Below are 72,089 nucleotides of genomic sequence, written 5' to 3'. Positions count from 1 at the left end.
ATGGAATGTTGAGGGTATTGACCCACCCCCAAACACCAACAATTGAGAGATATGATTGCCAATTTTAAAGCTGTCCTTTAAAATGGAGGGGAATTGGGGGGGGGGGTTTGAGGAGAGGAAAAGGACACTTTTCTCCTCCCCAGCACCCAGAATCCTCTTCCCCAGCCCCCCAATATAACAATAAAGCACTGAAATTTAGTGCTGACAACCCACCCTGCCCCTCTGCCCTTCAGCACTATATATTAAAGCAGGAAAAGGAAGTTGCAGGCTCTCTATGCATGTTGTAATGAACATGGGGGGCAGCACCTGCTGCTGCAGTACTGCCCCCCCATGTGCATTCATTCTTCACAAATGAGTATCTGATTTCTAATGTCTTAAATGACCCCTGATGGTTTTTCCTTAGCATAGAATGCATTTTGTTCCACGTGTGCTGAAATTGAAAATCTTTTCCATCTAGTTTGAAACTCTTTTTCTCTCCATAAGGTCAAAAAATGTCACCAGCCTCCCAAAGCCAAATGTTAAATGGGCTTTGTCAGTAAAATTTATGAGGAGTGGAGATAAGAGGGGGGTCAGGAAAGGAAAAAGATGGACATATGCATATGATCCGGCCCGAGGAGTGAACAGCCAAGTCATTCTTGGCCAAGTTCCGGGTACTTTTGCTATTTCTTGTTTTCACACTCAGAACTGTAAAAGCATGCAGAGAAGGAATAGATTCTGAGAAACACAATAATTAAAGGTGGGAAAAACAGTGATAACAAAATAAAAACACATAATACTGCTTTCCACACTTCTCATCTTTGTTAAAAAAAAACAACAACAACAACTCAAAGTTGCAAAAAATAAAACCATTTCATTTGGTTTTTATTTATTATTTAATGGAGCGAAGCATGGATAATGACTGTGGCCACATCTGCTGACACTATATACCACCTACCCAGTACACTTTTAAAGCAATAATTTACAATTATAATGCAAATTTTGAATAAATACACATAACACTTTCTGCACATCTCAAAATCCATGAAAAAATGAAACAATTATCTCCCACCTATAACAATAATCCAAGCTCTTTTATAAAAATCAAATGTAGAAAATTATCCAAGTACACTGGTTTTCATTTCAGAGAATTGTTTATAGGTGGAGATAACAGGAAAACTCACTAATCTGGGGCTCACATATGTGTCTGGGGTGTCATGATGGTCACCTCAAGAAGAAATGAGCATTTTATAAGCTCCAAATTCTTCTCTGGCTTGGATGAAGCATGGCACCAATGGAAATATTCCTTCTGGGACTTAAAAAGCTTGCAGGGGGTGTTTGTTTGGACTGCAGGGTGAGGAAAAAAGGGTGAAATGCCTGCTCTCCACAGTCCTAAATGGGGTCCCTTAAGGAGCTGTCTTGGGCGTGGTGCTTTTTAACTTGCTCATAAATGGCTTGGAGTTAGAAGTAGACAGGGTGTAGTCAGAGCAGAAGACTAATTTCCATGTGAGAAAAAGCTAGTTGCCTTTAGGCTGACTGTAGAAAAGTACATAAGCAATTGGGTTCTTGGCATATGGGTGAGGGACATTACCACTCCATACCTGTCCATTATCCCCCTTCCCACTGATGCAGCAGTGCCAAAATGGTGACTGCTGCATCATGTGGTGGGGGGGGCACAGTCCAGGAGGTCGCTTTTGGGTATGGAAGCAGATCAGGCCTTGGAGGGTGACAGGATTGACTGCAGACTTTTCCACCAATGCAATAAGTGGCATGCTGTCAGAGCACCTTACAAAATAAAAACTGTCATAGACACTGATTGCCATAAAGCAGTCAGCACCAGCACAGGAAGTGCACCACCATTGGCTAGCGCACATAGGGTTGGGCTCTAAAAGTTTAAGATTCAAACGGCCAGCTGTTCTTATTTCCCATCACATTTGAATAGCAAAAATATCACCTGCTAAAATGTGTGATTTTCCCCCCCTTCTCAATGAAGAAACAAATGCTCTAGGAAGCAAGAGGAATGAGCTCTAAATGCTCTGAAAGAGAGAAATGTTTCATTGCCATATGGGGAGAGGGAAGGATGGAGATGGAGGGAAAACAGAGGAACATTTGATTTCCAGCTGAAGTTTCTGAGGGGATGATAAATCTGACATATGGAATTTTCCTCCAACATTAAGCGGGAATGGTTTTAATTACTTTTAATAGATTGATGGACACATCACTGCTCAAATTTGTTTAATAGACGGTGATTTTTTTTTTCTCCTCTTCTGTGTAGGACTTCCAGTGTGCAAACATTGGTGCCTTTCTTTCATTTGCAGGGCAAGTCAGATAGGACTTTAGTACGACCATTTTAATGATAAGAAAACTCAGGCTGAGAAACAGAGATTCACAGAAGGTCAGTCAGCAAATGCATGACTTAGTTTGAAGTCCTTGTCCTTAATCTACTCTGGATCCAGAAGGTTCCACAGCTGGAGTTTCTCTCCTGGGGAACAGCAGTTACAGGTCTTCCTAATCTGGATTGGGATTGAAATGGAGGCAATTGGTTAAATCCCCCCCTCCACTGGCCCATAATGCAGTTCTGCTTCTGCTCCCACCCCTAAGGCTGCTATTTAAGAGGCTTCCCCCTAAGAATCCATCTTGGGAATTCCACATGAACTCTGGTCTAAATGAGCTCCCTTTATCATATTATAAATGGAAACCGCTAAAATTGTTTTATGGCCGACATCACAGAATTTGGTTAGGACAGAAGTCTTCACTAAGTGTGGTATGCAAACCTATCATCCCCCCGAGAGGATTCCTTGAGGGAATCAGCAATGGCAGAGAATGTGCAGTCACAATGGAGGAGTGAATGCATTCAAAGGTGTCCTCTCTGCTTGCATAAAGCCACTGGATGCACCACCATTCTGTCTGTTGCATGCATTATATATAAAACAAAAAGCTAGTTTTGTCCCCTACCCTTGCCATTGCCTGAACAGTAGGCAGGAGGTGTGGTCTGGAGGTTGAGCCAGTGCCATGCCTACCAGGCTAAAGAGGATCAGCCTGGGGTCTCCCCTTGGAAGAGAGACCAGAAAGTTGCTGATGGACCTTGCACTGTGAGAGGTGCTGTGAGACAGTGTGCAATGTGTGGAATGTAGCGGAGTCAGCTAGAGTTCCCCAGACCTGTTCTGAAGGTGTGCACCACCCAGTGTGGCACTTACCCACATAAGCCCAGAGTTCCAGAAGTACAGGGTAATGATGTAATCACATCTCCCCCAACCTTCCAGGCTATCAAATTGCTTTCATTACGATAAGCCCACCTTTGGACTGCCCCTGTTCAGTTATCTTCAGCCCTCTCCAGGCCTAGTTGCTTCGTGTTCTCACTGGTGAGCAGTGAAAACATGAACATTGGCAGGAGCACAAGGCAGCCAGGCCCAGAGAGAGCCAAAGATTGCCAAATGGAGGCTTGGGTGGTATGGTATCACCCCTTCCAAATGCAGAGTGCACCAGTCGCACCCCATTTGTGATGCCATTGCAGATCCCATAGTGACCACAGTGTGCAGTGTGGGATGAATCGGTTCAGACGGACTAGTAAACCCAGCTGTGTTCTGATTTGGAGGGCGGGTGCGAAGTCATTTATTTCATCCCAAGCCAGCTGAAGCCTGGAGATGCTTACCCATCTCTGCAATGGAGGCAGTAGGTGAACTTTCACCTCCCTCACCATAAGAATTGCTTGACATTGACTGAAAAATAAAATGTAGTGGAGGAGTTACCTTTCACTGCAGTTACAACATCTTGGAATCTGCCCTGTTAAGGATCTTTGGGGTACAAAAGTAGCACAGAAATGAGGACAATCACACAGACTGAGAATCACAGCCACTTGCCAAACTGAAGCATGGTGACTTTGTTTTCAGCGGCTCTTCTCATGAATAGTCATCAAGCAGGCATGTCCTCGAGCGAGTGCAAGCTGTCATTGCAGCCAGGCATATGCAATATTTAAAAGCAAATTCAAAAATGTCATATGTGAAAAATAATTACCATCTCCCCCCTCCCTCACACTTTTTTTTTTTTTTTTTTTGCATTTGAGACAAAATTCCAGGAATTAACATTTCCTTATTAATTTTTCTCCCTTGCTACCCCTTCTGTCCAGAACTCTTTCTCTGCCTGTGGTGTCCCCACTCCCTCTTCCGTGAATCCCCTCCAATCAAACCTCACTACTTATATCTGTGCAATCTTCTGCTTTGTATTGCATTTGGGTACTGGGTAACTGTCTGTCAAAAGCTGTCCCAACCCAGATTCTCCTCTCAGGCCTAGGAGAATGATCTGTGTGAAGATCTGTATAGAACCTGTACCTATAGAGAATAAATCTGTATTTATTCTTGTAAATAAATTGCGACCAGCAGAGTCTGGGCCATGGAGTGGAGTCTTGAACCCACTTCCCCTGGTTCAGCAGTCAATACAGGTTTAACCTTCTGCAGCTCAAACCTTTGCATGTTTGCTCAGAATCAAGTCCTATTGAACTTGCTGGGGTTTACATCTGAACAATCCTGAACAGAAGGGACTATTAACCCAATCCTATCTGAAAGAAAGCCAACAAAAATGGCAGGAGTGGGGCCGGGGGGGGGGGGCTGCCTCTTGCACACACCTGATGGCTCCCATTATCCAACCCATCCAACCACTCTGGGCATCCTGTTCCCTTTTCCAACTAGTGTGCTTCCTAACTCTGAAAACAACTGCAATGGTTAGAGCAGTGGTTCTCCAACTTTTTAGCACTGGGATTCACTTTCTAGAATGACAATCATTGGGACCCACAGGAAAGGATGTCATTAACCAAATCAAGTAAATTAAAAGACTACAATAAGTTTTAAAAATTATTTAAAATAAAGAAGATCCCTCCTAATTCATCCAAGCAGTTGCTGATCTGTTTAAAGAAAAATTTCCCAAACATCCCAAAGGCTGCGATCCTATCCACACTTACCCAGGAGTAAGCCCCATTGTTGGCAACCTTCAGTCTCGAAAGGCTATGGTATCGCGCTCTGAAAGGTGATTCTGGAACAGCGTCTAGTGTGGCTGAAAAGGCCAATTCGGGAGTGACAGTCCCTTCCACACCGGGAGCAAGTGCAGTCTGTCCCTGGTCTGTCTCCCTGGCTATGCGCCTTCCTTCTTTGCCTCTTTGCCTCAGTCTGTTGGCCAAGTGTCTCTTCAAACTGGGAAAGGCCATGCTGCACAGCCTGCCTCCAAGCGGGCCGCTCAGAGGCCAGGCAAAGCCCCATTGACTGTCATTGATAAAAGTATATACATAGTAGCCTGTTAAAAGTATAGATCTGTAACATGTCCCAAAATGCAGTCACATACCATGGTAGCATCAATTCTAATGTATTAAAAATAAAATATACATTGAAATGAATGGGGACACACCTGAAATTGGCTCACAACCCACCTAGAGAGTCCCAACCCACAGTCTGAGAAACACTGGGTTAGAGTGTTGGCCTAGGATCTGGACCCAGGTAGGGCAGACACTGAAAAGTCAGACAAAATAAAATTCATAGTAACTTTGGGTTGCTCCACTGAGAAAACATCTGAAGATTTTCAAGTGAAGCCACACGAGGTTCTGTAAGACAGGAGGAATTTCTCTGGGAAGTTCTGCATGTTCCGAGATGGGTTGCCCAAACCTAAGCTGGCTACTGCCAGCAGGACAAGCACACACATGTGCTGTAAGGATCATAGCACAAATCAGGATTATTGTGCCAGCCAGGATTAGAGGCCTGAGCCCATCAGAATAAGAAGGCACTCTGAGGGCCAGAGTGCTCAACACCAGTTTACAACTGTGTTTCATGCAATTTGGATAATAAATAGCACCATATCCATCATCCCCACTGTTCTCTTGGGTACCAAGTGGGAGAGGAGAGATCTCATAGTGGGGACCTCTGTCAGGGCAGAAGGTGCAGGAAAAGTTAGTCAGCAATTGTATGTCTCTTTGCACAGGGAATGCCCTGATTATTTGGGGGTCCTTTTTAATTGATCCAAAGTTTTTCAATCAATACATCTTCAACTAAACACTAGAGCTGAAAATCCATCCCCCTTGGACGTGGGGGGGGGGGGGAATTGCCTCCTTGTTTGTTCTCCTTAAACAGCCGAGACAGATGGAAGGAAGGTGCAAGGCAAAGATTATACTACCCCGAGCTTATTACTAGGGACTGCATAATGCTTTGAAACAGGTATTATGCTGATTAATAAATTACATTTTCAAATGAAGATGATGTTATCACCAAAACATCTCATGATTAATTTCTAATGCGAAGCTTAGGGCCGTCACTTTAGAAATCACTTGAGTTTGCTGCAGGCGTTCAAAGGTCGAGCACTTCTACAGCTCAGTCGAGCACCTCGCCATGGGCTCCCCCTCCCCCCATATTGAAACAATAGCTCTAACCTGTTAATCCGCTGTAACTTCCTAACCTCAATTACAGCTCTTGAGATGGAGGTGATTAAAAAAATTAGTCTTTTCCCCCCTTTTCAATGAACAGGTCATTCCTCCTAAGGAAACACTGTTCCAGAATGTTTCAGTGGCAAATTAATGGCAATAATAATGGAAGGTGGCTTGATAATTAGAACAGAGATCTTTATTCTCTTGAAAAAAAATGCTTTCCATATTTTTGACCAACTCTAGCAACAGCTGCAGGGATCTTATGTGACTCTGTTTGTAATAAGGCAAAGGGAAGACAAAGACCCCAGGCCACAGATCCTGGTTAAGTTCCTCTCCTCTTTCCAAATGTATGTGCTTGGTAAACATATGCACAGGGTTGACCCAGTGATGAGGCCAACTGAAGCACTTGCTTTGAGAAGCGAGATGGGGGGGGGGGGAACAGTGAAATGATGAGGAGTGCACAATACTGGGGTATATGCATCCTGGATTACAGGTCCAGCCTATTTATACACTGATTTTTTATACACGAATTTGACTCAACACAAATGGCCACTGCAAATGAGATGGAATGTGCTGATCCCTGGAGAAGGGGAAAAATGCATCCCTTTAAAACCAGTTTAAAAAGCTGAACAGTCCTTTAACAATGAGAGAGGGGGGGCAGCTGGCTGACAATCCATCAATCCTTCTCTCTCCAGCGGGCCCCTCCCTTCCCCCTGCATATGTGAAAGAAAGGTGATCACTTTGCATTGGTGAAGGGAGGGGCTGAATGAAGCGCTTGGAGGAGGACTGATTGATGGATTGTCTTCTTAATGACTCTTATCTTACATCACAAAGGTCATTAAGGCTGTTTTTAAATCACTGGAGCAAAGAAACGGCTTTTTAAATTGATTTGCTATTGTGCGTTTTTTGCCATCCATGTGAGTGCTTGGAACGGAACCCACACGAATAATGAGGCTCAACCTGTATTATATCTTGGTTAAATGTGTCCTGGTCATTGGCATCCCTAGTGCTAGTTCAATGAGAGAAAGAGGTCAGGGAGACTGCAGAAAAAGGGGATAGGATCCTGAGAGCACCATCACAGCTACCCCTCTCACAGCCTCCCCATCCTTGTAACACTCTTTCCACACCCCCTTTATGCCCTCCCTTACCCTTCTCAGCTCTCCTGCTGACTTACCTGCTCTGGCAGGCAACAAGAGAGCTGATAACATAGGTGGGAAAGTGCTGGTCTTCCCACCAGTATCCCTTGCAGTGCATTGAGTAGCACACTGCTGGAGTGCCTTTTACAACTGGCAGAGACTGCTTTATGGTGCAACGAAGACAGCCGGTAAGTAGAGAATTGGGCCATAAGTTTCCCAGTGCAACAGGAAAAAGTTAAACCACTCTCCCCCAACCCTGAACTGACTTCACCTCCCCTGGTTACTTGTAATCATAGTAGAAGACATTAGGAATTCTGAACAGGACCCCTTCCCCCACAGCACAACTGGTTTGGTCCTGAGAGACTGTAGTTACAGGCAACTAGGAATGGGCATCACCTTGGAAATAAACACAGCTATTTTTCAAAATATTAGAAAATACCTCAGTGTTGTTTTTTTTTTTAAAGACACACCCAAATTCACTGGGAATTTGGTTTTTTAAATAGGCTATTTAAAAAGAAAAAGAAAAAAGTAGTTACCCTGAGGAGCTGATTTTGATATAGGCCACAACATGAAAGGCACATGGATCTAACTTTTGCCCTACACAATTTCTTCACTTGAGGGTGCAATCCTAACCTGCGCTGGAGCAGGCAAGCCAGGAGGCTTGCGCTATATCCAACGCAGTTTCATTGGGTGCAGCGGCTCAGCCAGAGGCAAGGGGAAGCTCTTCCCCTTACCCCTGGGTATGGGCTGCGCACCCGTATGGGTCTCCTCGGACCTGTGCCATCTCTGGAGGTGGTGCAGGTCCAAGGAGAGCAGAGCGGCTGGAAGCTGCTGGAAGCTGCTCCATTCTCTCCAAGAACGGGGGTTGGGATCCGGCATAACCGCGGGTCCAGCCCTGCCCCCGGCTCCCCACACACCCGCCCCGGGGCGGCCCATCGCCCGCTCTCCCCCTGCCCAGAAACGCCCCCTCCTGCCTCCTCCCTGCCCCCATCCCTACCTTCGCTGCTTGTGCAGGTGCGAGTGTGCCAACACAAACGGCAGCATGGGAGCCACCATGGAGGCTTCTGCCTTCCTCCGCACATTGGCACATCTGAATGTGCCAACTCGGCTTCCACCCATGGAGGCACAAACGTGCCTTATGGCACGTTTGCAAAACTCCAGGGCCTCCTATGCCGGCATAACTACCGGTTAGGATTGCACCCTAAATTACTCCCGAAACTATTAGCCAAGGAGTGTTCCTTTTGATGGGCAATTTAAGTTGACAAACTGGTGCAGGGCCAAAGGTCAACCCCCCTCACTCTGGTCCAGGTCTCCTTCCACCCCATAGCTGCTTTTTGAAAAAGAAAATAACATCAGAAGTTCCAGCCCCAGAATAGGTATATCACATCTAGCTTGGGCCTTAAAGAGAGAGTCCCAGAAGACATGCCATATTAGAACTGTTAGGAGGGGTTTTTGTAAACATGGATAAACACATCTTTCTTGCCACAAGGTGGCACCTCCATATTTTTATTGCCAAGAAGTTAATATTAATTTGAATAATCTTCTGCAGTTCAGTTTTTAAGAGCATCTTGTTGGATGGCAGTGATTTAACAGATGTGCTGATACATGATAGTATAGTTGAGCAGCACCTTGGCACATATACAGGGAACCTGGGCTGCACTTTTTTTCAAGTGCCTGAAATATGTTGGTGAAATCCTGACAAAATGCAGTGTCAACGCTTTGTCCCAAATATTATGTCAACAGAGAGGTGCAAATAACCACTATGTAAACTGATAAACAATGGAGCTTTGGAAAACAAAAAAAAAATACATCACTACAGATGAATGAACGTGATGTTGACAATTTCAGGCATGTTGGCCATCTCAGGCTGGATTTTTCTGCTAGCGGTCTGGGGTGGGTGCCACTCCCCTATGAACCCATGCCACTTATTCTTAGGTCAGCTAGACGATATGCCTACTGGGTGACTGGGACAAGGCTGCTTGGTTTTTCACATGTAAGTTCAGCCAGCCATGCAGGTCCCAGTTCAGGTCAGAAAACAGCATGGGGAAGGGGGATCTTAAGTTCCAGGCCAGGTTGTCCCACCCAATGCTTCTACTTGGGGAAAAAATAATCTCTCCTAATTTAAGAATCACGTGTCAGTCAACTCCTGCAAAATCAGCAAAGGGTCTTGTGCCATCTTGAAGACTAACAATCCATTCCAGCTTGAGTGGGAAATTTAGCCTGCCCTGTATTCATTGTGGGGTTGAGACCAAAAGCAGGTCAGTCTGGGGCAAGAGGAATTGCTTCCCCTTATCCCGGCCAGGGGGCCATTTGCAGCCCTTGGGAACCCCCAATCCAGCCCGTGGAGAGCTGCTAGTCTCCAATGAGCCTCTGCCCTCCGGAGACTTGCTGGAACCCAGGCTAGCCCGACGCGACTGCTGTCAGCATGAGGTTGACTGTTTGACCTCTTGTGTGAGCTACAGGCCAAGGGCTCCTTCCACTGCCTGCTGTTTAATGTCTGTGAAGCAGCAGTGGCAGCAAAGGAAAAGCCAGTCTGGCTTTGTGCAAGGCCTTTTATAGGCCTTGGGCTATTGCAAGACCTTCATTTATTAATATAAGTTCCATCTCTAATATATTCATTTATGTAAATTTATGCAGATTTATTCAAATTTTAAATGTAAATTAATTCTTTTTTTCCCGGCCCCCCAACACACTGTCAGAGAGATTATGTGGCCCTCCTGCCAAAAAAGTTTAGACATCCCTGCTCTATAGTCTAGTCCAAACTTTTCGGCCGAAGGGCCGGATCAAATATCTTGCATGGTGTCGAGGGCCAGAAAAAAAATTAAATATATACGTTAATGCAGCAACTGTTACCCTGCGCATGCCCAATCTTGTCTGATCTTGGAAGCTAAGCAGGTTCAGGCCTGGTTAGTACTTGGATGGGAGACTGCTTGGGAATACTAGGTGCTGTAGGCTTATACCATAGTCTTTCGAGACTGAAGGTTGCCAACCATATACGTTAGAGATGGAACTTAGATGAATGACTGAAATGAATGAATGAATGAATGAATGGGCTCAAATGTCCAGGATTTTTCCAAGCACCAACACAGCCCAAGAAATAAAACACACACACTTAAATGGACCCCCATTCCCCCACCCCACAAGCACAACTCTGGTTGTGTTGGTCAACTGGGCCAGAGGCTCTAAGGGGATCAGAGACTGGCCACGGACCAGATAGAGGCCTTCTGCAGGTCGCATCTGGCCCCCAGGCCAGGGTTTGGAGACCCCTGGTCTGCTCTATGGTCTTTGCCTCTTGTGATGTCACTTCTGTTTTCCTGCAGACTCTTCTGGGTTCTGTGGCTCTGCTTCTAGGGCAACTGTGGGCACATTCCAGAGAGTGCCCATGGCTGATGCAAGTCTCTTGCACTGGCCGAAGAGGGTTGCGAAAGTGCCATAAAGCACTTTTGCGCCACCTTCAGAGGAGTGAGGCTGGCTGTGCGTTGGCCTCTGGATGCTGGTCTAAGCCCGACTGGGCTCCTGAAAGAGGTGAGTCCATGCTGTCTGAGTCAGGCTAGTGCAGGGGTCTGGGGCTGGGAAGGGCATGGAGAAGGCTTTTCAGGGCAGGGGGAGGGTGGGCAGTGGGTAGGCAGCGGGCAGTGGGTGAGCAGGGGCGGGGCCTGGGCCTGATTCTGGCTCTTGTGCCGGATCCTAACCCCAGTCCCAGGTAGCCTGAGACAATTCTGGGCTGCTCGGATCTTTGCCACCTCTTTAGGTGGTGCAGATATGAGTAGCCCCATTAAGGCTGCTGCAGCTTTACCCAGGATACGGGCAAGCAATTCCTCTTGCCTCAGACTGACCTGCTTTTGGCTCCAACTCCACAATGGATACGGGGCAGGCCAGTCGGCCTCCCCGTGCCAGCAAGGGTTAGGATCCACCAGCTGAAGAAGAGAAACAATTTGTTACTACAGGCAACTGCCCTAGAAACAGTGCCGCAGAGTTTTTCGGCTACTTTCAACCACTGTGCTCTAAGCTCTTGCCAGCTTTTCTGAAGTGTTCTGAAGCCATGGCACACCAGATGAAAATTGCTGCTTTACATGGTATCTGCAATGCCTACAGTTCACACTCAGCACCAAACAGAGAGAAGGCTGCTCATTTGTGTTCCTGAAATAAATGGTCTCTCATTCAGTAAACTAAGTGGTGCTTTTCCTTTTTCTTCACTAGTGCATAAGAAACATGACAGGCTGGTCCCCATGTTTCATCCAGGTTAAAAATGGAGTTGCTCGTTTAAATATGATTTTCCCTGTGTTGTTGCTTTCCGTTTTCCATGCTACACTAAAACTGCCATTACATTATCTTGCTTTTTAATCCATTCCAAATTTTATTTGAAGGGGGGGAGAAAAGCCTTCAAATATTCACATAAAAACTCTGCACTATATTTCCATTATGCTCACCGCAAGGCATTCCCGCTGGGCCGTGAGCGGCATTTTGCAGTGTCCCCTGGGAGCAGTAAGATTCCATCTGTCAAGCCTCTTAGTGTTTCCAAGATGGCGTCTACTGAGGTCTCCAGTCAAATCACTTGTGAGTAAACGGAAGGGGGGGGAAAGTGCGTGTTACACAGTCCATGGTCACAAGGCTTGCTGCTGTCTGCTCTGCAGCAGAACACCATCAGGTTTTTTGTTTGTTTCCTTTATGCCCAGTCTGCATCAAGTCTCCTGTTTCAGTTTCATTTCAACTTTCTGTTCTTCACTGTTGGCTTTACCCAACAAGATACTTACATGGAAGGGTTGTGTTCATTTCCAATGAAACCTGCCATTTGCCTCCCCAGGGAGAAGCAATTCTAGGTTTGGGAAACATTTTATTTGAGAAACTTTAAGAAAAACCCAAAATTTCCTTATTTCTTCCCTTCCTACTCAGGAGATATACACTATCTTTAACATTTGTTTCCTTACCTGGGCATAAATCTCCGCAGTATTGGGGGGGGGGGGAATCTACTCAGACCTGCACTAGTGAAATTACTGGTGCAGGTCTACGTGGACACAGGATTAGGTCTGGAAAAGAGGCTAGGATCTGGCAGATGTCGCTGCCACGAACCCACCCTTCCCTGGAGCTGATCTGCCTTCCCCTGCCCCAGTCCACCCTATCCTGCCCATAACCCTGACTTACCTGGGTTGGTGGGTCCCAATGGAGCTGCTGCTGCACATGAGGCCTTTGCATCCTCCCCTCTGGCGCATGCTGTCGTTCGTTCCACCAGTGTTAGAACTCAGAAGAACTGGGCTATTAAAAAAATAATTTTACAATAAGAAAGAAAACCCCACTTTTGCTGTAAAACATGATCAGATACAGGGCAGGTCCTTGATGTTCTAGCATGTGAGGTTACCCTTGATTTCTGCCTACTCACCCTTTTCATATGCATTTAGTGGGACACAGTGAGGGTGGTGGTGGCGGCAGTAGCCTGCTGCAGCTCTGCTTTCACAATCTTTAGCAGTGGTATGGAAGGCAGCCAATGTCCCCCACTCACCCACACACTGTCCCTTTATATATTTTTCCTCCTCGTTCCTATGCCATTCTGTTTCACAATGGAGTAGCAGGGCAAGGTTGGGACTAGGAGGCCAGGAGAAACACTGTCCCATTTCCATCAAAGGACGATCCCCTTTTTAAGAAGCGGGCCAGTGCTTCTCCCAGCTTCCTTGGGTCGGCCAGCTCAACAGCCCTATTTTCATCATCAAACCTTTATTGCTTAACCATAGGTCATTACATTAGGAAAGAAAAATAAAAATATAAAATATATAAATTCTATTTTGAAACACAGAGCGGCAGAGAGAGGATGGAGGAGGTATGTGGGCAAGGTGACATGGTTGTGGAAGGGCAGTGGATGCAAGATGCCACTTACATTCAGCTGTCACCCAAAGCAGCCTGCTTCACTTCACCTCATGGGTGGGCAACCCTGAAAAAACAAATGAGATATTTGAACATGAGAACATGAGACGAGCCCTCTTGAATCAGGCCAAAGGCTCATTTCATCCAGCACCTTCCTGCATCTCACAGTGGCCCACCAGATACCTCAGGGAGCAAAGGAGTGGCAACAGGATGCATCTGGCATTCAGATACAGCCTAATTGTGGTCGTCCACAATTCTTCAAGCAACATTTTGTTCTCTTAAAATCCACGAATACTCTGAAGAAGATTGAAGTGCCCCCTCCAGAGACTGGTGTTAAACTGTAGCATAGACCAGTCCCAGATTTGGGACAGCCAATCCTCCTTTATTCAGTGGTCAATAAAGAACAACCCATTTAAACCTAGATTTGCAGCTTGCCCAAATCAGGTCAGTTAGTGGTCTATTCCACTTTGCTCAAACTGCAGGGGAGAACCATGGAGGGAGTGAATGAAACAGAAAGAGTGTTCTTGGGAGAATACGCATATGTACTACAGCTATCCATGCATTTTGAGAGTTCAGACCCCATTGCAACAGAGCAACATACACTAACATCGAGCATCACTGTATTTTTCATGTCCACCACAATCACAGCATTAATTACTTTCATCTCATGTCTTTTGCTGTTAGGGCGCAATCCTAACTGCGCCTTATGCTGGCCCAAGTCCCTTAGACCGGCATAAGAGGGTCACAAACATGCTGTAAAGCACGTTTGCGCCTCCGTGGGAGGAAGCTACATTGGCGCATGTAGATGTGCCGATGCACGGAGCCCAGCAGAAGCCTCCGCAGCGGTTTCCTCGCCGCCGCTTGGGTCGGTGCACTCACGTGGCAAAGGTAGGCGTGGGGGGAGGGGAGGAGGTGGGAGGGGGCATTTCTGGGCGGGGGAGGGCAGGCGTGCGGAGAGCTGGGGGCGGGGCTGGGACCCAGCAGTTATGCTGGATCCCAACCCCCGTCCCCGAGGAGAACAGAGTGACTTCAAGCCACTCCACTCTCCTTGGACTTGCGCCACCTCCAGAGGTGGCGCAGGTGCAAGGAGACCCATTGGGGCAAGCAGCCCTTACCCAGGGGTAAGGGGAAGAGTTTCCCCTTGCCCCTGGCTGAGCCGCTGCAGCCAGCGAACCTGCATTGGATGCAGCACAAGCCTCCTGGTTTGGTTTGCACCCTTAGTTATTTTAAAAAATGGGAATGTAAAAAACATACGTGGAGTCCCTTCTGCCTTGAGTGTACCCTTCTCAAAATCCAACCAGTCTTTCACTAGGGCTGCAATCATTAATTGGTTTTATTGGTAGCGTAATTAGCAATGGCTTTAATTGATTAATCCAGGTGACCAATGAGGGTTAATTTTACCAATGGGTCTGAATGTGAAGGATACACTTGTTTAACGTGTGGGTCTGCTCTGATTCTGGTGCATTACTATAATAAAGTTGCTTTTGTAGTTGGTTGATGGTTATTTCTATGTTGTTAAGGTGTTCTTCAAGATATCATCATCATCATCATCATCCCAATCCTAACAGAAGCTGAAATCCCAACACACTTTCCTAGGACTAAATCCCATTGAATATAATGGGACTTACTTCTGAGTAGGCAGGCATAGGATTGGGCTATAACTTTCCAGTGGCTATGCAGCTGTACCAATGGGGAACATGCTGAATTTTGTGGTGGAGGGGCAACCATGGAGGCCTCTTCAAGGTAAGGGAATTTGTTCCTTTACCTTGTGGCTGCATTGACACTGGAAAGTTGGGTAGGATTGGGCTGTAAGAATGGTATGTTGATAGGATAGGATGAGGTAGGTTTTTGTTGACTGGAATGTAAATGGTCTCACAGTCCTTAAACGAATAAAAAAAAGACACCTCTGGTAATATGCACATTTCTTTTATCAGTTCTTATTCTTATTTTATCTTATTTATTCATCAGTTAAAAGACAAATGATTAATCAACTCAAATATTTTGTCATTGGTCAAAAGTCCTAGTAAGAACTCCCACTGATTACACCCACTGAATCCTACAGGAAAGTTAAACATAGGCTTAACTCTCCCACTGAAATCCATGTTAAAGATATGCAACATCCGTTGTACATTGCCCCCCATCTTCCTCATACATCAGTCTATCATGCTAATTAATAAATGTAGCAAGCTGTACACATCTCCTTATAGGTTACTTCTAATTTCTTTTAATTCATCAATGGAAAAACAATCTCGCAAAAAGTAATTAATTTAATTTCTTCTGAGAGTGAGTCGTTGCTATATATGTTAAAAAATTCCAACAATGAGGTTTGAAAAACAGCTGCAGCTATGCAAAATTTTTATAGGTTTAATTGAACATCTGTGCACTTTAATTGATTAATTTGAACAGATCAAGGGAAAAAATAAAGCAACTGTAGGTAATGTGAATTTAACAAACCAATTTTAATTTTTGGAGCACTCAGCTAAATGATTTTTTTTTGTGCCATTAATAAACAAAGCGACAAATTGCAGACAACAAATAATACTTATCTCAAAGTAATTTGCAAAATATTCTAAGTCGGCTAATCCATTGACTGTTTATGCCAGAGCACTTGGATTTAAGTCAATTTAGGCTCTAATCCTCAATCCATCTACTTAAATATGCCATGAGTGACCAACATTGGAATGACGCCCCCTGCCAGCCATTGGGAATGAGTAGCGCAACAATGTGCCTCTCCACTAACCATGGGGAGGTGCCCTATGGACACAACACACATACACAGCATGACACAGGTATGCCACATCACTCCTACCCCCTACAGGAGCTGCAATGGCATCAGCAAATAAAGGGCAAAGGCAAAGAATTGCTAGGAACCCCTGCGCCCAGGATTCATGTCTCCCACCTACACAAGCACACATACCCAAGGAACAACTTTGACTCCAGCACAGGAAAGGCAGAAAGATGGCTTCATCAGAAGAGGGCAGCAGGTACAAGGAGAAGGTTCAAGTCCCTGTGTGGGCATTCATCATGTGAATGAAGTGAACCTTTTTGCTAGAGGAGGACTGGGACAGGTCGCAAGAAGAGTCTCAACAGCATGCAGTCAAAGCAAGGTTCTGGTAGCTCACTGCACAAAGATGCAGGCTGAGAGCCAGGGTGAGCCCAGCCAAGGGACATTCCTTAACTATGAGTAGCAAGGCAATTGGCTTTTTCATATTGTATTGTATTGGCAACCTTCAGTCTCGAAAGACTATGGTATCGCGCTCTGAAAGGTGGTTCTGGCACAGCGTCTAGTGTGGCTGAAAAGGCCAATCCGGGAGTGACAATCCCTTCCACACCGGGAGCAAGTGCAGTCTGTCCCTGGTCTGTCTCCCTGGCTATGGGCCTTCCTTCTTTGCCTCTTAGCCTCAGACTGTTGGCAAAGTGTCTCTTCAAACTGGGAAAGGCCATGCTGCACAGCCTGCCTCCAAGCGGGCCGCTCAGAGGCCAGGGTTTCCCACTTGTTGAGGTCCATCCCTAAGGCCTTCAGATCCCTCTTGCAGATGTCCTTGTATCGCAGCTGTGGTCTACCTGTAGGGCGCTTTCCTTGCACGAGTTCTCCATAGAGGAGATCCTTTGGGATCCGGCCATCATCCATTCTCACGACATGACCAAGCCAACGCAGGCGTCTCTGTTTCAGCAGTGAATACATGCTAGGGATTCCAGCACGTTCCAGGACTGGTGCTGGACGTTCCAGGACGTTCCAGGACGTTCCATTTTCTGGTGCTGCTGGGCTTATGGGGTATGCACTGCTTCCTGTGTTGGGGATGGAGTCACAGAGGCCCCCTTAAGGTTTGGGAACATTTGTTCCCTTATCCCAGGGCTGCATTACGGTTGCACCGGGGCTGAAAATTTGGATAGGATTGGGCTATTAGGTGACACAGAATAACTGATGCTTGGGAAGAAAGAGTTAACCTGAAACATTTATCATTAATATTTCTTCTGAAAAATATCAAGTTGCTTTATATAAAGTCAGACTATGGTCCTTCTAGCGCAGTTAAAGTCTATTTTCAGGTGGTGGCTGTCCAAGATCTTTGGCAGATCTTTCTAAGCTCTGCTACTTCAGATCTGTTTAAATCAAGAATAAGGATTGAATTGGGGCTTTTGTTTTATCATTGAACTATGGCATCTCTCACGGGTATTTTCCTTCTGTTGGCAAACGTTGTGCTTCATGAGTTTTACTTGGAGAACACAGAGGGCTCCTGCCAGAGCAGAAAAGCCCCAGTGAATGCAATACATGGTGTGATGGATTTTGGCCAGTTTGAACAATATTATCATATATACAAAAAATGTGCTGGTTTACATCTGTAGCTTAAATAAATTCTCATTTTAGAGAAGAGTGGTATTGTCAGCACCTTACTTGATCCTTTTTGCAAACCACTGAAAGGTGACTGAATCACAGTTAAAGTTATGCCTTGGCTTTCTCAAAGATATTTATAAATATGTGGTTGGTGGTTTTCTGTCACTCTCTGTGCAAAGTAAAATGTGTTACAGTGGCATGCACTCTACTGCTCTTTGCCAGTTAATATGTTTGTGGCTAGCCATACTCTTAGACCGGGTAGATGGGACTCGTCAGCCTAGGAAGGCAGCTCATCTAAGAGAAGGAAACTCTGACCTCAAACCTCCACTGCCTTGTGGCTACATCCAGTTCTGGAAAAGGCTTCAGGAGTCAACCTCGAGGCAAAATCAGGAGCCAGAGTCCCTTAGGCAGTTCATGGCTGAACACAGTCACGTTCTGGCAACTCCTGCGACGCCGCTGGAACCAACCGTATTGGCTTCTGCCTTTCCATTGGACCATTCCAGCGACGTGGAGAGGGGGGATTTGCTGCATGGGTAACAGCCTATCCTCCATACCTTCTTTACCCAGGCTTCGCGCACTGGAGAGGACACTCCAACTTCGCCATACGGCGTCGGCACAACACGGGAAGCAGCAGTTTACCGGTTATAAGTCTTTGCTCGATTGGCGTAGAGCATGACGCCAGGGGCTGCTTCCGACGGTGGGAGAGATCATTGCATCTCATTGGGCAGCTACCGCCCGCCTTAAGCTGGGCAGTCCCCAGCCAGTAAGGTGTTGCCTCGCCACGGTCCGTTAACCTCATGGGGTGCGTGGGGTTTAGGGTGAAAACCGACAAGCGGATCGACAACTCTGCACCATGCAACAGAAAACAGAAAACTACTGCCCTAAAGCTGGGCACCTGGAACGTTAGGACAATGACACCTGGCTTCTCTGATGACCTGCAAGAAATAGACGACGCACGCAAAACAGCTGTCATCGACATGGAGCTGAGCAGACTGCAGATGGACATCGTCGCCCTTCAAGAGACTAGGCTGCCAGATTCCGGATCTGTCAAGGAGAGAAATTTCTCATTTTTCTGGCAGGGAAAACCACCAAACGAAACCAGGGAACATGGCGTTGGCTTTGCGGTCAGAAATACCCTGCTGAAATCCATCATCCCACCTACTGTGGGAAGTGAAAGAATTTTGTCCCTGCAGCTCCAGTCATCAGCAGGACCTATCACTCTCATCAGTGCTTATGCACCGACTCTGTCGTCTCCAGCAGAAGCCAAAGACAAATTCTATGATGACCTGGCCACCACTGTCAAGAAAATCCCTGTAAAAGAGCCATTGTTCATCCTCGGCGATTTCAATGCTAGAGTTGGTGCTGATAACAGTTCATGGCCCACTTGCATAGGTCAGTTTGGCACTGGGAGGATGAACGAAAATGGCCAACGCCTGCTAGAGTTTTGCTGTCATCACGGTCTCTGTGTCAGCAACACGTTCTTCAACACAAAGCCCCAACATAGAGTCTCTTGGAGACATCCAAGATCAAAGCACTGGCACCAGCTCGACCTGATCCTCACCAGACGCTCCAGCCTTCCCAGCATCAAGATCACACGCAGTTATCATGGTGCTGCCTGCGACACTGACCACTCCCTGGTGTGCAGCAGAGTGAAACTGCAAACAAAGCGACAAAGCGACAAAGCGACTGTATCACACGAAAAAGGAAGGAAGACCTCGCATTGGCTTTTTCATAACAGGCCAGAAATACCTGCGGCAGGGAGAAACAACACAGGGAGGCAGATCTAGAACTCACATTGGCTGCTTCCCATAGCTGCTCTTTAATCACCCAGCCACAGAAGAAAACCAGACACATATCTCATCTGGCATTTAAAGCCTTGCAACACCACCCTGCACATGCCTGATCTTGTCTGATCTTGGAAGCTAAGCAGGGTCAGGCCTGGTTAGTACTTGGATGGGAGACCGCTTGGGAATACCAGGTGCTATAGGCTTATACCATAGTCTTTCGAGACTGAAGGTTGCCAACCAACACCACAAACAGGCCCGCCTGGCTAGAAGGCTGTGTGCTGCACATGGATCTATCAGAGGGAGCACTGCATGGACCAATCATTGGGCTGGCATGTGACACATAGTGCTAGCTGCAGCAAACCATCCATCTAGTCATGCAAACCTCATACCCTTTATGTCATTGCTGGCATTTTCAAGCATGGCTGTCTGTATGCTGACTCTCTTGTTCCCCTGCTACTGCCCACCATAATACAGCAGAGAACAGAGGGCTCATAGTCACGGAGAAGTGTCCCCCTCCTTGAAGTAAGGGAGTGAGAACGCTGCAGACCCTGGGAGCAGAGGGCCCCTCACTCTAGCAAAGTCCAACCCTGAGGCCAGCTGAGGTAAGAAACAACTAGGGTGGGAAGCAGGGAATGAAGGAGACTACAAGGGTGATCCAGTCAAGGTTTTGATTGAACAGTATCTGGGATGGAGCAGCATCTGAAACACACAAATGGGGTTGCCAACCATCTCCACCCAGCAGGGTGGTTTGCCATTGCAGGTTGTTCAACAAACAACCAAGTCACAAGTGCCAGTTGCTTCACCGTCTGCCACGGAGTCTGCAAAGCCATAGGGGCCCACAGGAAGGAGTAGGTCAGCAACCTAGCCAAGCAACAGCTGAACTCAGTGGTCACTGAGGGCAGGCAAGCTGTAAGCTTCTTTTGGGGGGGTCTGCACTCTGACTTCACCTGTGAGCAACTGCCTGTGGGGAGCAAGGAGAAAAACAGAATAACAAGGAATTGACAAAAACATCAGTCACACCTGGTCTGTGGATTGCGATGTATACTCAGTGTTTGTAAGGGAGAGAGGTGCCACCAGAGCATACATGTAGTGGTGCCCTGTAGGGGGTGAGATTCTGGTGCTTTGGAACATTACCTTTCTATCTCCGGGGGGGGGCAGGGGGGAGTCTGCAGAAGAACTCTTCAGAGGAGCATTCCTTAGCCCCTTATGGCAGGGGTGCAGTCCTTAAAAAAGGGGGGGTTCAGGTGGGAGTTTGGCCAGCAGTACCAATAGCTGGAGCTCCTGGGATTCCCCAAAAGGGAGCAGACACTCCCAACCCTTGGCTGTTGCAAAAGGACAGGTGGGAAGGCAACACAGTTGATAGCAGAGATACATTTGACAAGGGACACATTTGATAAGAGATATGAAACAGAGATGCAGCATTGATGTGTGACAGAATAGAATTGCCTTCCTCGCTGTCGCCCCCACCACTTAGCTTCTGTGGGGTGCATTTTGCTTGCTTCCCCTGCCAGGGTGGTGAGGTAGAGGTTCCAGCTGGGTATTTGTGTGTGGAGTCCTCCCAGGTCAGACTATCTGAAAGAAGAATTCTGAGAAGGTAAGGGTTTAACAAAATCTCTTGCCATACACGTTGTGAGGGACAAGCTATTCTTTCTTGGCACTTCCTGTGCCAAGTGCCCTTTTCACCAAGGTTCTTCCCATCACCAAAGCTCCCCTTCAGGAGACTAGAGAAGTATAGCCCCATGCCAGGCATCTGGCATGGGTTTCAGTACGAGAGCTGAAGTGCTGTGATTGGCTGCCAAAAATACTCTGTATGCTATGCTCCATTATAGAAGAGTAGGTGGGCCAGGGGTGGCAGGAAGTGCAATTTTCAGCTGTTTTTCCATTCCCCATTGTTTCCTAGGGAGCTCCTTCTATCTCTGCTATCTACTCCTTCTATTTACACCAGCTACGTTGTTGGTGTAGTTTTCTTCCAGCACTGGGGGCATGTCCATCGTCTGAAGGAGAGTTAGGGCCTGATGTGCATCAACTCTTTCTCATCATTGCCATGTTTCTCCTACATCCATGTCACAGCCCCATGCTCCCCCTACATACACCCCCATCTCCTTCCTGTTTTGGTCTCTGCCTGTGGAGTTGCGCTGCTGTCCAAGTGACATTCAAGTCACATCAGCATGGCACAGTGTTTTCAGCTGGCAGACCTGTATGCCAGTGGGGCTCTCATTGCACTAGCATATGTACATATACACCAGCATATCCTGTGGAGAGAACTGAGCCTTTCATTCCATTCAAATCAATGGGACCTCATTTCAAGTAAACCAGGTTATGATTATGATGATAGGACGACTGATTTCATTGGGATGAAATGGAACTTCTCTACACCAAAAAAGTATTCCAGAATCAGTGGCGGACCTCCCCAGCCCTGCGCCCCAGAGCAAAGGTCCACAGTGGCACCCCCCTGCAGGCTGTTGCCTCCCCCCTCATGGAAATCTGCCCCCTCCCACTCACCTGAGACTCACGGAGCCTTGTGCAGCCATAGGCTGCGTCAAGGAATTCCTGAGGCTTCCCCAACGTTATAAACTGTGCTTCCAGAAAACTGAAAGCACAGTTTTCCCCAGGCTCACACCTGGGGCATCTGCCCATCGAACATAATGTGAGGTCCACCACTGTCCAGAATAGCTGAGGTGAGCATCTGGTTGTTACTCTGACTTTTGGTTCTGCTCCTCAACTTACTAGCCTCAGCCTAGAGAAAGTCAGTTATGGCTTTTGATTTAGACACCAGTAGCATAGCTAGAGGGAGGTGCAAAGCACGAAGTTTTGTAGGCACCTAAACGCGCCTCCATTTTGCTCTCGTTGCTGGAAATGGCTCTGAAGGGGAGGGAGAGGAGCCCCTTGTATGGCAAGTTCAGGTGCCTGCAAAACTTAGTACTTTGTACCCCCTCGAACACTACAGGAAGACACGCTCCACATCTTGCGGGAAAGAATACTACTATGCCTATAGGAGGGGAGACACCACATGGAGGCTGCTTCATGTGCCTTCCAAGTGATGGAAATAGCATGTCAAGGTGGTCCTTAGGATGTGCTGCTTCATGAGCTCAGTAGCATGGCTTTTTCCTGTGCCACTCTTCTAACAGAAGCACTGATGTTTTACAAAATTCCAGAAAGTGTGATACTGCTGGGCACCCTCTTCTCTCCCTTCCAGTGGGGGCTAAATGATTTTCTTCTTCACGTCCTTCTCACCTTAGTTTTGCTTTCTATACAGTTGTTTTTGCTATTTTGGGGTGCTTTTTTTATTACTATAATCACTGCTGCTGTATTTTGTGCTTTCCTGTATTACCTAAGCTCTTATGATGTCATATGCTGGCAACTGTCTTTTTCTTTCCTTTCTACTGTTTCTACCTTCTTACCTCTGTATTTTATTGTAATTTTAATTACCATTGTAAGCTGCCCTGGGTGCCCTATTACCCGAGCAAAAGGATAGGGTATAAATATTTAAGGCTGCAAGCCTATACATACTTACCTGGGAGTAAGTCCCATTGAACTTAATGGGATTTACTTCTGAGTAGACATGCAAGCATGTGCTATAAATTAAACTACCCTTCCCTTGTCCCATTTGGCTTGGAAACAGAGGAACCACTTTGTACTGTTATTTGTGAAAATGTTCTAAGTCCACAGTCACCCAAACCCAAGTGCTACAGCAGCTGTTCGACAATTACAAAAGAGCAGAACGAAATTCACGATTATTTTCTCAAGTCAGCTCTTTCCCATTTTTCCCCTTTAGCGAGATCAGAATTTCTGCCCAAATCTTTTGTTTACTCCCAGGAATTCTCATGTACATTTTAAAAATTCACGCCCTTTTCATCAGCATTTCAATATGTAGCAAAAGCCTGACCCCTTTCAGTGGCAGAGCCTTAGGCTGCAACTCTAAGCACAGTTACATCGGAGTAGATTAAGGGCACAATCCTAACCCCTTATGTCAGTGCTTTCCAGCACTGACATAAGGGCAATGCAGCTCTGAGGCAAGGGAACAAACATTCCCTTACTTTGAGGAGGCCTCTGTGAGTGACACCCAACTGCACATGTCCCATTGGCACCGCTAAGCCAGTGCTGGAAAGCACTGACATAAGGGGTTAGGATTGTGCCCTAACTGAACTCAATGGCAGCCACGGTAGGATCACAATCTTATTTCATCAGCTGTACAATGGGGGTAGCAGTGAACTACCTCACAGGGACATCATGCGTCTGATTGGCACTAGGGTCACAGAATAACTTCACTAGTCGGTCTTAGCAGTAGCATAGCTAGAGAAGGTACAAAGCACTAAGTTTTGCAGGGAGCATCACTGCAGTGTGCAAGGGGCCCCTCTCCCTCTCTTTCAGGGTCATTCCAGGTGTGGGGAGCAAAACTGTGACTACTGCATCCTATGGGCTTCAGGCAGCTGCCAGCATCTCCTTGGGGGAATGGGACATGCATCCCCTGGGGGAAGGCCCAAGCCCCACAAAGGGGCTTAGTGCTTTGCACCTCCTCTAGCTACACCACTGGGTCTTAGGCAGGCCTTACGTTCTCTCAGTATCAACCCCGACAGCCACCTGCAGTATGGAGACAAGAATGCTGACCTACTTGATGGGGCTGTTATCAAGATTTTGGACATAATGGCTGTGAAATATTTCAAACATGCCTTGATATCAAGTGTTAGATATTACCTGTGACAACTCAGCAAGCCATTGGCATATTTGCCAAGATGAAATACCTGCAAATCATCCAGGGTATGCCCTTTAGCTGGCATCACTTGATGTCAGAATACTTTTTGTACCGGGGTGACCAAGATGCATTTCCTGCATGCCATGTGCACAACTGTTCATAATCTGTGGTGTTAACAATTTATCATCCAGCCCAGTGACTTTGCTGCCAACGTATCAAAGTGGCCAGTGGACACATATGCTCAAGTCTGAGCATCTGGCTCTTCCCTGTTTCTGACATTAGCACAGACATCAGAATCAGTGGACTATTGAATGCAATTACAGTAAGCGAGACAGACAATAAAGATTGATAGCATCTTCTCCTTTTATCACACACCAAATCAAGTGGGGGGTTAAAGCTCCGTCTTGCACTGCCTCTGTTTAACAATGATTGAAAATATGCAATTGCATCTGTGGAGGGGGGGTGAGGAAATGGCACCCTACCCTTTGCCGCTTTGTTTGCTGGACACACTATCAAATTAAATGCAAAAAAAAAAAAAAGCAACAGATATATATTAATGACGAATATTTACTTAGAATTGTTCTACGCGTCGCAGACTGGGAGCAGAACCCTTCTTGTTATCTCAGTGGCGGGTTACAGGCAAGTAGGTTCAACATTGCTCTGTTTACGCTAAGTCTTTTGTCTACAAATCTCTAAACACAGACTTGCCCGGATGGTTTTGTGACTGGCCACGTGATTCGACAGATATGTAATTAATAAAATCCTTGACTGTAGTGGAATCCTAATTATTTCCACTTCAAAGAGGAGTTGGCAATCTTGGAGAGTGCCTTGCATGGCAGAAATGTAAGAGCACATAAAGGGGCTGAAGCTGCAAGGCTGGAATTTCAGCAACTTTTAATGGGATTTCAGCAGCCTACCTGTGCATAGGGCGCCAGCCCACAATCCTGCATTTCGCTTCAGAAACGACGCGAAGGGGCCCAACTTCAGATAATTCAGTTCTCAGATTCATGCTCCAGATCTATACATAAAGCAAATTTGAATATATGTATGCCTTTAAAATATGCATCCTCTGACACCTTCTGCCCTCTGCCACACGTGTGCATTCCTGTTTCCAGCTGCCTCTGTATACCCTCTTAGACTTTAAAGCAACGACACATCATTCAGCACTTAAATTTGAAAGAGCCATTACAGCTCTCCGAAATGCATGCTCATTTTCTGTGCTGGGCCAATCCATAAAAAAAAGAGCTCAAGATGTCTTTTTTTGGCAATGCCGTTTGAAAGAGGGATGAGCACCTGTTGCCTAGTACTCATGCATCACTAATCTTTCCCAATGCCTAGATCAATTTTTCAACTTTTAAAAGAATTTTTGTGACTGTCTTGAGAAGTGAAGGAGGTGTAAATACATTTTCATTTGAATATTTGCTGCTTGACTTTTTTAAAAATAAAAGTGAACAGCTCAGCTAGTTTAATGGAACCTCCAGATCCAGAGGCACTATGCCTGTGTATACCAGTTGCTGGGAGGCAAACCACAGAAGCTGCTGCTGTCATTGTGCCTCATCATGGGTTTATCAGAAATATGTAGCCAGTCACTGCTGAAAATAGAATGCTGAGTGGATCCCCCAGGGGATGAGCTTCTTCAAGGGAGAGCCAAGAATGTTGACTGAGGGCCCAATCCTGTCCAGTTTTCCAGTGCCAGTGCAGCCATGTCAGTGGGGCATGCACTGCATCCTGTGGTGGAGAGGCAGTCACAGAGGGCTCCTTAAGGTATGGGAACATTTGTTTCCTTACCTTGGGGTGGTATTGTGGCTACACCGGTGCTGGAAAATTGGATAGAGCTGGGCCCTCAGCCAGCAATTGACATGCTGGTATATACAGGCTGGCCCTCGGTATCCACTGGGGATCCATTCCTGGACCCCCCCACAGATACCAAAACCCATGAATAATCAAATCTGCAAGTCATTGCCATCAGAGGACCTCTAGATGGGACTGGAAGAGCCTTCTGGTTGCACCTGCAGGTGTTTAGCCTATCAAAGCCTTCTGAGACTCATGCCTGGTTTTTGACTAAACCAGAAGTGCATCTCAGAAAGCTCAGGCAGGCCTTCTGAAGAGTGGGCAGGTAGCAGGAGGGAATCACATCAAGAGGGAGGCCTTGTGAGGCATTCGGAGGCCACATGCAACTTCCCTGCACTTCAGAAGCCCTACCGGAACCTTCTAAGACACATGGTTTTTCACTAAATGGGAAGTGTGTCTTAGCTCCAACAGACTTTCTGAGATGAGGTGGGGTTGTACGCTACCTCCCTGTGTTTTAGAGGGCCTCCCTCCCAGCGGAACCGGAAGACTTTTCTGGTTGTGTCCAGGAGATACACTCAGGCTCTCCTGACCTGATCCATATGTCCCGAAACTACAGATAAGGAGGGCTGACCTGTATGCATATAAGGCAAGTTGCAAAGCCAGGTTCACATCATGGCTGAAGAACTCTGCTGATCACTCAAGAATTCTGTGTCCATCTTCAGTCTCACTGTACCACCACTGACATCCTTAGGGCAACGTGGCCTGTGTCATGATAATGGGCCCCGCACGCTGGGGAGCCCCACAATGAGGTGGTGGGCAGATTTCCCACTGCTACAGCCAGCATCTGGCAGCCGGGAGGGCAGTACAGTGAGTGGAGTGTGGGCTAGCTTGCCTTCCCTTATGTCACCACCAACTATTTCCAGGTGCCATGCTTCGCACTCAGCACCACAAGTGTCTAGTTCACCGTGGCTGCAGTTGCCACAGCTGCCTGGAAAGTGGGGGGCCCCACATGAGCACCCTACATTGGACCCTGACAGTCCTGAGGCCAGCCCTTCATAGGTTGATGCCAGGATTGATGGAAGGTTGTGCTGAGCCATGGGTGCCTTGTGTGCACAATTGTTGAAAGGCCTTGGGCCTAATGCGTGCATGCAAAAATGCATAGCTTTCAATCAATCAATCAACAGTATTTATATACCGCTTTTCAACTAAAAGTTCACAAAGCGGTTTACAGAGAAAAATCAAATAACTAAATGGCTCCCTGTCCCAAAAGGGCTCACAATCTAAAAAGATGCAAAAGAATACCAGCAGACAGCCACTAGAACAGACAGTGCTGGGGTGAGGTGGGCCAGTTACTCTCCCCCTGCTAAAAAGAGGAGCACCCACTTGAAAAAGTGCCTCTTACCCAATTAGCAGGGCTTTCCCCTGGCCCCATGTAACATCTCTCCTTCCATTCCCCCACCACCACTACAATCTCCATCCATTTATACTCCATTGAGCACTTTCTCATTATTCCCACCCATTTGTTGGTATCAGTGTCATAAGCAGGAGCATTTCCCCCTCTCCCACCCTCAAAGGGTCAAGAAGTGGCAGAGGAAGTGGTTCCACCACCTCGGCTGGTTCCCAGAGGACCTCAGTAGAAAAACTGATTGTGAGCAAATAACTGGCAGGGGGAAGATGGGAGAGAAGGAAGTGGCCATGGGAATCTTGTATGGGCACGTCTTATTCTCCCACCTTTCCTGGTCAACTGGCTTGTTTCCAGGGACACTTTATGTGCAGGGGAAGCAAGGCTGGCTGCCACATGAATAATGGCAATCCATAAAAATCCTAGATTTTTCTCAGCTGCTGCAACTCAAGCAGCAGCGCCATGAGGAGGGCAGCATGGGGCCTCTGTGATGGTTGATCTGTGGTCAACAATGTGCACCCAAGTCATAATTTGATGCTGCACACAGCAGCATCAACTGGTTCCCTCTTTCCTGACTTGTGTTGTCTCTTTGGCCTCTCCAGTGACTAAGGGCCAGCTTGGACCCTAGGCTAGGACGGTTCTCATATGCAGATGCATGCAAAACCTAAACAAGCAGAAATAAAATAAAACTAAACATAAGAACATCTGCGAACATTGTGGAAGGTTGGGTGAAATTGGACAAAAGAGGAAAGCACATGGACAAAGTTTGAAATGTGGTTATAATTGGAAACAGCTGGAGGAGCAAAGTGATGAAAGTGAAGTGGCTGAAAATCAAAGTATTGTCGTAAAGGTAAATATGATATATAAATTACATTTACAATTTTAAATCTGGGGTCAAAGTTAGATCCTAGGACTGGAAATGTTAAATGTCGCTATTCCAGAGGCCTAAACATAGCCCTAAACATATTAGTAGAAATTTGGTCCTCCTTCTTTCATCAACCAGATGTGAAAAAATAAAAATGTTAAACTCTCTTTCTGGGATCCATAAAGTGATAACATCCTGATCTGTGAAGGCCATAATGCCCATTTGCAGCTGTGCACATCATCTTTAGGGATTACTTGTTTTTATTGCATTGTGTATTAATGTTATTTATGTCATTTAATTTGCCATAAACTGCTTTGAGCGCATTTGTATACGGAAAAAGTGGTACAAAGAGCATTAACTGTGGCAATACTTCAGAACCTCCAAAAAGGTCATACATATTACTTCACCAGGGTGATTGACACCCAAAATCCAGCAGTCCTCACAAAGCTATTGTTTTGAGGCTTGCAAGAGAAACAAATAGTGATGTTGCCTTTAGCTCACTCATATGCATTTGAGTGTCTCCCATTAAAACAAGGAAGGAAAGGAGAGGGGACAACCAATTCCGAAACAACCAGGAACGAAAACTCAAGGTGTACTAAAGTTAGAGAACTGAAGGGCCAAACCTATCCAACTTTCCAGCACCGGTGCAGCCACAATGCAGCCCTGAGGTAAGGGAACAAATGTTCCCAAACCTTGAGGAGGCCTCTGTGTCTTCCTCCCCACCACACGATGCAGTGCATGCCCCATTGGCATGGCTGCACTGGCACTGGAAAACTGGATAGGATTGGGTCCTCAGTCATTCTTGGCTCTCCCTTGAAGAACATCCCTGGCGGATCCCCATTGGCATGATTGCACCAGGACTGGAAAATTAGATATGTCACAGGAAAGAGGATAGCAGTGCACAGGTTATCAGCGACCTGTAGAAAATAGCTATGGGGCCTCCACAGAGAACTGAGCTATTTCAGAGAAAGCTTGTTAGGAATACCTTTTGGCTATCAGCAACCTCTGGAGTACACAGCTAACACCCATATGTGGCAGAATGCAGTGAAGAAATGGTGCACTAGGCTCCACCAAACTGTGACAGTGTTCCATCAGAAGCTGTTCACCCCCTTCCTGCTTTTTCTTTGGGTATATTCCTTACTGGTTCAACAGCTGCCTACTTCCTTACCTTGGTTTCTAAAGAAGCCATTAACACTAGCTCTACCCAGCCCTGGACTGAAGTGAGAAGGAGGGCTCCTGACAATATCAGGCCTAAGGTGCCTGCTGCCACATTATTTCATGGGACTGGCCAGTTTTCTTTTTCTTTTCTTTTCTTTTTGCAGAATTGGGCATCTTTTTAATATTCTTTTCTTCCAGTTACATATGTTGAAGTATAAATTATTTAAAAATTAAAGCTATTTAGAATAATGGCCCTCCAAACACAATGTATTTATTTCTCCTTTCAGCAGCCACTATTTATGGCATTGATTTTTTCCCCTGTCATTTACTTAGTATTAGACTTGCATGGATCTCATCAATAAAAAATGAATTTTGATAACTTTCAAAACAGCTATATTATTTTTTTTCCTTTCATTTGTAGCAGTTTTTTCTCTCTCCTCTCAGTGGTATTACTGCAGTAAGTCAGTCATTATTTCTTTATGTTTCCCCTCCTTTCGCTTTAGTATTTCATTTCCCTTTACAACACCCATCTCGTGATCACAAAGAGGGAGTAAAAAAACCAACAAACAGAAGCATTTTTATTTCTTATAACAGTTGAAATGGCTGCAAGTGATTTAACTGTCGTTTAATTTGATTCCTCTCTTCTGTCTGTGGAGAAATATGTTTAATGTACTGGAAATTATGTTAATAAGAAAAAGCATTATCTCATTTAATGAAATAAATATACAAATATTTCAAAATAAAATAAAGAGGCAATCTTCAGCGAGAGAAGGGGAAAAAAAACCCACATCTTGCCGTTTGCATAAAATAACACCAATGAGGGGAAAAATTAATGAATGCATTGAAACGGTCTGACAAAGAGAAAACCCCCTAAATTCAAAAGTAAAGAATAAGGAATAAGGGGGGAGAAAGAAGGTTACTGAATAGTGCCTCACCTTATCAAATGTTTTCAAAATACACAAAAGCTAGCAGGAAGAATCAATGCAAAAAAAAAAAATGACTACATTTGCAGTATTTTCATATTCACTCAGTTCAGGTCTTTATTTTGTCTTGGAGTGGGCTGCTCTTAACGTGTGTATTTGCTCATTGCTTATACATGTATTGTTTAAAAATTGCTTTTTCCATGCTTCATACACAGAGAGAGAAAAAGAGAGAGAGAAGGGGAAAGAGAGAGAGAGAGAGAATTCCGGATTTCTTTAGCACAAATCCAAAATTAAATATACGGCAAAGAACTCTGAACTATTCTGATTCTAGTTCAATCGCAGCTGTCAACAGCGCAGCCTTGCAGCCTTTGCATATGGAAGCTAACACGAAAGCAGCATTTGTGAAGGTTAAACAAATACTGTTTGGTAGCGGGAGCAAACTTGCTGCAATTAAGTAATAAAACCATGACCACTGCAACAGAGACACATAATTAGCAATTTAATTACAGGCATCAAAACACAACTCAAAGATGTCAATAACAAAACCAAAATCTGGTGTGACAAACCGATTCTGTTCTTAGATTTTAAATGTTGTTCTTTGTGTCAGTCAGGTCTATTTGTTTATTTATTTTCTTTGCCAGCAATGAATAATACGAAATATTAAAAAAAAATAATTAAATGGAGAAATATATGTTCTCAAGCAGTTTCTGAATGCCATCGTCTTGCACTGTCATTTTGCCAAGGATATTTATCACCATATAGTGATTATTTTTCAAGCTCATGTAAATCACATTGCGAATTCTCTAGAAAACAAAACTGGTATGCACAAAGAGTGAGAGCATTAAAAGAAAAAATAGCATAAGTTAACACTGCTACATGGCCTACACTTCAAAACAATTCAGGTATTTCAGAAAATGATTATTGTTAAGACATTCGCCCCCAAAGTCCATGGCCAGGTCCAGCCACACACCCATGTATCCATCCCGTGCTGCCCCTCACAGACACCTGACTAATTCTACCCTATCAGCTCTACCCTATTCTGACCAGGGCCTCAAGCTGCCACTGCTGCTGCCATGAGGATCCTGATACGTATAAAGAATTCCTCCCATGTGGCTTATAATCTATTATATGGTGACTGCACTCAATTGTTTGTACAGAAATACAAAATATTATCCAAGGTACACACATCAGACATGCAGGTGGGGAAGGGGAGGTCATATTTCTCTCAAGTGGCAGTATCAAGATGCCTTGCATCTTATGGGTCACCACTCTGGACGTCTCACAGTCTTGAGGGGCTTTTCAGGAGAACCAGGAGTTGCCCTTGCGAAGAAAAGAGCAAGCGTCAGCATTTTAGGGGAGCTCACAAAACAAACCATGAAGACACCATGCTTAGAGATGATGGAATTCACCTCCCATGGAATCAGCGCCATTTATTTGGTGTGTGAATACAGTAACTCTGTATGGGTCTAAAAGACTTTATATGCACCCTGGATGGCAGATGGGCAATTGTAGAAGCAGCAGTTCTGCACCCAGAACTGGATGTCTATTTCTTTCCTTCCTAATAGATTGTTCTATCTGTAATGCTTAGAGTATTATTGGATAATTTGGATATTTGGAATCTTCATTTTTGTATCTCAACTTACAAGCTTGTTTTACATGAGACAACTTTATTTTCTGATGCTATATAAACAGTATTTTCTAGAAGGAGCAGTGAGGATCGCTAATACATGACTCATGTGGGTACTTTTAGAATGCTGTTTTGGATTTGAAGTAGCAAGCTTATTTCATATGCTGAAACTCCTTCTTCTGAGCCTGCAAAACCTTCACTCTTAAAGGAGGAGTTGCAGTCCAGAAATGACTCTGACATGAAGGATGGTATCGGAGGCTGAGATGTATTCATGTGAATGTGTTCAGTGTTGTTTTTTCATTGACGGCTTCTGAAACTATTCATCTTCACATACCTTTAATGTACTCTCATATTTATGAGTAGAGGTCCAGCCTATTTATACACGGATTTTTATACAAGGATTTGACTCAACATGAATGGCCCCTGCAAATGAGAAGGAATACGCTAATCCCTGGAGAAGGGGAAAAATGCATCCCTTTCAAATCAGTTTAAAAAAACTGAACAGTCTAACAATAGCCTCCTTAATGAGAGAGAGAGAGAGAGAGAGAGAGAGAGAGAGAGAGAGAGAGAGAGAGAGAGAGAGGGCCGCTGGCTGACATTACATCAATCCTTCTCTCTCCAGCGGACCCTGCCTTCCCCCTCAGCACGTGAAAGAAAGGTGATCGCTTTGCATTGGTGAAGGGAGGGGCTGAGTGAAGCTTTCTAAGCTCTTGGAGGAGAACTGGTTGATGGATTCTCTTCTTAATGACTCTTACCTTAGAGTCAAAAGGTTAGCAAGGCTGTTTTTAAAACCCCCTGCTAATTGGGTAAGGCACTTTTTCAAGTGGGTGCTCCTTTTTTTAGCAGGGGGAGAGTAACTGGCCCACCTCACCCCAGCACTGTCTGTTCTAGTGGCTGTCTGCTGGTATTCCTTGGCATCTTTTTAGATTGTGAGCCCTTTTGGGACAGGGAGCCATTTAGTTATTTGATTTTTCTCTGTAAACCACTTTGTGAACTTTTAGTTGAAAAGCGGTATATAAATACTGTTAATAATAATAATAATAATAATAATAATAATAATAATAATAATAATAATAAATCACCAGAGCAAAGGAACTTTGTTTTTTAAATTGATTTGCTATAGTTTTTTTTTTGCCATCCACGTGAGCGCTTGGAACAGAACCCACTTGAATAATTAGTCTCAACCTGTATTATATCTCATCTGTGTTGTGTATACGCTCTGTCTTTACCTCACAATAAAGACAGAGGCAAAGGTCCATGGTAGAAAGGGCCACTTTATTAACTATTTAAATTACAGCTCAAACTGCAGGAGGGACAGATTGGCTAAAGCTCTGCGGAACAAGACTGGAAAACTGGAAAAAGGTTATCAGGGTAACGTCAGCTTGATCAAACTGAGGATCAGGAGTGGGTGGATGAACCACCAGATAGGACCCGAGGGTCATCACGAGGCCCAAAGTCAGGTTTGCTGCCTGGTCACACTGTACTCTGCAGCCCACGCCCTTCTGAACAGTCTTAATGACTGAGGCTAATCACCGTTTCAGCCACGATAACAACATCACGGGGCTGGAGGGTCTGTCTCTTGCCAAGGCATACAAAATCTCAGTGGGGTGGAAGGCACCAAAAATGATCAAATGCTTATTGTCTTGAAAACCAGAGCCTCATAGGTAATTAAGCATAGTGCCTCCAAATGCCTGACCAGTTTAAGAAGCCCCGAGGTGATAGGCTCTCGTCAGTCTGGGGCTGGGGGGCTTTTATGCGTAAGACCCTTTACCAGCTGTCTATCATTAAAGTCCACAATGGCTTCAGCAAACCCAGGGGCACCGGCGCAGCAGGCCAGGGCTGCTAGGTGCACAGCCAGAGACCACTTAACAACTGGATCTCTTGGAAGTACAAAAGGAACCCCATAAAGTGCTCAAGTATTATAGGCATGGGAATTATGGGCATAAGTATTAAGTATTATTACCTGAGAAAAGTACAGGTCTGCCCTATAAGCTGCAAACTCCCTCTTCTTACTGTGGTAGCTCTGATGTGCAGCAGGCTCAAATGCAGACCAAATTATATCTTGCACCCTAAAACCTCAGATCCATAACCAACAGGGGCATGGATTGGGGTCTTGCCATGCCCCTGGCGCCAAGTGATGGAAGCACTCCACCAGAAAATGCAACAGGGCATCAGCTACGCCAGGGGAAATATTGAAATGAATGGAGACCCACCCAGCGGGTCCCGAACCACAGTTTGAAAAACACTGGGCTGCCATTATAAGATCAGGAATGTGCCTTGCAAGAAAAAAGGTATTGTTTGAAGCACTGCAAGATGACACTCTAATCACCTTGCATGTGGTGGTTTAAAGGTTTGCTGGTTGACAACCAACTCTACTGCTTGGTTGTCATGCAATAAATGCACCAAGGCTCGTTAAATTTCCTCTGCCCACAGATGCACCACCACCACCAGTGGGAACTGATCCACAGGTCATATCTCTGGTGTTCCTATCCTCAGCCAATGCATTGGGCCATGGAGCTGAGCACCACTTGCCCCTAAAATAAATGCTAAACCCCTAGCTACCAGTTATGGAGGAATGGACTGCAGCTCTGCTTAAAGCTGCTGCCCTGTCCGCCAAGAATTACAAAATTCCAGGAACTGCAGCCAGGTGCACATGTCCTCCCACATCTCCCAAGGTACACACAGACAATAATGGGGTTTTTCCACCCCATTATGCTGTTTATAACCTCCAAAAGAATATCGCTGCTGGAGCTATTACCCTGCAAGCAGAATAACTGTCTGACAAACCTGCAAGTCCTCAAGGAACCTAATGAGCCTGGGTTCCTGCTTTAAGCAGGCCCTACCTGCCTAATTACCACCGAGGGCAACAGCACTCACCTTCAATGGCAAGCTGGATTCCCAGAAAGGTAAGGGTGGTAAGCATAGCATAGACTCCGTCTGGTCAGGTGGGCCAAGGGGAGGAAGTACGGGAATCCTACAGCCCTTGTCTAAAGTTTGCAACAGTAACTTGCAAATTCTTTATCAGCATAGCCCTGCAAGTGTGCTACCAATGCAGGCAATATGAATCATGGTGGGTCCCTGTCTGGGAGGGGCATTCTCCACCCTTCCAGCCCCGGTCTGCCTACAGCCTCTGTCCCTGTCGAACCTTGATGGTTTGGAGTGCAGAGACTACATGCATGCTGTTAACACTGGACTCATGCGTGGGAGAAGGTGAAGTCTGCCCTGCTACATTTTCTTGTCAAAACAAACCAGTAGCAGGAGCGTGAGGGTTGACATATCACCACCCAGTTGCACCTGCGGCCTGGGCTGAGACATTCCTTGAAATTAAACGCCAACTCCTGGATTGATTGTCCAAATTAGCTTAAGTCGGGATAATGATCTGGACCAAAACAAAGCAAGCCCAGGTAAACCTGTATATTCCGTCAATGTGTTCAAATACTGAATCATGTGGTCACTTTGGCTGGCTACATCAGTATAACCACTGCAGTATATATAATCCATTGAACCAATTGTTCCAATTCCTGTCCATTTTCCATTTGCAGATCAGTTGTGGGCCTGGTGTTACTTTAAACACTGGTTTGGGTTTTATGCAAAGCTAAATAGGTCAACAAATTTTTGCTCCACCCAATCCTTTCCTTACTGCCAGGGCTAAGTGACCTCCAAAAGGGAGGGCAACATCCCCCTAACAGATATGTGGTCTGCCACTGACCCTACATGTGGAGACTTGGGGAAATAAAACCACAGATTAGTTTTTCAGGCACGGGTTAGCTCAACCACCATTCCATCCTTCTGCACTGAAAATGCACTGTAAGAATTCTAGCCATAAGGAGTAAACTCATAGGGGATGCTGGAAACTGAGGAGACCCCTTTGAAAGGGAGGGCAGTGGTCACTGCAGACCCCGGCAAAGGTGTCCCTGTTCTGTGATTCGCAACAGTTGGTTGCTCTGCACCTGGTACTGAATGTGGGGATGAGAGATTTTGCGTCATTGGTGGAAATCCCCATCCCAGCCAATATTGCATGGGGGGGGCAGTGCCAGTGCTGCGGCAGGCAAATTGACTCCAACCCAGCCTCTGACCCCAGCTGTGCTATTCCCCTATCTGCTTTCACCAATGCAGCGAGCATTGGTTCTGCAACTCCTGGTGCAGGCTGGATATATTGAGGCTTGTTCATTTCCCCCACCCAGAGCCAGGCTGAGCTGTATACCTGTGCGATCTCGCCTCCTGTGGGTGCTGGTGTCTGCACTGAATTACCAGGTGCTGGCTGGGTCTGCTGAGGCTCACCCTGTTCCTGGGTCCTAGCAGGTGCTGACAAGAGCCTGGTCATGGTTTGTTGCTCCTTGACTCTCCAGGACAGACACTGTTGGAGCTGTAAGTGCTGGCACTCTGTGTGCTGGTGCAACCTGTGCTTGCAGATGTTCACTTGGCCCACAGCTGCTGCAGGGGCAGAAAGAGCTTTAGATGGAGGCTGCTGCTCACCTGGCTTATTCAGGTGACTGTTATTCAGAGAGAAAGAATATGTATTAGGTTTGCCCCACTAGCCTTCTGATTAGACATCTGACTGGGGGGGGGGGCAGGTGAAGAGTTGCCCACATTGACAAGTCCAGCGGCCCTTAAAGCTCTCTTTCTCCAGTGCCTCCCTGTGAGCCACTAGTGTGTGGAGAGCCCCATCCTGTGCACACATACTCATGGGGCTTACTCCCAGGTAAGTGCAGACAAGATTTTAGACTCAGTCTGGAAGCATCTCATCCAAAAAAGACATAGGAGAAAGGGCTGGGGGGTGCTTTCTGTTCCTCTTGGGCGTAGCTGCCTCTAAGCAGGTATGAAAAATCGCTGAGCTATACCTTAGACAGAAACCCGGCACCCAATACCACCAGTCACCACCTGAGTTGTCTCCCATTGTCTCTCCCCATCACCAGTAACAGACAAAAGGGGGAGGAGGGGTTGATAGGCAAAGGGGGAGCATATCTGCGCCTCTCCTGGGAGCTCCTCTCCCTCCCTGCGCCGCACCAGCCCACGTGCCTCCATGCGCTTCAGGAGGGAGCACAGCCACTTGTTGCCTTTCCCGTGGCTGCCCAAATGGGAGATTGGTGAGGAAGCTCTGGGCCACGCACTGCCCTCCACTGTCCCGTCCACCGCCCTCCCTGAAGCTGGGAAAGACCAGGCCACTGGCCCACTTCCAGGCGAGTGGCTGCACTGGAAAGCCACAGCCACGCGCTCCTGCCATCCCCGCTGTAGGGCCCTGTAGAGAAGCTCAGGGCAAGGCCGCAGCACATGCGCCCTCGTCAAGGAGCAACAGTCTGGAGTTCCATCTCAGATCACCACTTGCTCCCAACTGAGGGGTCTCAGGGCGCAGCGCCCACAGTACCGCTTCCAATTAGCTCCCAGCGAATCAGCTGAGGGATAGCCCTGCTGTGCCACAGGAAAGATCTGAGTGTATTTTATAGACTTCGCATCAATCTGAAGTTGCCTGTCCATCTGCAGCTGCCCTGAATGAAAGCCTACCATGGGCCTGAAGCATCTTGATTTGTGATTCAATAAATTTGCCTTGGGACCCTCCATGAACTCCACAGGCCACTGGCCATTTAGCTCAGCATTGTCCTCACTGATTGGCAGGCCCGTGGCTCTCCAGGGTTTGAGACACAGCTCTTCCCCAGCTCTGCCTGGTCATGGCAGGCGTAGAACCTGAGACCTCTGGCATGCAAAGGGTGCGATCCACCACTGAGGCATAACCCCTCCCTTGGCTGGTGTTGTGTTTCTCCATGTGGCATCAGGTAGCAGAGCTCTTCAGTGATAGAAATCCACTGGATATACTGATATACACTGATACCAGTACCACTGTGAGCCCTGTGGGGAAGGGAGGATGTGCATGTCATCTTAGCAAAGAAACACATGAAATGGATACCTAGGAAAAATGCCACTAGTGCTACTTCGCATGCTTCGCCTAAGAACGGTGTTCTCCTGTAGCTAAAATGCAAACCCACAACACAGCTTGCTCTGTTAGTGGGCTTTACAGTAAGCAAACGCTCAAAGCTATTTATTCCAATCCTATCTGATGTACTTTTGAAGTTTTGCCTGCCTCTTTTATGTAATTCTCTCAGCTTTTTTTTTTTTTAATCACAGCTTTAAAAAAATGCATTTGAATGCATTTGATTTTCAGCTCCCCCGTGCCAATTCTGTTCCTGTAATAAAAAGGAATTAATCTGTATACCTTTGAAGATGGAGCCTCGGTACTCCGACAGTACAGTAGGCAATTCAGTGGCTATAATGAATGCTCTAATAGGAAGGAGACTCAGGACTGAGAATGTTGATTCGGCAACTGGGGAAAGTTTCACTGGTGGCTCTGTGGTAATACTTCATAATAGGCACCTGAAGAAGAAGATTGGCCCTGCTAAGATGGACACTGACAGTTGTCAGCTGAGCTGGAGTAGCTGTCCCTGCACTGGCTCAGTGTCACAAATGTGCCCTAGGGTATGTCTGCGATGACTCGTGAGCCAGCAGCTATAGCTCAGTGGCCCATGCTCACCTGCCAGCACTGCATTCAGGAGCAGCAGCAGCCAGCACAGATAAGGCTGTGCCAAGCAGCTCAGGGGTGTGGGGAGGGTGGCAGGGAAGCAGGGGGCATTTCTAGGTGGGGGAGGATGGAATTGGTGGTGTCACTGGGGGGTGCGGGGGGTGCGGGCTGCACTGGGTGATGCACACTGGGGGTGATATGCTAAAATTGTGGTGCTTAGGAGTAATGCCATCATGTTATATACCGTTAGATGTGGAATTTTGAGCGGAACGCAATGCAAAAAACCAGAGTGAAATATCTCCTTTCCATCAAAAGTTATGGCCAAAAAACCAGAGAACAAAAAATGCATTGTTCCCTATGGAAAGTGAAAATGAACTGTAATGTGTGTTTACTTGTGAGTAGGTGAACTTGCCTTAGTCCGTCGGAAAGGGTATGAGAGGAATCCAACAACACCAGAATGGTCCTGATCCAATGAATGCAGCCCCCAAAAACACCTGAGAAGGAAGTTCTTCCCTCCAAGTAGATGAATGCATTGAGCTCTATGGAAAGCAAAACAGTCTCATGGTCATGTTTACTTGTGAGTAAGCAAGTGTGCCTTGGCTGGTGTGGAAGATCAAGTGAAGGAGAGTGCAAGGCTACCAGAATGGTCCTGATCCTATGCACCTGGAGCTAAACAAGTGCTCCAGAAGGCAGCCCCCCCCCCCATTAATAAAGATCAAAACAGAGGCTTCAGCTGATAAGGTGAACATTTTTGAGACTTGCAAAGCCAGGTGGATCCTGACAGTTATCTGGTTTAAACAGAAGTTCTTAAATTGAACTGGGCACTGGGTAGGGCTGAAAACCTTACTAGTTTTGGAGGGGAGGTATTGCAGGCAGGCTACAGAGGAAATTCACTTGGTGGAACAGGGCTGGCTTCTGCTTATTTAATTATTTGTTTTACTTTACTGATTTATTTTAAAGTGCCTGACGATGTCACTTCCACCATGACATCACCTCTGGTGGGTCTTGGACAGATTGTCATTCTAAAAAGTGGGTCCCAGTGCTAAAAATTTGAGAACTTCTGCAATAAGGTGTTACTAAGTTGACACCCGGGGTGTGTGTGTGTGTGTGTGTGTGTGTGTGTGTGTGTGTGTGTGTGTGAGACACCAATAGTGACCAAAATCACTAAAATCACAGTTTGGAGTAATAATACCATCATGTTATATATCAATCAATGCATAATTTCATGCAGAATGTGTTCTGAATTTCTTCTGTCAAAAGGTACAGTCAAAAAACCAGTGGGGGCGGAGTGATGGTACATCACCACGCCCACCACCTGGGGTGTTGCCCCGCCCACTACATGGGGGGGTGACGCACTGGCATCCCACACTGAGTGATGTGAACCCTAGTGATGCCGCTGGAAGTAATGAGGGATGGATCAGGCCCAGCAGGAGGACAGGATTGGCAGAGCATGACTGCACCATATCCTAACCACCCCCTCCCAGTCCACCCAGTATTACACTGGGCTTCCTGGATTGTGCCAGCTAAATAGATCTGAGAAGCCCCATGGGAGGAAAATATACCTCTTTACCCCAAGGATATCTCTAGCTGCTTCCTAACCTGTGCAGGATACAGCACAAGCAGTGCTGCCTGGCTGTGCCAGCACAGGTTAGGATTGGGCTGCCCTAACCCTATACCGGCTCTACTCATTGAGGGAGGACAAACAGGTAGGACAGCACAATTCTAGCCAAGTTGAACAGGATAATCAGGTTGAGGCACTCCCTATCCTAATGACAAAATGGATAGAAAATAGAGTCTAAGTGTAGAAAATAATCTGCAATATAATCTTTTTCCTGCTGCTATCATCATAACTAAATGACTCAGCATTTAGACAACATTTTTTCCTAAATGTGAATAGCATTTTACAGACATTATCTGTGTCTTCACAGACCTCTCTAATCTATGGGATCTCTGTATTCCTTTAAAAGCACCCTGCATGGTAGACCAGTAGATTAGGAATCCACATATTACACGTGGGGAGGGTTATGCACATTGGCCTGCTTAAGAGCACCTAGTTAGTCATAACTGACATGAAATTTGGACCAGGCACTTCTCTGCTAGACCAACACACTCTTAGGACTAAACTAGGCCTGAGGTGGGAAGAACTTCAAATGTTAGAACCTCTGGTATATTTTCCTTTCTCCAAAAACAATCATGAGGGGGCTTTCTCTAAGCCAATTCCTCCAATTGCCCCCTTGAAGCTGTAGCCTTGATTCAGTTTGCTCCCCATGTCTATTTTGAAAGGGAAAAAGGACATTAGGAGCTCCAAATATCGATTGCTCACATCATGCCTAGTTTGCAGAACCAGCTCAAAAGACCTCCTGGTCTATATGGTGAACCATATAGGCTGATGGGTTCTGAGCTGTCTGTGGCAGATCAGGAGAGAGATCTTGGGGTGGTGGTGGACAGGTCTATGAAAGTGTCAACCCAATGTGCTGTGGCTTGGGATCATTAGAAAAGGTATTGAGAACAAAATGGCTAATATTATAATGCCGTTGTACAAATCAAGGGTAAGGCCACACCTGAAGTATTGTGTCCAGTTCTGGTCGCCACATCTCAAAAAAGACATAGTGGAAATGGAAAAGGTGCAAAAGAGAGCGACTAAGATGATTACGGGGCTAGGGCACCTTCCTTATGAGGAAAGGCTATGGCATTTGGGCCTCTTCATCCTAGAAAAGAGACGCCTGAGGGGGGACATGATTGAGACATTCAAAATTATGCAGGGGATGGACAGAGTGGATAGAGAGATGCTCTTTACACTCTCACATAACACCAGAACCAAGGGACATCCACTAAACTTGAGTGTTAGGAGAGTTAGAACCGACAAAAGAAAATATTTCTTTACTCAGCCCTCTGTGGAACTCCTTGCCACAGGATGTGGTGATGGCATCTGACCTGGACGCCTTTAAAAGGGGATTGGACAAGTTTCTGGAGGAAAAATCCATTACGGGTTACAAGCCATGATGTGCATGTGCAACCTCCTGATTTTAGAAATGGGTTATGTCAGAATGCCAGATGCAAGGGAGTGCACCAGGATGAGGTCTCTTGTTATCTGGTGTGCTCCCTGGGGCATTTGGTGGGCCGCTGTGAGATACAGGAAGCCGAACTAGATGGGCCTATGGAGTGATCCAGTGGGGCTGTTCTTATGTTTTTATGGTGCCTGAGGCGGTATATCAAATGCTTCCTATCCCCTTTCCTTGCGGTGTGCCAAGGCCTCTACCAGCAAGGTCCAACACTGGCCCATTCATGAGGCCAACTGACGTGGTTCCCTCAGGCAGAAGATTGGTGGGAGACACCCATTTCTGTCTGCCTACATGTCTCCACAGCTCCTCCTTCTCCTTTCACCTCTTGATTTAGAGAAAGAAAAGCGAGACAGAGAGGAAGACGAAATTGTAGACTGCTGCACAAGAGCACTCGAGAATGGGAGGAGCAGAGGTTGGCACAGCGTTGGGGAAAGGAGGGCAGCATTTGAGAGGCGATCTCACTCTAGCACCACAGAAAGATTGTAACAATGACAGTTTTTGTTTTAATTGCCAGTGACAATAACATTCTTTGACTAATGGAGTGTTTATATCAGTCATATATTTGTGGTTTCCACAGTAAGCCAGACTATGACAAGAGCAATGAGCAGCTCAAACACAATACTTGACCTAAATACATAACGCAGGCTTTGCTTGCTTCTTAAGTAGGTCAGAATGGGCTCTTAAAAGAAATTCAGAACCTATTGCAGTTACACTGAAGGGACTGTCACAAAGAGCACCTTTGGACTCTACTATGATTCTCTGGGATAGGCCAGTGGCGTAGCTAGGTCATTTGACACCCAGGGCCCATAAATTTTTGTTACCCCGTATGACATAATTAATTATTTAATTATGAATTGATTGATTCATTCATTCATTCATTCATTCACATTTTTATACCACCCTTCCTCTAAGTAGCTCAGGATTTGAAATGAATAATAATAATGGCCAGAAAAAAGATGCAGTGAATTTTTTCCCCACAAGCAATGGATGAAATTCTGCATCAAATGGTATATAACATTATATACATTTATACATTATAACATTATAATGTTATATGTTATAACATATAACATTATATACATTATATACATTTAAATATAACATAAATGGTATATATAATTATAAATAATTAAAGAAAAACAAATAATTAAATAAGGGGAAGCCAGCCCTGTTCCACCAAGCGAATTTTATTTGTAGCGTTCCTGCAAGAACACACACACCCCCCCATAAAATATCAGTGAGATTTTCAGCCCTCCCCAGTGCCCAGTTCAGTGTAAATTCTTATATTTCAAGCATAGCACTATCAGGACTCACCTGGCTTTACAAGTCTAGAAACAAATAAAATGGACCTTACCAGCTGAAGCCTGTTTTATTCTTTTTTTTTTGGGGGGGGGGTGCTGCTTTTCGGAGCATTTGTTGAGCTCCACTTTCATCAGATGGGGACCATGCAGCTAGCCTTGCAATCCCCTTTGCCTGACTTGACCAGGAGCCAAGGCATATTTTCTTACCCGTGAGTAAACACGACCATGTGACTCACTTTTGCCTTCCATAGGGCTCAATACATCCATCTGCTTGGAGGGAGGGACTTCATTCTTGGGTGATTTTTGGGGGCTGCTTTCATTGGATAGGAACCATTCTAGTGTCATTGGATTCCTCGCAGTCTGCCCTTTCCGACAAATTATGGCAAGTTCGCCTACTCACGAGTAAATGCGTGATATGGCTCAGTTTCATTTTCCTTAGGGGTCCATGCATTTTTTGTTTCCGGTTTTTTGGCCATAACTTTTGATAGAAAGGAGATATTTCACTCTGGTTTTTTGCATTGCATTCCGCTGGCAATTCCACATTCAATGGTATATAGCATGATTGAGTTACTCCCAACCTCCATGAAGTTAGCGATGTTGGGATATTTGTGGTGTCACCCTCCCCAAGGGTGGTACCCAGGGCGGACTGCCCCCTCCCCACTAGCTATGCCACTGGGATAGGTATTACCATCTTGCAAGATGGACATGTGACAAAATGACCAGACAGATGTCCCAATCCTATAAAGGGCCTACAGTAGCAAACATGCCAATTGGCTGCTGTAAATCCTCTAACAGCAGTGCAACAGTTGTGCCCGATTGTGTGTGTCAGAGTCGCTGAGGGAAATAGCAAGAGGCTCCAGGCACTCATCACACATGATCCCAGCCCACATTAGAGCAGGTAAGGTGCCAGCTGGGGTGCGTCATGAGCAGGTGGTGGACAGATCAGAGGTTCTGGGTGGGGAGGGCAGGAGGCAGTTCAGGGGCTGGAGGGGGTGAATCACTGTGGCAGCAGCGAGCACCAGGATGCTGTCCCTGATTTTCCAGCCTGATGCCCCCTGCATCTCCTCAGATTTATGCCAGCAAAACAGCAAAAATGGGCCTGAGAAGATTCATTGGCAACCGGGGGGGGGGGGGAGTAAGTAAGAAAAGTAAGAAAATTTTTTACTTCCTAGCCCAGGGGTGTCCAAACTTTTTGGCAGGAGGGCCACATCATCTCTCTGACACTGTGTCGGGGGCGGGGAAAAAAGAATTATTTATGTTTCAAATTTGAATAAATTTACATAAATGAATATATTAGAGATGGAACTTATATGAATGAATGAAGTTCTTGCAATAGCTGAAGACCTATAAAAGGCCTTGCACAAAGCAAGGCCAACCTTTCCTTTGCTGCCGCTGCTGCATCACAGATGTGAAACAGCAAGCAGTGGAGGGAGCCCTTGTCCCACAGCTCATGCTGTGTTGGAGCTCAGGAGTTCGAACAGTTGGCCATCACGCTGAGAGCAGTTGCATCAGGCCAGTGCAGGCTCCAGCAAGTCTGGGGCCCCCTTGAGGGCCGGATTGGGAGTCCTTGAGAGCAAGTGGCCCCAGGGCCAGGGTTTGGGCACCCCTGTCCTAGACCAGGGCAGGATTGGCAGAGCATGACTGCACCATATCCTAACCACCCCCTCCCAGTCCACCCAGTATTACACTGGGCTTCCTGGATTGTGCCAGCTAAATAGATCTGAGAAGCCCCATGGGAGGAAAATATACCTCTTTACCCCAAGGATATCTCTAGCTGCTTCCTAACCTGTGCAGGATACAGCACAAGCAGTGCTGCCTGGCTGTGCCAGCACAGGTTAGGATTGGGCTGCCCTAACCCTATACCGGCTCTACTCATTGAGGGAGGACAAACAGGTAGGACAGCACAATTCTAGCCAAGTTGAACAGGATAATCAGGTTGAGGCACTCCCTATCCTAATGACAAAATGGATAGAAAATAGAGTCTAAGTGTAGAAAATAATCTGCAATATAATCTTTTTCCTGCTGCTATCATCATAACTAAATGACTCAGCATTTAGACCACCGTCAGCCTTCCTCTCAAGGAGTGTCTTATGGCACGTTTGCAACCCTCCTGGGCTGGCACAACCCAAGTCATTTCTAGGATTGTGCCCTTAGTATTCCCCCCCCCTCAGAAATCCAGTGGGCTTAAGGGACCATAGCTCAATGGTAAAGCACATGCTTTGTACATAGAACGCCCCAGTTTCAATCTCCGGCACCTCCAGCAGAGAAGAACTGCTGCCTGAATCCCTGGAGAGCCACTGCCATTTAATGTGAACAATATTGAGCTAGACATACCAACAGTTGGCAGCTTCCTTTATTCCTAAAGAAAATGTCACACTGCTCCCTTTTATGGTAAACCACCCAGTCCTCAATGTTCCAGAAACAAATAGGCAGCAAAAAGGTGAGTGTGAATCAGGAAACAAATCAGTATACAAATAAAGTAAGTCTGACTAGTGAAGAAGCTATCTACCCAATGGCCAAGGCGGATAGGATATGGGCTATCTTCAAATTTCATCTAAAATGAAATTTGGAGGTAAATTCAGTGGTCCCTACTTGGGAAGACTTCTATGGAATTTCAACAGCGGCCAAACGCGTTTGGATAACACCAGTGAAATGTCTCAAGGGATCCATACGTATCGAAGCACATCTCTCATCAAGCGAAATGGAAATCTCTTCTACCATACTAAAAATGTCTTAAGGGCTTTGACACACCGCTTGTCATCTGTCGTTAGGCTGCAGAATGTGATATAATTAGGCAACTAATGAAAAGTCTTATATAGTCCAAAGGAGGGACTCTTGCTTCTTGAAAACCAAAAACACTGTGACAGTTTGAGACTTCCTAGTTATAATGGCAGTTCATGATGGGAGCCACTTCCTTTTCCTTTGAAGGAAAATCTACAGAGATGTCTCTGGAAGAATATCCAGATATTGTATTTCCTGTCTCTGGACAAAGGAATGAACTGTATTTCATTGGAACTCTGACAGTCCAAACTCAAAAACAGGGAGTGAGGGAGGGGCAATGAGACAGGTGTCAGATGAGTGATGGACTATGGCTGTAATAATGGACAACAGTGTCATCAAGGGAGGAAGCAGTTTTCAAGCAGGAATGTGCACAAATCACTATATTGGAATCGCGGAAGATTCTCAAGGAGATAGTGTGGCACTAGCAGTGGCCCCTTGCTCAGGATCAGCCAGGAACCTGAGGGTTAATCCCTGGACTCTAATTAGCAGTGGGTGTGCTGCACAGCTACAGTCACTAGAGGCAGCCAGATCATTACAGGGGAAAAAGCAGCACCGGAAGCAGTAAGAGTTTGTGGGTAGTAGAAGGAGGAAAGCTTATAGGAAGGAAGGAGGATCAAACTAAACTGACTGATTGACTGGCTGACAGACCAACAGACTGGCAGACGGACTCACGAACTGGTACATGGAAGGACTGGCAGACGGACAACGAACCAGTGGACTGACTTACGGACTAGCTAATGTACTAACGAATTGGCTAATGGACTAACTGACTGCCTGGCAAACTAGCTGAACAAGAGACTGCTGAGTGGTGGAAAGCTGCTGCACTGAAAAGCGCTGTTGCTTTGAGGATTGGGAAGATGGACCTTGCAGCCCCAAAGGCAAGATACCCACTAGTTATCTTCCCATTGGTGCTGGGGTACAGCAGTAGGTTTATACACTGCTAGAGCTTGCTGTGCTTGAGCCAGAGGGACTAATCAGCTTAAAGTGAGCATAAATTTAGAATGGGCCAAGTTTAGAATGGGAATTTGGCAAAACAATCGTTACATTATTTTTTTTCATTTATTTTGATATGTGAACTGCTTTTTGTTGAAAAAGGGCATATCAATATTCTTAATAATATTAATTTCAAGATTTGACTGTGATCAGGGAATTTTTTTTGTACAAAATTCTAATAGAAACTTGACTCTTGGTCAGTTTTGTTTTCATGGCCTTTCCTTCAATATTATTATTTTCTGGATCCAATTTATGGCCCTAATTAATGAAAAGTCTTGATCTCCCCTATTCTCTGTGTATTTGCTCCTATTTTGGACTTTCTGAAACTCCCAGAGATTTCTGTAACATCTCAGCCTCTTAAAAATGATGGGAGCATCTGTCAACAGTAACCTTGAGCTTTTTGATGCAAAAGACATAATTTTATAGAAGGACCACAGTGCATCCCAGAGAAGTAGTATGTGGATTCACTTTCTTCATGTCTAGCTTCTCCAGAGGTATCTGGGAGATCCTAGCCAATCCTGCTGCGATTGGCATGTGCCCACCAATTGAATTGCCAAGACCACCAGGGGGTAGAATGACAGACCTCAGGTGATCCTCATTCCTCCAACTAGCCAACAATATAACACCAACAAACCTCAGTTTTTCTTTTTTTTTAACAGTGCACACAGAGCTGCTTTTGGTTGTCGCCTCTACTTTGTCACCAGTGAGTCATGTCCACAAATTAGCAAAAGGTTCACGCACCAATGTCATGATGATGCACCAATGTCATGGCAATGATGTGCTGTTGTCAGGACATTACTCCATGGATAGCAAGCTGTATTGGTGTTTCCATGGACACACCAAAGCAGGGTGTTGTGTCACAGGGTTACTAGGAAGGACAGGGCAAGTTTGGCATTTGGCCCTTTTACCGCCAGTGTCAGTAAGCCATTGGTGTGGCATTGCCAGGATGAGCTCAAAATAAGATGGACATTGCACCAGCATCCATGCAACATCAATGTGGCATCCAAATAGGTCTGGAGCATTAAGCTCTGTGCCAACTTCGCCCAACCATGTTTTGGGACAGCCCCAAAACATATTAACTTGGGGTTTGTTTTTAATCAACTGCATCCCTTTCCCTTTTATTTTCCTTGTTCATCCAGCCCCTTAAATAAGCTTCTTTTTATTGCCTGCTTGCTCTCAGTTCCTTAAACTGTGGGTTACCCACACGGTTCAGTCCTCACTATTGTTTGTTTTGATTTTTGCACAAGTAAAGATCTTTCAGATTAGGGAACCCCTTTATATACCAGGGATGGATGTTTCCAAGGTGATCTCTATCTGACTTTTCTCCAAGATGGTGGCAGTGGAGACCTGCACTCATATATGCCCTAGATCAACTAGTTGGGAAAGGAAGGGATAGGAGGGCTGCCATATTCTACTAGCCATTACACCTCTTTTGCCATCTACCTCCTCTACCCCACAAATACCCCTTTGACCACACCCCAGGTTTATTTTTCCCTGTACATTTTGCTTATTGAATTGCATCAAGCACTTCATAGCCTGAAGGCTGAAATGATGTTCTCTCACATGCAAGTTTCACACACAATTAGGAAAACTTTAATCATTCTCCCATATCTTATGGGATTCAATGAGATTATGTGAACTCATCAATGAGATTCAGGATGCAATATAGAGGAGATAGGCTCGCGCAAGTCTGTTGTGCCAACTCAGGAGTGTTGCAAATGTGCCATAAAGCACATTCACATCCCCTTTAGAGTTGACTGAGCCAGTGCATGGACATGCACTGGCTTTCGGAGGCCAGATCCAGGCCCTGCGTTGCCCAGACCCAGCAAGTTCATTCCAGTCTAAGAAGGCCAGCATGGGGGGTTGGAGAGGGTAGCAGGAGAGCGGAACAGAGGCATTTTAGGAGGGGCAAAGTGGGAGGAAGAAGGGCCGGTGGGTGGACCAGACCAGGCTGGGAGGCGGGGGGGACCAACCTCGGCACCTTAGGCCAGATCCTAACCCCTGTTCCCAGCCCGGTTGATCTTACACGGGCTGCTTGGATTGGCACTAGTGAAATTGCTGGCACAAATCTAAGGGGCAGCTGGCGTGTAACATGGGGTAACGGGTAAAAAATCCTCTTACCCCAAGTTGTGCTCCAGCCTGCACGTAACCTGCTTGCTCATGCAGGCAGTCAGCCTGCCTGTCCTGGCACAGGGTAGGATTGGGCAGTTTGTGAGATTACATATATTTTAACATGAAAAGATATTTAACAAATTGACGTTGTTGTTGTTGTTAGCACACTGCTTTCACTCCCCATGGGATCCAGTGTGCAGCTTGGCTCCAGCATTGCTCCTGCATGCAGAGGTGGTGGCTGTGGTCAGGAGGGCCTGTGACCAGCTTCAGCTGGTGCACCAGCAGCACCCATTTCTCTCTCTGTTAGATCTGGTCATGGTTAGCTTGGCCTCAGTTACCTTGCATTTGGCTTACTGTAATATGCTCTGTGTTGGGCTGGTTATGACAGCCCTCCAAAAATTTCCGCTGGTGCAAATAGCAGCTGCTTGGACTGACAGGTGCCAACTGACTACGTAACGCCTCTGCTGATGGAACTGCCTTAGATACCAATATGTTTCCAGGTGCAATTCAAGATGTTGGTTGTTATCATTAAAGCCTGACATGGCTTAGGACAGGGCTTTTCAAACTGGGGTGTCGCGACACTCCAGCCTGTGGGCCCTGGTCTCTGCCCTTTTAAGGGGCAGGGGCAGCCTGGAAGCAGGGAGAAGGCAGCGGTGGGATCCCTAGGATTGTGCCGCTCAGGGGGCTGTAGAGGCTTGGGTTCACTTACCTGCAGCCTCCCCGGAGTGTAGGGAGCCCAGTGCGACCTTAGGTTGGGCTTCCCGCAGCAGTGAAAGTGAAAGCGGAGTGATCGTGCTCCACTTCTGCTTTAGGCGGGGCATGATCGCTCCACTTTCACTTTCACCGCTGTGGGGAGCCCTGCCAAAGGTCACACCAGGCTCCCCGCACTCCGGGGAGGCTGCAGGAGGCTTGGATAAGTGCACCCAAGCCCCTGCAGCCCCCTGAGCGGCGCGATCCTGGGGATCGTGCCGCTGCCTTCCACCCACCCCTGCTGCCTCCCCCCCCCGCCCCCGAAAGAACTTAGAGCAGCTAAAACTCTCCCGGAGAGTTTGAAAACCACTGACTTAGGATTAGAGGCCTCAGGAAGCCTCTCTATCACAGATACCTGCTCATCCTGCAAGTTCTTCAGTCAAGTCCTCTTGTGGCTTCCACCACTTTCTGAGGTGCAATTGGTGGTGACTCTGGGAGGGTGTTCCCCATCGTGGCCCTCACCTTATGGAACATCCTGCCATGTGAGGTGTAGCAGGTGCCCTGCTGGCAATCTTCCAAGACCCGTCACAGACTCACTTCTTTTGGCACACTTTTGCAACACTACTTCGGGGGTTATTTGATTTTTATCTCCCTCTATCTTGCTTTTGTATTCTATTACTGCTATTAATTGATTTTTTAAAAAAAAATTAATTATATGTTGTAAGATACCCAGAGTCCAGAAAGAGAAGGCTGGGGTATAATTCTTTTTTTTTTAAAAGCAAAGACATAAATGGTAGAAGCATGTGCCACAATGTGTAAGTATGTACAGTTCCCCTTTCCCCATTCTCCACATCACTGGCTGCCACTGGAATGACGAAGGGACCTAAAACAAAATATTGTGGAATGGAGAGCTGGGAAAGCGACTGTCTCCCCCACCTGCAGCCTTTTGCAATCTGGCCAGAGCCTCAGACACCCAACAAAGACAAGCCACACCTGATCAATCAGCACAAGAGCAGAGCAGTTGCCCTGGCCATGGAAGCCAATGTCTGCCAGTGGGGAAGGGGGTAGAAAGAGGTGGGCAAAACACTGCTTGGCCAAGTTAGGTGGGTGGGCTGGATGATCTGTGAAGCAAAGGAAGGGGCAGGGAGAGTCTGCTGGGAGGCATTTAAAGCTCAACTGGAGAAGAAATGAACTTCACCATCTTTCTCCTGGCGCTTGAGCGAGATGGAGGGAAAGCTTGGAGACAGAGAAGGAAGACAATGGGAGCTTTAGAGCCCAATCCTATCCAATGTTCCAGTGCTGATGCAGCCACAATGCAGCCCTGACATAAGGGAACAAATGTTTCCTTATCTTGAGGAATCCTCCGTGACAGGCCCCCTACAGCAGGATGCAGCACGCACCCCTTTGGCATGGCTGCATCAGCACTGGAACATAGGATAGGATTAGGCCCTTAACATCTTTTTTGTGACAGTGAACCTGGGAGGGGGTGGAGAATGGACACAAGCATATGCTTCCAAGTGGCAGAGGTCAGTGCAGATAGGGCACCCCACCATTCCTAGATAAAGCACCTTGAATTCTATTGCAGAAGAAAGGCAGAATATGAAAGCACAGGAACATCAACATAGAGTGGCTGTTTTCTCCATGTTCTTTGACTCATTCTTCACCGTAAGAACAAGGATCTGTTGTATAGGTGTGGAAGCACATTCCTGTTTCCATCTGTCGGATAAGATGGGTGGACCAAGCACCAGTAGTGCCCCCCATTTCAATTTGGTTGTTTCTACCTAGCCACTTCTGCATTGCCCTCCTGCCTAGATCTCTGCTTTGAAGGCATTCATGTCCCTGCAACTTACACCGAACACCCATCACACCGTGCAGAGCAACACAATAAAATAAACCTCCCAACAACTTTCAGGGCAGCATTATTTTGCATATTGAAAACAAGGAAAGGGAAAATCTGTACGGTTCAGCTCCTTCTTCCTCCCCTTTATTGCTTTGTTATTTCATCATTATTCACTGCAGTTTCCCTTCCCTTCCATTTGCCGAGTTTGGGTTTTAATGTAATGGCCATTCCATAAAAATGTTGCTTTTTAAAAGGTTTGCATATCATCCCATTTTCTTTCTCAACCCTTCAGTTACCATATGGCAAGCAATCAGGTCTGCAATCACGGGGTCCATATTATGTAGCGCATGATTTTGGCATTATGCTATTACCCATCTGTTTCTGTAGAGAAAGACATGAACCCTCGTAAGAGAGGTCAGTGGTTTCATTGCACACCGTATTCCAGAAATCTATCTCTGTTCACTTGAGATCACTTTTGTGATTTACTCTAGTCTCTAGGCCAGGCTCTTTCTTTTATTTATTTCACTGTTCTTCTTAAAAAAAATACAGACAATCAGCACAAATTTGTCTGTCTGACTGTTGTATAAAATTATTTCTGTCATTTTAGCATGTTCACATAAGGAATACACTTAGCTGAACCTTCCAGGGCTTTCCTTGTAATGAAAGAGAAAGGGACAGCCCCACTTAATTTAATTTGTTTAGCTTATTAGTTAACAAAGAAGCATGAGGTTATATCTCCAGAGCTAATCAGTTTACAATCAGGTAACAGCAACCTTTTCATTCATAAAAGAGTGTTAATAAAACTGGAATTTGTTTTGTCTCACCAGTAAAATCACATCCGCAGCCCAATCCTAACCGGTGCTGGACAGGCATGCCAAGTGGCCTGTACTGTATCCAGTGCAGGGTATGAGGTGGCTGGCATGCAACTTGAAGTAAGGGGATGATTTTCCTCTTACTCTGCGTGGTGTGCCAGCCACCCCTATGAGGCTACTTGGATCTGTGCCAGGGAAATCACTGGCACAAATCCAAGCAGTAATGATGGGCTCTCTGGGTGGGGGAATTAGGATCCGGACTAAGTTGCCAAAGCCAGTTCCACCCCCCCCCCAAGGCCCCATTCACCCACTGCCCTGCCCTTGCCCCACCCCAAAATGCCTCGTTCTAGATGTCATCTTTTAGTTTGGGGTTTTCTTTAAAATAAAAATAGCAGCCACGTAGGAGCTCCAGATTGGGATCATACAGATGAGACCTTTTACCACCGCGCTCTTTTCCTGCTGAAATTCCTCCTCCTTCTGAAGCTCATATGATACTATGGAAACTGAAGGTACTATTGAAACTGTTTGTTATGACTTAGCGGCCCATAGCAACTTTGGGAAGTGGGGGGGGGGGTCCTAAGGAGAAAATGCACAGAAGTAAACACCTCCTCATACTGCACTATGGTCCCAACCCAGGCAGAGCCATTATTTTTACTTTAAAATCTTTTTTGTGACACACATCAGCAGTGCCACTGCCTTTGTCTGGCCCTGTGGAGAGTTTGCCAGCCAGAGGTGCAAACGTACCCTCACCTGATTGGTGGGGCTTTGGTCCTGGCTGCTCTCAGTTGATTCAGGATGCTAAGCCCTCCCTCCCACGCTGTGCCCAGTCTGAGATTAGCTGGTTGACCTGGGGGAGCTGGATCAGAATCTTTGAGGTGTGGATGTTCTCCTGTTGTTGTTGAATTCCCTTTTGGGCATGTGGGCCAGGTAGATAGGGTTGAATGATTGGTGTACATTTTAAGGAAAGCAAGGTCAGGAGGTAAGCCAGGACCTCTCAGACAAAACTTGCCTAGGTTGGTGAGGCTGACTGTCAAGCCCCCTGGTTGGAAGGATAGAGTCCCATAAGGCCTGGTCTATGGGAATCTGCCTTGTTCAGCTGCCTCAACCCCATACGGGTTAGCCGTGATAAGCTCATTCAGTCTATGACTGAGTGCAGCTTGGAGTCAGAATATGATGCCCATTCGGACCTGGGGGAGGCAGATGGTTAGCACTATTTCCCTCTCAATTAGATGCCTACAGATGCCCACATGCTGGGGGTGGAGTTTGGTTTCCTGTGCTGTTTGATGTATATATTTTTAATAAAGTGGCCCATTCTCCTAAGCCTCTCTGGCGTGTTTATTTTGTGGGTGGTCAGGTAAACCCCAAACCCGACACTGAAGAATTCAATGTCTTGTCTGGTTTGATCCTAGATTCCATACTGGACTCCTAAATTCCTAGTCCAAACTGGAATTTGAAATGGGGGACTTCCAGTTCATAGCTCATTCTCTTCAGAAGGACAGAAAACAATGTGCAAAGAGGGAAGCAGAGGATACATTCAAGGAAAGAGATAAGAATGTGGCATAACACTGAAGAGAACCCTGCTCTGCTCTCTTCCTCCCTCTTGGGCATGGAGTATTGAGCAAACTCAATGCAAATTGTGTGTGGTTGGGTGGTTTTTCATTTTAAAAAACAAAACCTGTACACTATAACTACATGTATATGTTGTAAACACTGTGAAAATTAATGAAAAATGTGAAGTGTTCCAAGTCATGACTGGGGGAGAGGAAAATTACAGGCTGACAACCATTAATTACAGAATAAATGTTATTCAAAAGCTGAAGTGATAATAGTTGGAAAGACATACAAGTACGGTTTGACCTACAGTTTTATTTACCACTTATCATGCAACCCGAATGTCACTGTACCTATGCAAACAACGTGAAGGCATCACACTGAAATAAAATCCGGCTGTGGTTAATTAAAGTGATTTAATCAAGGCATATGTATTTACAGTGGGAGAGGACAGCAATAAACAGATTATTTGTTTGGTATTTTGTATCTCAATAAATATTCAACAAAAATTATACAAGGATCAGTGCCATTACCTGTACGTGAACAGCTACCTGCATAGCCATACATCTGTGTTTAGCTGTCTTCACCTCCTTCCCAAAGTTGAGGGAATAAGAGAACTATTGAGCATAGGCACCATTGAGATCAATGTGTTGCACCTGCCCACATAATCCTTCTGTTGAGCGTGCACAGATACTGGAAGGGACAAACAAGCTTTGAGATAAGTGTGATCATGTATCCCTCCCATTTTTCCAGTTGGCATGGCCACAAATGGGGCCATGGTGCATTCACGGTGTTTGTTTTGAATTCTTAAAAATGTGGCTACTGTCTAGGGATACCTCCTCACCCCACCTCACACATTGTTATTCTGCAGGACTCACAGAGGACCCTCTTTCAGTGGACTTAAGCTGATTCAAAGGAAGAAGACAGGCCTTTAGGTATTCTGGTCCCATAGCGCACACGCGCGCACACACACACACACACACACACACACCTTATATGTAAGTGGGAAGGTCCCATGAATAGCAAATGTGGCAGTCTCTGTCTTACTAGCTTGATTCTCGGTTATACCATGTTCCTGTCAATTTCGTGGTACTGGCAGTTCTGAAATTCTGCTTCTGAAAGCCCTGCCTGCCCTACCTGAAGTTCTGATTTGACTCCCCTTAAAAAAATATTTTTATTTGATTTTCCAATTACAACATGTAAAAACACATTTAAAACAGTATAACCACAAAGGGAGAAAAACAAGTTCATTCTGAAGTAACTATCTTCTTGCAGAAAAAGAACTCCTAGTCAGTCATGAGAGCTTCAGTATTGCTTCTGTCTGTCCTAAATTCCTAGTCACACCTGTCACTACCTCCCTGCTGACCTGCTTATCCTCAGCTCTATGTCTTGAAAGAGCCTGAGCTTACATGCAACCCTACCAACAAGGGACCAAACACAGAATCACAGCTAGCAAGTTGCTCAAATATTGTTTAAAATGGTCTTAAAACCCAGTCTTGCCTGCCTGCCTGGAGTCCTGGTGGTGACCTGGCGATATTGATTCAGACACGGTTAGAAAATTGGTTTTAACTAAAACTGGGTTAAAGTTCTCAGAGGAACTTTCTTTCTTTGCTCCAGTTCACATTTCCTCCCTTTCTATCTATTCTATTCTGTTTCCACATTTTTATACCGCCATTCGCCCGAGGAGCTCAGGGTGGTATACATACATAATTCCTTCCCTCCTTTCTCTCCTCACAACAGCCTTGTGAGATAAGTTAGGCTGAGTGATAGTGACTGGCCCAAGGTCACCCAGGAAGCTTTGTGGCTCAGTGGGGGGACTTGAAATTGAATCATTCAGGCCTAAGTCCATCACCAGAACCACTACATCATCCTGGCAATCACCAGAGAGGGTTTCTGCAAAATCCCAGGGAGCATTTACACTCAACCCAAGTTCTGACCTTGCTGCTAGCTATGCTTTACTTCTCTGGGATTAGGACTCTGTGTAGGTGGCAGGACCCTCCCTGGCTGAAATGGGTTGGCAACCTTCAGTCTCGAAAGACTGTGGTATAAGCCTACAGCACCCGGTATTCCCTGGAGGTCTCCCATCCAAGTACTAACCAGGCCTGACCCTGCTTAGCTTCCAAGATCAGATGAGATTGGGCATGTGCAGGGTAACAGTTGCTGTCAGAGCCCCTTTGCAATCTCACTTGACGGGCAGGTGCTCCTGAAGTAGGGCTCAAGCAACAGTAGCTGTTCTTCTGGGCATGCGGACACAGTTGCATTTTGTGGGGGAGTGTGGGGAGGGGGAGGGGAGGGACTGGATTGTGGGAAAACAAAAACAACTGAAATTTGAAAATTCACCAAATTGCACGTTTATCTTAACAGTTCCTTCAGAAGACGGAGGAGTGAACCGTGCTGTCCTCCACCCCCACAGCTGAGTTTTGCCAGCCCATCTGCTACCCCAACTGTTGCAAAACACCACCCCGTAGATTGAAACTCCCTCTTGTGGTTCTGCAGTGGCAATCGACTCGTGACACAGGGCTTCTGTCTTCTCTCTGAATTCTGTGACAACTGGCCTGCTCCTGTCTCTCTCTCGAGAGAAGTGGTGGCCCTGCTGTGGGTCTCAGGTCATCTCACCAATATAACCAGAGAAGCAGTGCAATGTGTTTAGAAAATGAAGCACAGGTGTTCTTAAAAATAAAATCAAAGATTAACAGCAAGTTGATTGGAGGACACAGACACACAACCTGCCCCCCCCCATTGTCCTTTGAACAAATGAGCCATAGATCAGAAGCCAGGTAAGGTGCAAAAGAGGACAATGCTCATTTCATCACTGTGAAAAGGAGGGAATTCCAGCAGGCACAGCTTTTATTACTCACGCTTGACAAGTTGCGTCTCCCTAAAGCTTCCTCTCCAGCACACCTGTTAAAAGGAAAGCTGTTTTCCTTTGCATTCCATCACCATGTGGCTCAGTGGCAATAAATTAAAACAACAATAATAAACTTATACAATGCTTTAAAGCAGTAGTTTCCAAACTGTGGGTTTGTGACCCATCAGTGGGTCGCGACCCAACTTCTGGTGGATTGTGAAACTGACAAGCTGATAGTTGGTAAGCAAAATGCACGGAGCCCTATGGAAACCAAAACGGAGCAGCACATTCATGTTTACTCATGAGTAGGCAAGAGATCCTCCGTCTGCTGCGAAGGGAAGACCGAGTGCGATGCAATCCAACGAATGCAGGTCCAACACATTCTTGAAAAGGGTCCCGCCTCCTGCTGACAAGGAAACTATGCTGAGCCCTATGCAAAGCAAAACTAAGCCACACATGCGTGTTTATTCATGAGTAGGAAATGTGCCTCGGCTTTTAGCAGGCAAAGGGGAATGCAAGGCCACTAGAATGGTCCCAATCCAATGAATGTGGAGCTCAACAAATGCTCCAGAGGGCAACCCCCCAACCATAGTAAAGGGGATAAAAAGAGAGGCTTGAATAACTGGTAAAGTGAAACTTTTTCAGTCTCGTAAAGTTAGGTGGGTCCCGATAGAGTGCCATTTTAAAAAGTGGTTCCCAGTGCTAGAAAGTGTGAGAATCACTGCTTTTGGGTGACCAAAGTGCTTAATAATAGAAGACATTTTATAATGCATTTTGTTTGCCTGCTGATTTATTATGAACTGGAACCCCATACAGTTCTGTTAAACATGAAGGAGACATTTCCCCTGAAGAAACGGATGAGTTTCTAGTGGTATCAGGCAGTCACATATGACATCTCTGAAACAGCAGACTGTTCATCCCTACTTGGACAACCAATGTTGGCAACCTTCAGTCCCGAAAGACTATGGTAACGCGCTCTGAAAGGTGGTTCTGGAACAGCGTCTAGTGTGGCTGAAAAGGCCAATTCGGGAGTGACAATCCCTTCCACACTGGGAGCAAGTGCGGTCAGTCCCTGGTCTGTCTCTCTGGCTATGGGCGTTCCTTCTTTGTCTCTTTGCCTCAGACTGTTGGCCAAGTGTCTCTTCAAACTGGGAAAGGCCATGCTGCACAGCCTGCTTCCAAGCGGGCCGCTCAGAGGCCAGGGTTTCCCACTTGTTGAGGTCCACTCCTAAGGCCTTCAGATCCCTCTTGCAGATGTCCTTGTGTCACAGCTGTGGTCTAACTTTTAAAAAGTAGTAGTAGTCGTCGTAGTAGTAGTAGTAGTAATAGTAGTAGTAATGTCAGGGATTTCTAAAGTGCTTTGAGTGTATAAATTGCTTCGCAGCACAATCCTATGCAAAACTGCACCACAAAAATACTATAATAAGACAATCAGCCATCAGAGTAGACCACACCAGTCAAGAAGGTCCAGCACATCAACAGTGAAAGGGGGGGAAATCTCCCATCAGTTTGGTTTCTCCAAAGAGCCAAGTTTTCATCTTGTGCCAGAAGACATGCAGGGTAGGGTTGGACCTTCATGGGCCTCCATAGGGAAGGCATTCCAGAGCATTAGTGCCAGTAATTATCACAACCATCCAAAAAAGTAGGTCAGTAGTTTTATCACTGTATTGTATGTGGTGGACTAAAGCAGAAAGATGGTGACCACATCTCTAAGGCCACTCACAGATTATGTGACCAAAGCAAGATTTGAACCAGAGAAATTTGAACTAAAGACTTGTCCATCACCCGCAGTCCAAGAATGTTGGAATAATGCCGGAGGGAGGAAAAAGTAGATTTAAGAAACAATAAATGTATGAAGAATATCTTGGAACTTTTACACAAGGTTCCAACGCTGTGCTCAGACAAGAGCACCCTCAGAATGCAGGCCAAGAAGGAAGTTGGCCTGAGGTAATTTTGTTGGCAATAGCCAAGAATCATTGTAACATTCAAGCTAAGAGATGGTCAGGCTTATGGGATCTATTTCATCACCATAGCCAAAATGGCAGTAGCAGCGGTGGAAAAGAACAGGGTGCCTGAGCACCTGCTCAAGTCAAGAATTTATTTTCAGTACCAGAGCTGTGTTCATGATCCTTTCACACACAAATGTACTCCTTTTAGCTCCCCATGCTTTATTGGTTCTATCACCCTAATTTGTGAGGGGGAACCCTTTTCGTTGTTGCTAGTGTTAAATAATTGGGAATTGGAAACCCTTCAGACTGACTACAAAAAGCCCAGAGATCTACTAGTAGATTCCAAACTACCCAGGGTGGGGGCAGGCCATGAACACCAGGATGCCTGCTCATGTGCCGATTGCCTCTCCACCTGAACCTAAGAGTGGAGGGTCCCCCCCCTCCTTGATTGCCCCACAGCCACAGGCCATCATTTAGCCACTGCTGGGATTAAGTATATCAGCTTCGGGAGGGGGTAGATTCCAGGGAACAGGTGAAAGGAGCAGCAGAGCATTTCTCTTGCTGCATCTGGTTGTTAAAGTTAATTACCTTTCTCTGGCTGTTGGCTGTGGCAGCCATGCTGGGTGATGGTCACTCTAGGAAAAGAACTTATCACACCCTGGCAGTTAATAGATGATGCCAATTAAAGTGGCTGCCACATTAAATGCACATTTTAGGGAAGGTAGTTCTGCCCCCTTCGGTGTTTCAGTCCACATGGTTATAACATCTCCAGCCCTGTGTGGATAGAAATGTCGCTAGACAATCCACAAAGAATATGGAGGTTTCTAAGTATTCTTTGAACAGCAAAGGTTTGCAGAGGTGTGGGGAAAAAAAGCTGAGGGGGCAAAAAAGCCCCCCAAAAGCTCTGCACTCAGGGTAATGAGTTAAAGAGAAAGAATCCTTGAGAGACACTAATCTTCTGCTGATGGACAAGAAATAACCTTCAGTTTCATTTTCAGTGAAAAATGTGGGGCTTTGCGGTTGACTGTGTGAAAAGAGAAGGGAGAGATTGGAGATGGTCAAGAAGAGAAGGGGGGGGGGAAGAAGAAGAACATAAGAACATAAGAACAGCCCCACTGGATCAGGCCATAGGCCCATCTAGTCCAGCTTCCTGTATCTCACAGCAGCCCACCAAATGCCCCAGGGAGCACACCAGATAACAAGAGACCTGCATCCTGGTGCCCTCCCTTGCATCTGGCCTTCTGACATAGCCCCTTCATAAAATCAGGAGGTTGCACATACACATCATGGCTTGTAACCCGTAATGGATTTTTCCTCCAGAAACTTGTCCAATCCCCTTTTAAAGGTGTCCAGGCCAGTCGCCATCACCACATCCTGTGGCAAAGAGTTCCACAGACCAACCACACGCTGAGTAAAGAAATATTTTCTTTTGTCTGTTCTAACTCTCCCAACACTCAATTTTAGACTTGAAGCAGAGCGCCAAATAGAGAATGAGAGAAAGGCAAAACTACCTGTCCAATACTGGATAAACCTGCAACCTAGCACTGGAATTCAGGGCACGCTTATGCTGAAGCAAGCCCTATTGAGTCCTGTGGAAGTTGTCACAAGATGTCAGGCTGTAACATTTACTGCAGAGCCCTTCTTGTACCTCTGACTATAGAACACAGAAATATGAAACTGCCCTACTGTATTATATCATGTGATTAGATCATTAGATCATCTTAGTCAGAGTTGTCTCCAATGACTGCAGAAGGTCTCCAGGAATGTTCCTTCTCAAAGGAACTCAGGATGGCGAAGTCATGTGATGCTTACAACAGCTCTGGGAGGAAGGGTAGGTTGAGAAGGCTTACTGGCCCTGTGAGCATCAGTGATGAATGAGGTTCCAAGCCCAGATTTTCCTGTGTTCTGTCCTGCACTCTAGCCACTATAGCTCACTGTTGCTTTTCTAAGCCAATAAAAGTCCCTTTTAAATGGAGAGGGTTGGCTCAGCCTGGTCGGGCCTGTTTATTCATGGATTTCTTTACTTATTTAACATCCTGCATCATTTCAAATCATTTCCAGTTTGGAAGATCAGGGTCGGTCAGCGCCTGGCAAGACCCCTCTGTTTTGAACAGTTCAACTCTTTTTTGCCGTCACTACGGCAGGCAGCTCATTGCTGTATGACTGGTTTAATTGTGGGCTGTAATAAAGGTCATAATTAATATCCCAACACAGACACTAACAAACAATTTTAAATTGCCAGCATAATCAAATGATGCAAACATCTACAAGCTACAAAAGTTCATTGCCGCAACTGACAATTTCTTAATTGTATTCAGTCATTCATGGAAATTTTATTAACATCGAACTGATGTATCCTGCCCCGTCTTTGTCACAACACCAGGGATCTAATTTCATTATTTTCCACAAGATTTGCTTGACTACTGCCATGATTCTAATATTGCTTTAGTCCAGATGTTTATGCTATTTAAATTAGGAAGAAAAGGCTTTTGGGTAAACACAATTAAAGAAGTTTTTTTCAAATTTAGTTTAACAAACTTCTTTTAATTAATGCATATAGCTGCAGAGTTGATGCCTTTTGCCTTGATTTTTTATTTAAATTCACTCACCCCCCCGCCCCCTGCCATGATGCAGAACACACACTGTGTGTACAGCCCCCTTTCTTCCAGCAACCTTTTACTTTTTTTTCCCCCACTTATGTTTGAGTGCTCATTAGAGTGAAAGATATTGGTGCCTTTTCAAAATCCTTTTACTGTTAAATAAACTCCTAATATATTTTGCATTGTAATAGCCCACTCTCATCCTCCTCCATTTATGTTATACTTTAGGATAATATCTGGTAGGAGAAGAAACCTAGTCCCCCCCCCCCCAACTCAGGTTTGTGGAAGCCATATGCCCAAAAGTCAGACCAGACTTTGGCCTTAATGCAATTGCTTTTTTTAAACTATCATATATGTATTTATTTTACTCCCACGACACAGAAATCAGGGTGGCATACGTGGGGACCCACTCCCCCATTTTATTCACAAAAATACCCTTTGAGAGTGATCAATTCCTTATTCTGAATGGTGCTACAAATAATAATGCTAATATTCAGAATTACACAATTATGCTAGAAAATGAATTTGTCCGGCTCAGAATACTCAGCTGTATCACAAATTGATCACCCCCCAGAATTCCCTTCAGAATTTTTGCCCAGCTTGGAATATAACATGAGATTCTAGACATGTACAGTCACTATTTAGGCTGACCAGACTCCATTACAGGTGCATGAAAGCTTAGCCACCTACTCTTGGTGAAACTGTTCAGTTAATCTGAAAGCAACTTGAAGTACATTTTGCTTGTCTTCTATCCAGTATTCTCATCACCTAAAACAGGTTGAAAATTTTCTGCCTTGTTTTTTGAAATGGAGAACCTGTTCCACGCTGTACATGTATTGCAGAGGCACATCTTCCAAAGCCCGGGGCAGTTTCTGGAGGTAAGAGTTTCTACAAATTTCATCAGCTTCTGTGCATATGTTCAGTGTCTGGCCAGTCCCACTACAGGTGTCATGCAACAGGGCAGCCAGAAACACAGTGCCTTTATGTCCCCCCAAATAATGCTTGCTCTGCCTTTTTAGAGTAGAGTAATCCAATGAATCTAGCTGGCAATAAATTCGAATCAAACAATTCTTCACACAATAGGTAGGGAATTTGCTGCCTCCAAAGACAGTGATGCTCCATACCTTTAGAGTAGGGATTCTCAAGTTGTGGGTTGCAACCTGATGCTTGGTGGGTCCTGGGTTGGGCTCTTCCACCCAGTTGGCTCCAAATTGGAGCCCTCTGGTTTGCAGTGCCCCCCCCCCGCTACAGAACAAGTGGCTCACAGCAGGAGGACCCCTGCTTTTGAAGGCTTTAAAAATCGACTAGTCACTGGACAAATTCAGTGAAGAGCTACATCAGTAGGTCTTAGCCATTTCACCTAAGTGGAACCTCCATCTCCAGAGGCAGTCTGCAGGCCTAAGAAGAGGTGGGCAGGGGGCAGGTCCCCAGGGCCTGGGCACCCAGGGGGCCCAGGCTCCAACAAAACAAACTATACAGTACAAAACAAATTTATTACAGAATGAATTTGGGTTTCTCAATCTCTACCTATCCTAAAACTGCCAATTAAAAACTTGTTTTAAAAATGTAGTAACTTCAGGTTTTTCAGAAAATTTAGGAAGGGGGGCCCACTCAGGCATCTTGCCCTGGGCCCAATGTCAGCAATCAATGGCTCTGGCAAGTGACTGGGGGAAGGGGGGATAACAGAATTGGGTTGCTATTGTTTTCAAGCCTTTCATGTTGGTTTCCAGAGGCATCTAGTTGGCCACAAAGTAGGATGATGGACTAGATGGACCCATGATATTATCCGGCATGGCTCTTCTTATGCTTACAACAAAGCTATCTAATGTTTACAACAAGACTGCCATTACATGCCTCAGACCTATGCCTGCTAAATAGCAGGTGTAGATCCAAGAGTCCCATGGTGGCAGTGGAAGCTTTTCTCAGGGTCAGTGAACACAAGTTCACTTAACCTAAGGAGACCCTTCCAAGTGCCCTGCCCCACGGCTGCAGTGTGCATTCTGTTGGCGTGGCTGCATCAGCGGGGGTGGGATTTCTGTAGGAAGGGGCTGCCCATGTCACTTCATTTCTTGTAACTGAATGAATTGTGTGGTTTTCCGGCTCATAATAATGAATTAGAGAGCAAAAGAAGATCATAACTAAATGTTTGGGGCTGGCTTATACTTTCTACTTCATCCATTTGTCTAGGGAAATTTCAGGATACAAGTAATTTGAAAGTGACCTGTATGGTCAAACCACTCACATTTTGTACAACTGGCTAACATGCTGGTGGTTTGTCATGACTTAGGGTCAATGCAGGGATGTGCTCCAGTCACTGAGCCTGAGTCATGAGTCATGTTACCTGAGGCGAGTCAACTCAACTTGCGAGTCACAGCGTGCAACGTCCAATTCGACTTGCTGAAAATTTTGGATCATTTCAAATCAGGTCTTTTCGAGAAACAGGTCAAGTCCTTGAGCCAAAATAAACAAACTTAAGCCGTCCTCCTTAAGCTCAACCCCCAGCCCCCACCTTCTGGAACCACCTACCCTCTTCCCACCATGTCTGATGCTGTCATTGGTCTGAAGGCCAGCTTCTGGATTGCCCACAAGGTCAAAAAAGTGAACAAGAACACACACACGCACACACACACACTTTTCCAAGTCACTGGCACTGAGGTGCAAGTCAAGTCAGGGTCAGTGACATCCACAACTAGAGTCAACTCATGTCGTCAAAAGCAGCATTTTTGTGCAAATCTAATTGAGTCATTTCAAGTTGAATGCCCGTCTCTGGTTCAATGGTGGAAGAAAAAAATATAGCCTCTAATTCTATGCAGGGGTTACATTCTTGAGAATCAGTGCCTATTTCAAAATTAAAAATGAACACAAACACAGCCAGCTAAACATGTAGGAGTACCCAGAAGCTTTACTGTATTCTTTCAAAAATTAGCATCTGGAAGACCCATCAGGTCCAATAGTCTACTTCCCACAGTGGCCGACCAGATGCCTCTGAGAAGCCCACAACAGGGCATAGTCTCCTTTGCTACTGCAGGTGTTCTGTTGTGTGCTGTCTATGAAAATGAGAATTTCATATAGCCAATCTGCAATCAGTTCAGGGATAGTCATGCCTGAGCATGTTGGTTTTTCATTGTATATACGACATGATGGGGAGTGATGATTGGCTGATCTGAGTTCCAAACAAATGTAAGCAAATATATACATACCCACTCAAGGAAAGTTTATCAAGGCTAAAGGGATACACCTAAGGGAGTCCAAACAAAGACATCATGTGCTTAATTTTTGCATTTTTCAATCAAACAACTGAAAAAACTGGGACTGTATCTTAGCAAGCCCGACTTGTTTTCTCATCAAGAGCTCTCTATAGTAGAAATCTGTGTTTGGCAATTGCTTCATGTATACCATGTCAATTTTGTATTAAAAAAAATTGTTGAAAAAATATTATTCCAAGAACATACGTAAAATTATAAATATTCAGCACCTCAAGCTTTTGATATACTTTAGTGCACATGAACGGAGTAGCTGTCAAAATTACAACAGGCAACTCAAGTAATTATGCAGATTTATGCAAAACATTAACAAGAAGAATTAAATGCACAAATGAGGTGGCTACACTTGAATTGTTAAGATTATGAATAATTACCATGAATCTTTTTTGCTCTTAATATAACTTGTTTTTGATAAACAAAGCCTTAATTATCAGAATCCTTTGGAGAATATTGGTGACCTTCATTAATCTTACAAAACAAGTCTCTTGTGTTCTGCATTGTAAAAAAGCACATGCTTAGAATAAGTACACAGACCCTGGGAAAAGCATATGCTAATGGCTACTACAGAAGCATTGTGTGCTACACCTTTCAGTACAACGCATTCGACGCACGGAGAAGAAGCAAAATATGTGTGTTTTTTGCAAAGTTCAAGGGAGAAGATAAGATTTTTTTTCAAAGAGGGCAGAACACTTGGTTCTGAGGTCCCCAGATTCAGAGGCAGTCTGCCCCAATTCCTGTTGTTGGGTGAAAAGACTAGAGGAAGGCTGTTGATACGTAGGACTTTCCCAAGTGTGTAAAGCACTTCATGTGTATTAAATTCTTGCAAGTCTTACTACAAACCTGAAAGGAAACAGGTATTACTGTCCCCACATTGCAGCTGAGGCAGAAAAAGAATAGCATGACTACGGCCAGAGGTGAGATACGAACTAGGGAAATCTTGAATCACAGTGCAGTGCCTAAGGGCCCAATCCTATCCAACTTTCCAGCACTGGTGCAGCTGCAGTGCAGCCCCGAGGTAAGGGAACAAATGTTCCCATACCTTGAGGGGGCCTCTGTGACTGCCCCCCACCACCACAGAACATAGTGCACACCCCATTGGCACAGCTGCACAGGCACTGGAAAATGGGATAGGATTGGGCCCTCGGTCACAATGCTACACCAGCTATACTGCAGTCACGCCCTACTTATTGACTTCCTGGAAGCACCTGGTTGGCTGCTGTGGGAACCAGGCAGCTGGGCAGGTGGACCTTAGCTCTAGCCCAGCAAGGCCCTCTTGACATATTTAGCATATTCTGCAAAATCCATTAGCCATATAAACATGGACCCTCCATGTTTAGAGGCAATATGCCAGATACTGGGGAAAAATAACAGGGGAAAGTCAAGCCTCATGCCAGGACCACTGCAACATGGGCAACTATGTCCTGGTCAACTATGTTCCAGTATCAGCCATTTGCATCCTTTCTTTTTGCTTCCCAGACATTTGTGTCCCAATATATGTACAGTCAGTTCTTGTTATCTGCCATGGCTAGGTTCCTGGGAAATCTAGTGGATACTGAATTAGCAGATACTGAATCATTGAGCCTATGGGAAAAACTGAGCTAGGTTCCACAGGACTCTCTTCACCATACAATCTATGAACTTTATGAACTTTGAAGTCTACAGGGCTGGGTGATAACGATGACTCAACATCTTCAACATCTGATGCTTTCTCCTCAGTGCTGGATATCCCTTGATGTGTTGAAGATTGTGGCGATGGCAATTTCTCCATTTTCAGTATCCCTTGTCTCACTGAAGGTTGCTGGCCTAACAAGGAGCATTAGAGTTCCGCAGTGGGGATGAAGTTACTTCACCTGTTATCCTACTCTTCCTGTCTCTTGGCTCCTTCCCTTAGCTTGCCCCAGCACCAAAGCAGCCCTCAGGTATCCTTCCAGGGACCTCTCATCATCACCAGGATTATAAAGGTTCAGCTACAGTTCCAGAGAGAGTGCCCAAGATGGTCCGGTAAGTCTGGAAACGGACACAAATATGTCCAACAATTCTCCACAGGCCAATACTTATCCCCTTTTGATGCAGGAAAATCAAAATCTATACAACTGGACCCAATCCAGACAACAATCTTAAAAAACGAGGAGTATTTTCCTGTCTTGTGTGCTTGTAGCTGCATCAAGCCCATTCCCCTATCTGCACTCACCAACATAGTATTCGCAGATAACAAGAACAGTCACAGAAAACAAAAAGTAGGTGGCAATTCTGCCCTTGCAGATAAGGGAATTCACAGATAGCAAATTCATACATAGAGAACTGACTCTATATTTATATTAGATGTACTTTTTATTATTAAAACACAAAGGTAGGATTGGGGTTAGGGCTGGGATAAGAGGCTTAGGATATATATAACATGTGGTTTGTTGCCCAGTTGTAGTTTGTTGCCCAGTCATAGTGGGATAAGAACATAAGAACAGCCCCACTGGATCAGGCCATAGGCCCATCTAGTCCAACTTCCTGTATCTCACAGTGGCCCACCAAACGCCCCAGGGAGCACACAAGACAACGAGAGACCTGCATCCTGGTGCCCTCCCTTGCACCTGGCATTCTGACATAGCCCATTTCTAAAATCAGATGCAAATGATCAGGATGGTGGGGGGAGAACATGCGCAAATGTCTAGGGATGCCAATGACCAGGACACAATTGACTAGGACGCAAATACCCTCGTACCCTCATGCCCTGCTTGTAAGTTTCTAGAAGCTGAAAGATCTTTAAAATTTCCCAGCAAGACTATTCTCGTTTTCTTAGGAGACTGTTTTGTACTGCTATATAGGTGAATTTAAGGGAAGAAAAATATCATTTGAATGTATCAGAAGTCAATAAACCATTTTCAAAATAGAAACAAGATCAAAACTTTAAAAAACACACAAACAAATCTGTTCATAGAGTGCTTTTGTTTTAATAATAGACACAGCAGCCAGTGGGGGAGTGTGTTGAACTTCTTTGACAGACCCTGTCTGACCCTGCTATACTTTAACAAAGGACTCTTGAAATAACCTTTTGACTATTCAGCAATATTCTCATACGTCATTCCAGTAACCCTGAAAATAACCTATAACTTATGTCAGCATTGTCACCTCCCCATGGCAATTTGGAGGGCTGAGAATACCATAGCTTGCTTAAGTCTTCCCCACAAGTTCACAGCCTAGGTAGGAGTTGGATCAGGGGGTTCTCCACAGGGATGTGCTAAGATTCAGATGACTTGTACAGACATGAGTCATACGTGTCAAAAACTTGGGCACTGACTTGGGCCTTGGGTGTTTTACCCTTAAAATGAAAAGACTTGAGTCAAGACTCACTTTTGTGTGTGCTTGTGACTCGCTTGTGTGTGCATGCTTGTGACTCTGTGTGTGTGCTTGCTTCTTTTCTGCACTTCTGCAACTCCACTTGTTTCTTGAAAGACTTGGATTCAAGTCAAATGACTCAAAAAATGGCTTTGGATGAGTCACGACAGCCACCGTTATGATTCATGGGGTGACTCGAGTCAAGGGGGTGAAGATTCGGGACTTGAATTGAGTCTCGGCACTGTGGCTCTGGCAAATCCCTGGTTCTCTGGCTCATTGTGTTAACCACTGCATTTATTATTATTGTTGACAACCTTCGGTCTCGAAAGACTATGGTATCGCGCTCTGAAAGGTGGTTCTGGAACAGCGTCTAGTGTGGCTGAAAAGGCCAATTTGGGAGTGACAATCCCTTCCACACTGGGAGCAAGTGCAGTCTGTCCCTGGTCTGTCTCCCTGGCTATGGGCCTCCTTCTTTGCCTCTTAGCCTCAGACTGTTGGCCAAGTGTCTCTTCAAACTGGGAAAGGCCATGCTGCACAGCATGCCTCCAAGCGGGCCGCTCAGAGGCCAGGGTTTCCCACTTGTTGAGGTCTACTCCTAAGGCCTTCAGATCCCTCTTGCAGATATCCTTGTATCGCAGCTGTGGTCTACCTGTAGGGTGCTTTCCTTGCACGAGTTCTCCATAGAGGAGATCCTTTGGGATGCGGCCATCATCCATTCTCACAACATGACCGAGCCAACGCAGGCATCTCTGTTTCAGCAGTGCATACATGCTAGGGATGAACCACTGCATTATGACAGTGCTAATCTAGGGCTGACATATCCCGAAGGTGGGTTTTAACCAGTGCTATGCTTAACTTAAACAATTCCGTATTCTATAAGTTCAAGTGCGACATAATGATGTAATCGTGTTGCCCCCAATCTTCTGGGCTATTGCATTGAGAAAAGCCTGCCTCCAGACCACCTCCGTTTTGTGATCTTCAACTCGCTCCAGACCCAGTTGCTTTATGTTCTCACCAGCAAGTGGTGAAAACACAATTGCAGGTGAGAGGGCAAGGCCCTGGGCCTGCAATGGCCAAAGATTGCCAAACAGAGGCTCAGGTGATAACACCCTGATCTGAGGGTATCATCTGGTGCGGTTCTCACTGGCCGCATGCCCGTTGTGACGCCACTGATCTAGGGTCTGATAAAAGATTGAAGTACGAAGAGGAGAAAAAATGGTACAGCAGTGGTAACTGGTGCTCACAGACTGAGGCTGCAGTCAAGTTTGAAAGAGGAGTGGACACAGACAGTCATAGGTTCAGCCCCCAGATTCTCCAAGAAAGGTTATTGGTTAACAGGTCTGGGAAGGCTGAGACCCTAGAGTGATGCTCCTGGTCAGAGGCAACAGTCCTGGGCTGGCCCTCAGCCTGATGTGTGACAGGTTCCCCATCTTTGAAAGTTCCACTCCCACCCTAAGAGGGAAATCCTGGCCAACAAAAGTTCCATCTTCCAACTCACCAACCGTGCCTTTTCCACTCTACAAATGTATATTGCTTTGTTTCACGTGGTATAAGAACCTCAGCATTGCCCACAGAGACTGTGTGGAATTGTAGTTTGGTGAAGATACCAAGAGTTCCCTGTTACTAGAGGTGCTTGTTTCCAGTGAGTTAGATTAGATTAGATAGGATTACATAGGATGACAGCCTAAGGACGCAATCCTAACCAACTTTCCAGCACTGGCATAGCTGTGCCAGTGGGGAATGTGCTGCATCCTGCAGTTGGGGGGCAGTCACGGAGGACTCCTCAAAGTAAGGCAATCTTTGTTCCCTTACCTCGGAGTTGCATTGCCCTCATGCTGGTGCTGGAAAGTTGGTTAGGATTGCGGCCTGAGTCTTACTGAACACAATGGGCTTACTTCTGAGTAAAGTAAATAACATTTTCAAACACCTCCACCCGATACCAGTCTCTTGCTTCTTCTCATAATCCCCAGGGCGGTGAGGGAATGACTGTTACTCTTTTCAGTCTGTAGCATCAATACAGCCATTTTCTTTCCTTGCCCACCCGCTGTCGTCCTTTTTCCTTCTGCGAACACCAGTTTCCAGAGGCACCCGCGTCCCCAACACTTGGCCAGCTGCTCCGCTGTGAAAAACTACAGAACCATTTCCATTTCTGCTTCATTGGTAATTTTTACATTGCCCTCCTTCCTTCAGATAAACAGTGGGACCTCTTTGAGTCCCCTCAGTTAATTTCAGAATTAATTTGCAAGGCTGTCATCAACAGTGTAACAATTCACTGATCAACAGTTGCAGTTCTTCATAACACTGTCAAACTCCCAGCTGCCACTGTGCCAGCCTGGGCTTCATTTTTTCCTTCTTTTTTTCCTTCCAATCTTTTGCCCAGGCCTAGACATTATGCCTTGGGACTACTAGTAAAAGAGGACTTTAGAAGCATTAAGTCTTTACTGCCAGCTACACTATCTCTTCCCTAGAGAGCCAGCTGTCAGATCAATGGTGTTTTTGTCATAAAAAATCCCTCCAAAGGGACTCAAATTTGTTTTGGCAAATGTCAAGTAGCTTTGATGCATAAAAACCAACTTAAAGAGGTCACATTTCAGCAAACGTGTCTTTTTTTCACAAGGGGAGCTGTATCGTTATGTAACAAATGAAAAGAGACCTGGATCCTAATCAGAAGCAGAACCTAGGGGGACGTACATTGAGACACACAGACAAGTGCATGATGGAAGAGGTTACATGCATCTGTTTTTGGTAACATGGTCCCCCAGATATTGAAAGTCAATCTACCAAAAGGCCAGCTACTGGCAAATTTGCCAGACATTCTAGGTACCCTGAAAGAGCCTCTCAGGTGCTGGTGGGCAATGCTTTGTTTCAGAAAGAGAGCAGTGACAGAGCTACAGTGTAACTGGTAGCCACACATTATGCTCCTACTTACCAGGACAATCCTTACTTTGCTGTTACCAATTCCTGGTAAACCAGCTGTTCCTATTTTTGCCTTTGGCTGGAGGGGGCAGGACTGTAATCAAACGTTGACGACATGAGACACTGGAGTTGTCATTTTTCCAGGTTCAGCTCTTGCCTCAGACTTTCTTAGAAGGGGTGGTGTGCTTTTTGCCATCTGACAAATGCATATAAGAAAGCCAGGGCCAGCATGAACAGTTGGCATTGTTGGGTAGCTGCTGACAGTCAGGGGCCTCCAGATGAACCCACTGCCAATATCCAAAATTACCTCTGTGCCCATAGCCTTTGTGGGGCAAGACAGTTGCTCACCATATCTCCTCTCTGCCAGCCCATCCACCAAAGTAAACCCTACTGCAAGTTTCTAGAGGTAGGAGAGGGCCCCTGGGGGAGCGGTTTGCCCCCTGGAAACCTAGTGCCAGCCCTATATAAATGCTTACAGATGAATACTAAGCAAACATGAAGCATACACTCTGTTAGGTCACACACTGCAGCTACTGGGGTATATTTTGAACTGTGAGTGTCTACTGTCGAGCAGTGATGTTGGATCAGGGTCAAATTTGTTTATTTCCAAGAAGATATAATTCACTTTTTCTATGTGAGAATGCTCAATGCTATTCACAATAGATCAAAAAAGATCAAAGGCAATCTTAAAATCATACAAAATTATCACACAAAAACATCTGTAACAAAACAACAAACCAGCAAAATACCATCCTATGTTAGTGTCAAAATACAAGTAGGGCCTCGGTATCTGTGGTGAATCCATTCTTGGACCCCTTGCAGATACCAAAAATTGCAGCTAATCAAATCCAAGATCTTTGGCTCCTTAAGCTGTCTGAAGAGGACCACTTTCCTGAGGTAAACTGGGCATGACCTTTCTATGCCATATAAGACCTTTCTATGCCTTATATGGCATTAAAACGTAGTGTTTTTTCAGCCAAAATGGCCATTCTGAAGATCGTAGAGGCTGCGAATGGATGCACACTGCCTTTGTGGGTTTCAGAAAGCCCTCCAGAGATGACTGGAGCATGGCTCAGATGGGGCCAAGTCTGGCTCAACGTAGGTCCAGAGGGCTCATATTGAGCCAGATCTGCAGATACACAGTCTGAGGATATGGAAGCCCCACCTGTAATGCAATTGTTAGCATGATGGACATGCTTTCAGATCTGAGCCCTGAAGCTCACCAGGTGACCTTTGGCTAGTTATTTGCTTCCCAGCCTAACCTATCCCACATGTTTGCTGTGAAGATAACACTGGGAAGAAGAACCACATGCATCGCCTTGAGCTACCTGCAGGATTAAAATGTAATAAATGAAAGATAAACAATGGCATTCAAAACAATAACTTCAACTCAGAAGGTGTAAGTACCCAGGTTCATGGCAACCACTGTGTTTTCACTATCTGCCAAAAAGAAAGATGGACCTCCTTTAGGAGGGTTTGCCTTGACAAAAAAAGATCTTTCTTTCCCGTCCACCCATGGCCATCACCACTCTGATGGTGCTGAGACACAGAGCAGACACAGAGCACCTATCAGCATCTAGATA

The 72,089-nt window shown here is 45.7% G+C and overlaps 2 pseudogenes; one reads left to right on the top strand and one right to left on the bottom strand.

Moving 5' to 3' along the window:
* The first annotated feature begins 19,574 nt into the window (after positions 1–19,574).
* On the top strand, positions 19,575–19,691 carry LOC136637263 (5S ribosomal RNA; annotated as a pseudogene).
* Positions 19,692–55,648: 35,957 nt separating this feature from the next.
* LOC136637197 (5S ribosomal RNA) lies at positions 55,649–55,768 on the bottom strand (annotated as a pseudogene).
* Positions 55,769–72,089: the final 16,321 nt, after the last annotated feature.

The sequence above is a fragment of the Tiliqua scincoides genome, chromosome 1 (assembly GCF_035046505.1).
Source record: "Tiliqua scincoides isolate rTilSci1 chromosome 1, rTilSci1.hap2, whole genome shotgun sequence".
In the NCBI taxonomy this organism is placed as follows: Eukaryota; Metazoa; Chordata; class Lepidosauria; order Squamata; family Scincidae; genus Tiliqua; species Tiliqua scincoides.
This window is presented reverse-complemented; position numbering and strand designations above follow the sequence as displayed.